The sequence below is a fragment of the Ammospiza caudacuta genome, chromosome 6 (genome assembly GCF_027887145.1).
Source record: "Ammospiza caudacuta isolate bAmmCau1 chromosome 6, bAmmCau1.pri, whole genome shotgun sequence".
Lineage (NCBI taxonomy): Eukaryota > Metazoa > Chordata > Aves > Passeriformes > Passerellidae > Ammospiza > Ammospiza caudacuta.
Window position 1 is genome coordinate 52,120,703 of NC_080598.1, and position 72,089 is coordinate 52,192,791.

General features: G+C 38.1%; 1 protein-coding gene across 2 annotated transcripts; it reads left to right on the forward strand.

Annotated features, from left to right (window-relative positions):
- The first annotated feature begins 21,050 nt into the window (after positions 1-21,050).
- VRK1 (VRK serine/threonine kinase 1) lies at positions 21,051-52,569 on the forward strand. 2 transcript variants are annotated; one of them, XM_058806741.1, is made up of 13 exons: positions 21,051-21,124; positions 26,320-26,475; positions 27,957-28,012; positions 33,111-33,180; positions 33,572-33,659; positions 35,040-35,148; positions 35,290-35,382; positions 36,381-36,513; positions 37,737-37,857; positions 38,734-38,792; positions 39,636-39,814; positions 43,747-43,846; positions 50,920-52,569. In XM_058806741.1, the coding sequence occupies exons 2-13, from the start codon at positions 26,325-26,327 to the stop codon at positions 50,994-50,996; spliced, it is 1,236 nt and encodes a 411-aa protein (XP_058662724.1). In that variant the 5' UTR covers positions 21,051-21,124; positions 26,320-26,324; the 3' UTR covers positions 50,997-52,569. The 2 variants fall into 2 exon arrangements, with proteins under 2 accessions (XP_058662724.1, XP_058662725.1); XM_058806742.1 differs by lacking the exon at positions 21,051-21,124 and adding an exon at positions 25,239-25,281.
- Positions 52,570-72,089: the final 19,520 nt, after the last annotated feature.

Below are 72,089 nucleotides of genomic sequence, written 5' to 3' on the forward strand. Positions count from 1 at the left end.
TGTCTTTTCTTCCCTTTCTCTTATTTCTTTCCCCCCTTCCTTATTAAAGACAATTTCTTTCCAGCTATCTCCATTTTGTTATTAGAATCTTACCTTTAGCAGTTATCATTACTAGAATCTGATGGAGTTTGATGGTCTTGGTTGGTTTCATGTAATGTCAGTGTAATTTGAAATTAAAAATATTGAGACTGTTTCATAGTTACCTTGATTGCTCTAAATGGACAAATTGGCAGTGCTTTACTTTTCCTGGTGTAGATATAAGGAAAGAGAGCTCCACAAATCCAAGAATTGTACTAATACAGTTGAAGATCTGATTATGCAGCTGACACATCTAGAGGGAATAATACTTCATTGCTGTTATTTCTCCCAGTGTTCTCTGTGTGGTAGAACTATGGAGATTTTTTTTTATACTTGTCAAGCAACAAAAACCACAAGTTCTGTTTAAAATTCTCTAATGCAGTTGATATGCTACTGGAAATCTAATCAAAGCTACTTTACTGAATATGGCTGGAAGAGCATACCCTTTTTAATCTAGAAAGGAAAAGGGATTCAGGTTAGGAGGCTGAGGGAAACAGGTGTTTTTCCATTGTGTTGCAAATTTTGTTCCTAAGGCTTCTTATATTTTCCTCTGCCATGTAGGACACAAATATCTCTCATGTATATAGTGGTCACAGTTATGAGTATTTAATAGTGGTTCAGCAGAAAGCACAACACACAACTTCTTTTCAGGTCTAGTCCTCCTGTCAAAGGCATTACAGTGTTCAGGCTGTATACCTGCTTTTTTCCTAACAAGAAAAATTATTTCTCAAGCCAAGTATACATATATATATTTTTCTCTGACATTATACAAGTAATAGTATTCTTTTGTACTTGTACAACAATTATGGGAACAAAAGCCTTACTAAGCACAGCCCTCTTCAGAGTGAATTTGCTGTAGCACACAAAAGGAAATCAAAATAAAGGAAGATATTTATGTAATCAGGGGTAATATGTGATCAGCTCTGTGCCTCTGTGTTTTTAGGCTTCTATTTGACACTTTCTTATGAAACAGTAGGATCACTTGTAATAACATCTTTGCCTGGCCATATTTGTATTGATATGTATAGAACAGCATGTTGAAACTCCCCTCTAAGAAGACGCTTGAGGTCACATAAAATAAACAAACAAATAAACAGACAGACTTTTCTTCCTTAAGCTTATCTTGTTGTGATCATGGAAGGTGGGACATCCTTCTCCTGTTTGATTATCCTAGACTATTAAAATCAAAAGCCTGACATGTTAAGTACACATGCTATTTAAAAATGTGGAGTTTTTCCTCATAAGCAAGACACTTTTGGGAAATTATCCTTTTACTGAATGTTTTCCTTTCCTTGGAAAATATATTGGGGTAAGGAATGGTGTGGGGGGGAGGGAGAGAGAGAGAACCTTTTTTGTTAATCCTCTGCAGGAAACCACAACAATCAATCCCCCTTTGGCAGCTGTTTTGTTCTTCAAATATCCTATCACTTTCTAAACTGATGGTGAAGGAAAGAATGCATTAATTTTCAACCAGATTGGGCTTCAGGAAAAAAGCAAGTTCTAATACAGAAGAACAACATGGCATAATGTTGATTTTCAAAACACCCCCAGATTTGTCTTTCTTTTTAATGTTCTTCACTTTGCTTCTTAGAAAAGGGGTTAAAATTAGTAGGCACATTTCATATTAGCGTATTTCATGCAATAAAGCATAAATTATTTAAAATAACACGACCTTTTATCTTGCACCTTTTGAAGGAAGCAAATTAAAAATGTAAATTGGGAGCTAATTAATATGCAAATGTATTCATTCGCAGTTAACAATTAGCAATTAAACCTGCAGTGTCTACAAAGAGCACGGACAAAATTAGTAACTTAATTTATCATTAAAAAATGAAAACGTACACAAAATTTTAATTGACTTTCAAAATATTTCCCCTGCTTTTCCCTTTATTTTTAATACAAAAAATCATATTGAGCCTTAGATATATAGATGAAACTTGCTACCTACAGCTTTCTGTTGAAGTTCATTACAAAAGACTGAAAGGGAATCATGTTAGGAAAAGTTTGGCTTTTACATGAGATGAATTAAAAAGACTTCTGATTTGTGTTAGCCACTCTCTAAAAATGTAAGTATTTCAGGACATATAGCACATACTCTCAGTGTCTAACTAAGCACACAGAAAGTGTGTGTGTGTGTGTGTATGTATTTATTAAACATGCAGCAGCAGTTTGAAGGTTTGTGCTTTGGTGTTTGATACTTCAATAGAAGAACAGGAACACAGGATATTAACAGACAATAAATAGCTGAAATATCTAAATAAGATACTGTGGACAGATAGTCACGCATGTTTATATTTAATGCTTGGTTTATTCCCCTTTTACCAGGTTTTCATTCCTTTTACTTTTAGAAGAGTTAAAAAAACCCTCTGCATATATTACTGCATTTTATGTCCATTTTCTGTCTTTTCTCATAATTAGCACTGCTCTTTCTGCAGATGTGAGCCTGTATTTTTAAATATTCCCTTTCTAATGTCATGCAGTGTATTATAAACAAGATGTGGTTAGTTTTGCAGAAATACTCACAAACATTTGTTTGTGTAAGAGCCACAAGACTAGGATCACTCACATTTTTGCCCTCTTCTGTACATTTTTCACAAATACTTTCTCACCAAATTTTTGTTTGAAAATGTTGCTCGGAAATTAATATAACGCGATGTTTCTAGATGTGCATACACGGAAATCTTCATCTCCAGCAAGTCAAAGTGCACAGATCTTTGTGTGGCCATTTTGGGAGTTCTTTGTGGTGGAGAACATTATCCAACTGAGGGGCAGGAATAACAGCATATGGCCTAGGTGGCCAAGCATGCAATGTGGCAGCACAGCTTCCAAGGCAGGCATGATTTGCCAGCACCTTGGTTCAGGCTCTTTGTGAAGTACAACCAGCACATAATCAAATCAGCAATTGTAATAACTAGTTTGCAAGCAAGTCAAGAGCTAAAATATGTACGTACAAATTAATCATCATATCATTTTAAATTTCAATCAAAACACAACTTTGAATTTGTCAATCTGTATATGACAAAGAGGTAAAATAATCAAATAAATTAACTGAGAATGTGTAACTTTTTCTTTCCTCTTAATCCCCACAAGATCTGTATTTGTTCCTTGTTTGCAGCGTTTTTACAATGTTATTTAAATAGCATCTGCTATATTCCACTTGCAATTACTCTGTTTTAATCAATTTACAATTAACTTTTTTTGTTAAATTCACTTTCTCGACAAAGCCCTTTGGTTGTTCCCTTCCTCTCACTCCGTTGTTTCTTTTAAAAATATTCAGATTCCAAGTGTTTGTACTCGTGTTTGAAATAGCCTCTTGTTTGAGGAAGCCAGGTTTTGCTGCCAACAGGACACCTTTGTGTGCCAGTGTAAAGCTGAGAGGGAACTGTTGTCACTGGGGTTTGGTCTTGGGCTGCTCGGGAACTCCTGGCTCCAGGCTGGAAGTGGGGAAGGCAGCAAGAGGGCGAGCTCTGCGAGAGCTGCCTGTGATAGGCAATAGAATCCCTTTTCCTCCTCTGCCCCGTCCTCGAAAATACTGCTTGTGCAAGGTAACAGCAAACCAGTTAATTTGGTTCGATGGGCAAAAGGATGTCTAATTCCATGTAGATTTCAGCAGTTCAATGTGCTGGATGTTGTCACAGCTGAGTTGAATTCTGAGATTGTTATTTTAACCCTTTACTCATTTCTGTGCTGAGATTTTATGTGTAAGAAGTTAATTTAAGAGAAACGGTTGCATCTTGTCTAGAAATTTGTGTGTGCATATATATTTGTATTATCCATATTTGTATTTGTGGGGAGAAAAAAAAAAGACCATATAGGATGTGTGTGGAACAACTTTTTGCAGAAGATCTTTTTAACAGATCCCAGTCCTTTCACATTAAAAAAATCAAAACAATGAGTTTCAACTAGAAACATTATTTTGATTAAAAAAATATTTCAAGAACAACTCTTTCTAGCTTGTCCTGATAATTATCTTTTTTTTTAATTTATAAAAACTATATACATAGAAATCTAAGTTGGAACATTATTAAAATGAGAAACTGTTAGGAATTAAATGAGATGCTTTATACACACATGCAGCAATAGTTCAGGCATACTGCAAGACACTTCAGAGACATGTACATACACTCACCTGTTCATTAGAAATATTACATTTATATTTCATGTGACTTCTATTGTCTTCTGAAACATTTATATTTATATGCTAGAAAAATATGAACAGCATGGCGTACAGCACTATTTAAAAATATTTAAATATGTCAATGGACCTCTCCTGGGTCTTTACTTTGCAGCTTCTCTAACTGGTAAATTAACAGGGTTTTTTCAGGATGCACTTGTAGGATTTGAACATATTTCTCTACTGGAAAAGTTATTTCATGGAAATAAAAATCTGAAGATAGCTGCACCTTTTTATCCAGTGCTGGGTTTTAAAGAACTTAATAGCCTCTCAGTATTTTTAATGCGTGTGATATTACACAGCTAACAAATAATTTCAGAATTCAGTTACCACAATTAGGAATTTGAAGCAGGTGGCTCAATAATGGGGCTTTTTCATTTCATTTATTAGAAGGGGGAGGAAAAAGCCCAGCAACGCAGAGCTTCATTTATTTTCATCAGCTCCACAGTAAGAGCGTGGCAATTTGCAACACCAGAATCATTTCAAGTACAGCTTTGCATACATCATTCATTTCTTTAGTTTTAAAAGCTTCTTATCGTTCAACCAAAATTTGAAAAGATAATTTCCTGTCTAAAGTCCAATCTGGTCTGAGCATCCTGGCTGCTTTTTAACACTATGTTGGCTTTCTTGGTGAGCAGATGGAGTGTGGCTGTCACTGCTGCGTGACCCCCAGGTGAGTGTGACTTTGCCTGCGTGTGCCTGTGCGTAACACATCCGCAAGCAGGAGCCGTGCATGATACCCGGCTCCTCCAAGTTCGCCTCACCTTCCCGCTCGCTGGGAGCAGAGTTTAATTTCATTTCGCTCCAGTCCCGAGGCTGGCAGCAGAAGCAGCCCGCTCCCAGCAGGAGGATGCGGTGTTTGCAGCAATGCAGCCGGGGCTTGCAGGGCAGCGCTGGCGGCGTCGGGGCACGCACCCTCCTCTTCCTCTTCCTCGCCCCGCTTCTCCCGTGCGCTCACTGGCTCTGGGGGTGTGGGGGTTCGCACCTCTCGGAGAGCCCCGCTGACCTGCAGGGAACGCAGCTCGGGATGCACTGTCGGCCCGGGAGACACTTGGCTGGCTTCTCACTATCGTGATGTGTTTGTGCTGCTTTGAAGAACAAAAAAGCTTTGTTGTTGTTGTTGTGCCAGAATAAAGGGGTTTCACACTGAGGGAAGGTACCTCAATTTCTGCATGTATCGTGAGGGCAATGGCTAAGGAAAACATCAAGGAAATGTGGTAATAGTCTAAGGCCAGGTGTCAGGTCTTACCATGCATTAGCAGGTTGCTCAGGTTTAAGTAAAACAGAGGCCTTGAAGTGGCCCCAGGTGCTGCCTGTGGGAGGATTTGCACCTTCAGAGTGTCTCACAATTTAGAGATCAATTCAGTGCTGCAACCACAAGTGCTGTTGCAGAGCATGACTGGGCTATTGCTGTCCACTGTCGATTTGAGAACATGCAGCCCCTTCTATGCACAGGAATTTCCATCAGAAACCTCCCCCTGGTTCAGAGTACAGGCAGAAACTTTGTTTGGAAGCAATCTCTGGGAAGACTTTGAAGCCCCCCTGCACTGTACCACGGGCCCTGCAAAGCTGAACCAGCTTGTGTTTGCTACTGGGCTAAGTGCCCAACAAAGAGCCCCTTACCATGGCAGAGAGAATCTGTTACACACGATGCCATATTAAGCAATTAACAGGGTTGTGGGGCTGAGCTTAGTGCCTATCCTCTGCAGTTTAATCATTTCTCTGTTTGCAGGGTTTCTAGCAAATAAGACATCCATGTTCCTCGCATTAGCACTTCAACAGTGTCTATGGGAAAGGCAGAGACACGAGGTGCACTGCTGATCTGCTCAGGAACAGGGTCATCTTGGGCAATACTGATCAGAGGAGGTGCAGCTTCTCAGCTGACTGCTCCAGTTCCAATTGCACAGTCAGCTGCCTGCAGACGGGATGCCCTCCCCGTAAGACCTTGTCCAAACATGTTTGGCTCCATGTGAAAATTTTGCTATTTGTATGAATATGTACTCGACAGTAAGCATTACTGAAAAGATTCTCCTTTTGCCCAGGTGTTGCCCGCTTTCAAACCAGGTAATGAATATTGGTGATAATTTAAAGTAATAATAATAAAAAAAGGACATATGATTCTTAGCCCGTAGAAACTCTCTTCTGCAGAGGCGTGGGAGAGGCACAGGCTGCACAGACACAGCCTTCAGGGCTGTTTGAGCCAGCAGCCTCCACACAGGGCAGCCTCCACCTGCCCTTGCAGTACAAGAGTGCCCCAGCCCCAGTCTCAGATTCTGCAGCCCCAGGGAGCATTTGCCCACCCTTGGGTCTCCTCCATGCAGCCACTCCTGCCAGTGCTGGCACAGCTACCTGCTCTTTGACAGGAGCTCAACAACCCTGTGTAAAATTGTCCTTTCCCATGCTGGAGGGAACATGAACCCCCTGATGTTTCACTTTAGATAGACACAGTCCACAGTTAACATCACCCCAGGATACTGTATGCTACTTCAGTACAGTTCACTGCAATACTCAGAGAAATGGTAGGATTGCACTGAAATGGGAATAGTGCAGCTATGAAACTTGAAGACTGGATCAGTCCATTTACATTAAGGTACCTATGAATACCTCATATGCTGAATATCCAGAATAAAGTGAATTAACATGAAGAGGCAAATTCTGTAAACTGACTCACTCTTTACAGCCCATACAAAGGGGTAAATAGGGAGCCTCAGATAGGGAAAGATGCTGGAGAGGATGAAGGAAGACTGTCCAGTGAGTGGAGCACTATTGCAAAAAGAATGGACACTACAGACTTGAGCCCCAGTCTGAAGGAAAGATGGAAGCACCCCAGGCCTTTCATTCCCATGTATAAATGGAAATGAATTTATCAGTCATCTAATGAAATGATTTCTGAGTATAATTGAAATAGGGGAGATATGTGTTAAGATAGATGAATGGACAGATGGTTTACAGTCTCATCCTGCCCACCTGCTGCAGAACACAGCTAAGCCTACTACAACTGTGTTATTTGTGAAGCATAGGAACTGCTGGTCCAAAAAACCCCCAGTGAAAATGACAGCAGTAATGAAGGCAGCTCTCATGTTTGCACAACAGTTCATATTTCCCACTAGCTAACAATTACTTCAAAAAAATGTAGCTGTGTTATTTTTTGGCAAACAAAAACTTGAAATCTTGAGGTGATCTATGCTACTGGTCTCTTCCAAACACTGATTGTCTCAGTAAGAAAGCAGACATCAAGACTCTACATTGTGACATGGAGTACACCTGCTCCATCATCTGGACATTGAACTGACTTGCTTACTTTAGAAAGGGAAACATTGACTAGTGCTTAGTTTGTTTCCAAAATAGAACACTTTTCATTCTTTATGACATCCTAAAGTAGCTGCAGCCAGATTCTGCAATGATCTATTTGACAGTAGGGAGTCTCATGCAGTCTACAATAGTTCTTACTGACTTACATGTCATAAATTTTACTAGAATGATGGAAGACTCACATTGCTTTTGTGATCAATGAAGCATTTCCTTATTAACCAGGGACACCAGTCCTACCCTTTCTGAAGTTAGTGAGAAATATTATTTTTATAAGGCCTTGCTACTGCTTCCAGTGCATCAGTAATGAGTTAAATATTGGTATTAAAATTGTTTACTTTTGTTGGATGGTTTGTTGGTTGCTAGAACCCAGAATGTCATTTCTGGCTTTTCTGTTGTTATTCTTTCCCCTCAAAATTTAGGACAAGGAACTTTGTTACAGCCCTAAATTTATCACTAAAAACTGATGCATGTTAGTGCAATGGAGAGAGGCTGGTTTCATTTAGGCATTCAGAAATTGATATCTAATTAAATTTTGAAATGAAATGTTAAAACCAGTGGGTGACAGACTGTCTGTAGGCGTGTCCCCTGAGGTGCTCCCTATTTTATTTGTTAATGATCTTTCTTCATTGCCCACACTGAGCCAAGCTCTACCAACTACTGCTATAGCACCATTCTTCAGCATTTAATTTCTTACAATCTTAAAAAAAATTAAAAATCACACTATATTTAATTAGTTGCTCATTTAAGCCCTCAATGATTGGTTCTCTCCTGTGTTCAGATACTTATCTCTACCTATTTCAAACACTAAAGTATTGTTTTTCAGTCACAAGATTCTGGCATTGACAAAAGTGAGGTGATGTGGGGTAAATTAATGAACTCAAACTGGTATGACAAGAATATGCAGGTGGCCAAAGACTGAGATCTAATTTTAACTATTCAACTTGGAAAAGCATAGATGTGTAAAGAAGTGACTTAAGGGCAGATATGCAGCCTCAACCTGGAATTTTAACCTTTTCCTTTTTGAAATTTTTCATTGCTTCTTTCTTTTTTCCCTATCTCCTTTCTCTATGAAATCAATGTCAAGAAACTACTTCTGTCTGACTTTAAATGAATAGAAATGCTCATTACCTTTAGTTCTTTGCAGTTATCACTAAACAGAGATTTGATATTGTCTTGTTGCTTTTTTTTTGTGTGTTTGCTTTCTTGTTTTTTTGGGAGGGGAGGGAGGGGGAGTGTGTTGCTTTGTTTTTTTATGTTTGTTTTTTTTTGTAACCACTGATACATCTCTGATATAGAGAAAGGCACTGGAGAAATTAACAAGTACATGCAGTAGTCTTTTCAGCCTGTGCCACTGGATGGCTCAATGTGTCACAAAAGAAATCTCTGTTAGCAGTGTAAGTTAAACTCAGTTATTCAGTTTGTGAAGAAGCTACTTCTCAAGGAGGATCAGAATCTATTTTGCTAAAGGTATGAAGATCAGAGCAGCCATGATGGCCATGTTATAGCAAACTGTGAAGTTTCTTTTATCTACAGTTCTGTAATACCATTTTCAAAACCTCCTGTAAAAGACGGATATAAATTTTCTCTGTGGGGGGCAAAAAAAGCTTTTGGCAGCTGAGTTTCCTTTTTGATACTAAGGAATCAAGAAGAGTAGGTAAACACTAACCTGGTGGCTCAAAATTTGCCTATTCATGGTAAGAAATGTTGTTATGGCTGCACCTTACCATGGCTTAAACAGGAACCAAGTCAGGTAAATGTTGGAGCTTGTGTCTGTGTGTGACATGAAACCACAGAGACACACTTCAGAACAGTTCCCTAACAGTTTGCTGCTCTTCAGTCTGCAATACTGACTTCAAAACAGGCAGATAAGGCTGTTTTTGTTATTTGTACCCTGTTTTTCTCTAGGAAATGTACTGAAACAACTAAACTCTTTGCAGTTGTTTACATAAGTTGGCAATCTTTTTTTTTACCAGACTTGATACAGGTCAATACTTCAAATCCAGCACAAGATTAGAAACTAAAACTACCCATGTTTCAGGTCCCTGAGTTGTCCAGTCCAATGTGTTTTGGTTAGTAATGAGGTCAGGAAAAAGGAACCAAACTCACCCTTTCCTGTCTTCTTCCATGGATCTTGAAAAACATGATGCAGCTTGTTAATAATGCAAGTCTTTATTTAAGACATATTTTGCTGTTACCAGCCTGAAATTTCAACTGCTCTTTGAATGATGATGTATTAAATTGTCTGCATTACAAATACACTTTTGGAACTGCTCTGTTTTTTGTGATAACTGTGTTGGATTCTGAGTCATAAAGGTTATAAAACAGATACAATAGACTATATTCTGCCACAGAGGTGGCATAGTTCAGCATGACTGAGTCACTGCTCTGAAGAGAGACAGCACTGATTTTTATGCAGGGTATTGCAAGTTAAGCCTGAAGTGCATTGGCAGAGCTGCATTGTAAGAGGCAAAAAGCTGCTCCTTAATACAGTGTAATTGTACAATTCACATTTTTCCAGACACCCATCATATAACATCCTAAACTAGATTTTGATGCAAGTCACCCAGGATCATTTCAAGCAGTGAAAAGGGAACAAGTAAAATTTTGAACCATTACAAATAAATGGTCAACTTGGCAGGTGCCAAGAGTAGCATGTGTGACCATACTAAAGAAACTTGGCTGGGAAACTTGAAGTTGGCAAGTATCTTCTACCCGCTGCCTTGTCTGCTTCAGTTTCCCTCTTTCCTCAGCTGGAAAAATCTTACTAGAGTAGTGGAGATCTTTGCAAGAGCCATATTTTCTTTTTCCTCCTCCTGCCTCTGCTTGTCCTTTGCTCTACAATCTGTGCTGATTTGAAAAGGCTTTCCAGTTGGCCATGTCTTCTCTCCAGTAACTCCAGTTTTGTTCTCCTTGCCCTCTTCTGTCTGGACTGTCTGTCCTCTTTGTGCTTTGTCTATTTCCCAACAACTTTTGTGCCCAGAACACCAGGTGCAATTCTTTTCTCCTTGCCACCAGACCAAACCCCTCAGCTGCCCACTCCTACCTGCTGTCATCTCTGTCACTCATCTGTTAAATCCCCAGGCTTCTTCTATTCCTAGGCAAATGTCCCTTCTGGTTCTTTCTTGGAACATCTCCTATGGGTTTTCTGAATATTTCTGTGTGCATATTTCTCATGATAGTTTTGATTTTTTTTTTGTGTTATTTCCTCTGTTAGTAGGGCACAGACTATTTCAATGCTCTATTTTGTTTATTAGTACCCTGAAAGTTTTTGCAGCTCATTATTGATGTGAAACATGAATTCACAACACATCAAAAGTGAATAAAACACTATAAGACCACACCTTTAAGGATTCATGTTCAATCCAGGATCATATTGCCCTGGTAAAAATGACCACACAAGGGCAGATAGGTTGATTTGCATTATGCTATGTTGTTAATTTGAAAAAAAAATCCCTTCATCTAAAAATGGTGTTTTACAAGGAACTTTTCAGATGCTTTATAATAACCTGCACCCCTTACCTTATGCTTAGCTTTCCATTGGGGGAAAAATAAACCAACAATCTTGAGGCTGTGTGTGAGTTAAATATGTCATTCTATGAAGAAAATTATCCATATGTCCTTCCAGTCTTTTATGCTTTCCATCTTTTGAGTGTTTAGTAACTAAAGATTATTATACATAATAAATTAGAATCTTAATCAGTAATAAAACTTCAAATACTTCTACCCAGTATATTACACCTGTAATGTGAATTAATTGTTCACAAGTGGCTTGTTCTAAAGACCAGGTACAAATGTTTTTCAGGATATCCCTAGGAAGGTACACACCTACACATGCATACCTCTTCCTTCCATTCACCTTTGTGATTCTAGGATGACATAATAGTTTTTTTATTTCCAGCAGATGCTCTGCCAATTCAGAGATGTGACAAACAACATTTGCAGGAAAAGGTTATGTGGCCTATCTGACCAATTGCAAACTTCCATGCATACGATTTCCCCTTTCAATTTTCTTATATGAGAAAATTTTCTTGCATCACATTCTGAACATTCCCAAACATAGCCTTTCTCTCTTTCATATGACACAAAAATTAGTCACTAAACAATTACATTTTGAGCTTAATCTAAACAACAGAACAAAGATATCAGTGCTGAAGTGGCAGCAAGTGTATCTTTAGCTGGTTATATAGGACTGTATTGTTTCTGGTTATATAGGTTATATTGTTTGGAGTTTTTAAAGATTTTGGAAAGTATGTAGGTTTTTGGTTTTTTTTGATGCCTGGAGTGTGAGCGCTGTGTGCCATACCATGGGGTCTTGATTAAGAGTGAGTGGCAATGTAGAATCTATGTTGAATAGGTACTCCATGGTAGCTGACTACAGGAAGGGAGCTTTTCATCCCCAAACAAGAGCTTGAATAACATCTACACAAGCAGGAGAGAGAGAGACAGCATGTGCACTTTGGGATAATTTAACTCTGTCTGCATGCAGGGTCGAGCAAACAGCACCAATGATTTCATGCCTGAGCCAGAACTGCCCTCTGCTAGGAGGCTGCCTCACACACAAACAATATAAAGCCAAGTAAAGAGCAGCACTCAGGAAACATTTGCAACTTTAAATAAATAACTTAATAAAAAGGCTAAAACACCTCATCAGGCAATCTACTTTTAAAAGTAGTTGTACCCTCTCAAGTTTTTATAACTAGAAATGCAGGCAAAACAGGCTCTATTTTGGGGCTCTGCAGATAAATTATGTATTAAAAATATGCTCCTACTTTAATGATCATTCTCAAAAGGCTCTTTGAAAATGAAGGAAAAGCAAAGTTTACTTTGGTCAAGGAGACGGGACACAATTCTAAAAAATATTCAAGAATAAGTTATATAAAATTCATGAAGCTGGAATATTTACTCTTTTACCCATCAATCTTGACCCAGCTAAGTTACTTTCATCAGGAGAGATGGAATGCTTTATACTTATAGCCTTTCTAGCAGTCAATATAGTATTGACTGTATTGCAGCCAATGCAGCCAGTGTGGTGATGAGATACTGTAGTTTTCACAAGCTTTCATTAAGTTTGCTGTGAAATGCCATGTTCTCATATTAGTCATCCTCTCTGCTTTATATCTTAGAAGATGCATTTCAAACTGTTTTTAAAGTACATTATTATTCAGCTGTTCACCAAAATAGACCAATATACATTATAATATGTTTACGAGGTGGCAGTCTTACAATTCAACAATTTAAAACTAACATTCTATCTGACATAGCTACAAAATTGTTTCAAATGGCTGTGCTTACTTTTTGGAGCAAGTAGTTCTAAATGAAAAGGTTGATGGCTTCAATTTGATTATTAGCAAGTAAAAGAACATTGATGGAAATATTGCAGTTAGTATGCTGATATTCCAGGGAGAATGAAAAATGTTTAGTGGACAGTTTAGAATACTGTCAGTATACAGTGTCATAAAAACTGTTGAACTTGCTTCTTTATTTATATCATTGATGTAGGTTTCATACCATTTAAATATCTTCAAAGGCACATCATTACTGAAAAAAATTAGCTGTTTTAACAATAAACACTTTCTTCCTAGTATAATTCAACAAAATATGAGCTACAGGCAGCTGGAGAGGGACAAGACTTAGCATCTCCTGTCAAAAAGCAGCCAGTCTGCAGGGAATGTGGAACTCACCACCTCCACCATGAGATATGCAAGGTCATCTTTTGTATGGGTGGATGGAGTCAGGTTCAAGCATTTGAAGGGAAAGGAGGTGGAGGAATGGAAGGAAAAGCCAGAAATTTAACCTATTGTCCCAGTAACAAATCAAAAAACAGAGAGCTCATCAGATTCTACACAATTTTTCTCTGCCCTGGTAATTTCACTGTGGCAGAGGACAAAACTGATTATCATGTTTTCCTAGCTGCTACTACTATATTAATTAATTCAATGCTTTCAGCAGATGTCTGCATGAAAATACAGCAACTCAACTTGAAAAAACAGATCTTAAAAACAGAGGTCTTAGGAGGTGAGATAATACTCAAGTAAAACAGTAGTTCTCTGAATAACAGGGCCAGTGCCTGTGATATGGAAAATAAGCAAATGAGACCCTGAGGACAGAAAGAAGATGGAGAGAAGGAGCAGAGTTACAGTGTGTCTCCTGAAGTCGAGGTTGGAAAAGTGCTGAGACTGTATGTGAAGCTACATGTGTGTTTCTGCAGTTTCTTAAAGCCATGCATAACTCTTCAGTGAAAAATGTGTTTGCAGTTTTCCCCACCTACCATCAGAAAGAAAGCAATTATTAATTTATTATCAGACAAGAAGCTGTCCTAAGCTATCTACACACATTTGCATCAAGCTATTCTAGTGGAATATGTGTCTACAAATATCCAAACAAGTGGCCTTTAAAGCAAAGAGCACCGGTCACACAGGAGTTCCCTGCACTACCAGTCCTGCACACTGAAATGCAGCACGGTCAGTGGGACTGCAAACATCCACCATCCTCTCCTGCCTCCCTGCAGCCACAGGGACTGCAAACATCCACCATCCTCTCCTGCCTCCCTGCAGCCACAGGGACTGCAGACATCCACCATCCTCTCCTGCCTCCCTGCAGCCACAGGGACTGCAAACATCCACCATCCTCTCCTGCCTCCCTGCAGCCACAGGGACTGCAAACATCCACCATCCTCTCCTGCTTCCCTGCAGCCACAGGGACTGCAAACATCCACCATCCTCTCCTGCCTCCCTGCAGCCAGAGGATGCTCTCCTGTCTCCCTTCCATTCATCCTGAGCCTGTGCTGCTGCCAGCACGTGGGATAACCATTGCCAATTGTGACAGTTGTTTTCGTGAAGGGGGACATCTGTCTACATAAAATGATGCTGGGGTCTGCAAACTCATTCACAGAGGACATGAAATAGTCATCAGATGGTAAAAATTACCTTCTTGGTTAAAAGACAAACTGCTGTCCCAAAAGTGAGAGGGCCTCTATCTGGCTAACGCTCACCTGAGCCAGGCTGAAGTTTGTAACATATGTGTTCAGGGGAACCCTTGTAATTGCTGACAGATGGATCTCCATCTAAAGAGCCTTCCACCTCTACTTGCACCTCTCATGTTTTGAATTATTAACAATAAAAATTACTTTCTCTACTATACATCAAAAACCAGGAATGTGAAATTCTTGAAAAAGGTATCAATATATACTCTAAATGTCTTATCAATGAGCTGTTTAGAAATGCCAATGAAACAGCCCATTGGCTTTGTGGTTCTTCATAGATGGGGTTGTCTCAGAGGAATATCAACATCAGCCCAAGTCTCTCCTTGGCATCCCCTTTCTCCTCTGATTGTTTCTCTAAATCTTTTGCTGTAAGCCTAAGAGCAAAAAAGTTCTCCGTACAGTTGGTTCCAATTAAGAAAATTAAAGCTATATATTTGTAAGCAAAAATAAAAATGACACCAACAACATTTAAACATTTAAAGCACAAGAACAATGAATGGGCAGGCAGTTATATTGACTCTTGAAAATCTACCTTATGCAACACATTTCCAGGGTAAATACATTAGCAGTTCAGTGTTTCTTTAATTTTTGCACAGAAGCATCGTTTCTTTTTTTGTCAGATCACATTTTGTAACACAATATCAATCTTGCCATACCCATGTTCTAGACTGTAGGGATTCTGCTGTAATTATGTCAAAAAATGAAATACTCCAAAATCTGATTGACAGCTTGATTACAATAATGCATGTGACTAAATTGAGGGTGTGCTAGTGTAATGAAGGAGAGGATGTCAGTGGTAATCAATTGTATTTTTGTCAAATTTTGTGGAGCATTTCTTGCTCTTGGGTTGTAGTACATTGAAACCAAATGAGACACCTAGTGGTAACACTTTTTTAGAGTTTTTTAGTGCCATTAGAGACTGGAGAAAACCAGTTCTTACCCAAATCATATATTTTGTTACATGTCATGTAAATATGATGTAGACTAGCATGGACATGAACACCAACACCATGCAGTGCAGTAGCATGACAGGAAGGATTCCATGCCATGCTCAAGTATAGAATAGCAGATCTGTAAGTACTTTTTCTTCTCCAGACAGCTATTTCTCTATAATAAAGCTTGCCAGAAGACAGACAAGTATGAATTATAATGAATTGCAGTGGTTTATTTTTAATTTTCATTGTATTACATTTCCTTCCAAGGAAACAGTCAAAGATTTCTGCCTCTTTTACTTTACAAAGAAAGTTTGTATGAGAAAATTAATTCACCAAAAAAACTATTTATATGAATATGGATTAACTTTTGATATTAAAAAGGATGAAATATGCTAATTTTCATTAGCTTTTTGTTTTTTTTTCTCTGAACAACATGCTCCTCAGACAAAAACTGCTGTCTCCAAATCTTATAAAAGATCTTAGCTGTTTTAGCATGCAGTTTGTAAGTAAAAATATTACCTAAATGATAAATTTCTAGTGCTGTCTCTCATGAAACTGATGGATAAATGCAGAGACAAGAAATTATTATTTCCTAGATTTAAATAATTCAAGGTGCCACACAGTATAATTGACTCAAAACTGTGTTCTTCATAGGTCTGCTGATAACTGCTAACCTTGATATTTTGCCTGCACATCTCTTCCACAAGTTTTACTGTCCTTTCAAATGTCTCCCTTACAACTGCAAAATCCATTCCAGGCCAATATTTTTCCCTTGACCCAGATTTTATTCCCTTTTAACCATCTGGAACCACTGACTTGTCAGAAACCAGGTTACCTATATTTGTTCTATTTTGGGGAGTCAGGAGACAGGGTAGCATAACTAACAAGGCTTTTGAATTTATTTGGTATTTACTGACTGTAATATCCTTGAACATGTGCTATGTTTTCCTCTGTATCTGGGTAACATTCAATAAGCTTTGCTTCTTGGCAAGGTATAGTTGGTAAAATATACAAATAAAATGCAATCTAATGTAATAAAGTGAAAGATAAAAAATATATAAAGCTGGCACACTCATTTGTTTTCTGTGAAAAGAACTGAAGAGATTGCTAGAGGAAGTAACAAGTACATGGTGATTCTGTATTTTTCCCAACACACAAATGCATTTTCAAAAAGTAGCAGAGAGATACTATTTCTTCCACTTTCAAGCAAAAGAGTTAATACTGTGTTGTTTAAAAATCCACTGTAGAAAACATATGACAGCTTGGTGACCTTGGAAGTGATAGTGATGTTTTTAAGCAGTGGGAAATAGGGAACTGTAGATAGGGAATACAAGGCACAGAGCTCTCCCTGTTTGCATCAAAACAGGGTTTTAAAAAATATAACCTCATTCTTTTGTGCATTTTTCTAGAGCCAAATCACCTTAAGAAATCGCTATTTGATCAGGAAGTCCACAGCTAAGTATAAGCTCACCTCATTCAAGAGATCTGGATCCTCTTAGCTACAAAGAATAGCAAATAATAAGTTTATGGAATTCTGGTTTCTAATTTAAATAGCATATAGTGACAACACTACTATTTAGCAGAGAAGTGTTTGGAGGTATGCTAATGACCACAAGAAAATTTCAAACCTCCATAATGTGCTTTAATCACCAGCTGGAGATCAAAAGCCACCATGTGATTTTATACAGCATGGGCAGCTTCCAGAACTGCCTTACATGGAAAGAGATCAATGGTAAAATTGGTAGATACAGCAGAGCTTTGCAATAAAAGCGTTTTATGTATCTTGTTCAAAGTATTTAAGTGCCTTTTAGATCACTGATTGAACCATAGACATTATAAAGTGGAACCTTTTAATACCAAAATAAATTTGCAGAGTAAAATTCCATTACAGGAAAAAGCATTGCACTGCAGCAGGACAGATAATAATTCTTTCACATGTAATGGAATATATGAAATGTTTGATGATAAACAGAAGTTCTTTGCATTGTTACAGTTGGATCCTATGCACTGCTGTTTGTGTGCATGTATCTACAGTGTAGGATATACACTGCCCCCAGATAAATTGCATTTGTACCTATAAATATCACTCTAACTGGGATGGGGGGAGACACTTCACAGTCAAGACAATTCAGTCATTTAAGTAGAGGAAAACTGCCTATGCATATGAGTTTGGACCTTGACCAAAGGAAACATAGAAATGCTTTAGAAACTCATAAAAGTCCTCTAATTTGGATTAATTTAATGCACTTCAAACAGCTCTCATCTTAGAAGCTTCAACTTATTTAAAATTATTTCCCTTAAAATCATGTGTCTGTTAGCATCAAAACTGCCAGGAAAAAAGTGAAACTTCCAATGGATCTCACTGAGTAGCTTTTCTTTCACAGTGTTTTCATTAAGTCTTCTAATACTTCATCTCCTTTCCATTGAATTATTGGGTACTGTTTAGACTGGATCTCTTCTACCCCATATTCCATTCCTCTTTTACAAATTAACTACTTGGGGAATGAATACAGATGATATTTTAAGAGCTGCAAGATTTAAAAGTATTTTTCCTGCCTCAGCACCTTCATTTTGAATTTAAAATGTTTTGAAAAGTATAATTAATAATGTCTTTTTAATTCATAATAGAGAATTAAGAGTAAAGTAAACCAGGTCCTACTTTGAGATTTGTTAAAAATTTCCTTTATCACTTCAAGCTAAGCAAACTTTACCTAGCATCTCTATGTCTGATTCTTCATTTGTAATAAGGGGTAAGTATTTATTTTGCTGCAGTGATTCTTTGTTAAGTTCTTTAGGAAGTTGACCCTAACAAAAGTCAATATTGTACCTTTATTTGGTGAGGAACACTTAGATGATGGTCTTATCTCATGGGGAACATTTTAGACAGATGTGTAGTAATTTCACTGAGTAAATAGATAGTCTCATCAAATTGATAAAGTATTCAAACAGTTTCTTATTCACTGCATTCTGAAGGAATTAATAAACAAAAATTTATATTCCTTTCCAAAAATACAAAAGTTAGTAGAATTTTTAAAGACACCTGGAGAGATTGGCAAAACCAGTTTTGTTCCTATCTACCCTTTAACAGCACTCAGACACAATCAGATGTTGTACTGGTCTCCTAAAATACACACAAGCTCTGAGGTTACTGGGTAGATCACTTTAAATTCTCTTGAAATGTATATTAATGGATAAACAAGACAACTCTGGAGTGCCACACTGATATTCTTAGAGAATAGTGATTACTCTTTTAAAGCTTAATAAAAGCACATTAGATGAAAAAAGGCACAGCCTTAATTTAATTTATATAACCTCTTTCCTCTGAGGAAAATAGTGTGAAATGTGAATGGGAGGACAAAAAGTGAGTTTGCAGTGAACACATTTTTCCCTTAGTGTCAGTATATTCCCACTCAGGGTAACAAGGGGGTGTGATGGGAAGTATAATTCCTTCTACATCAGAGTAGGTGCACAGTGGGTGCATGGCAACAAAAGGTTCTGAATCAAAAACTTGCTCCTTGGAAAGTGATCATACTACAGCTCTTTTTCAGACTGTTTATGGACTCTGGCCACAAGGTTTTTAAGAAAATCTTCTGTGGTCTAGCCATTCATGAGATCTGCAATTTGAAGAAAATACTGTGATTATTTTTGATACAGTAATGTCTACTCCCATCTGCGGTCCTCAATCCCCAGTTAGGACAGCTGAGTGCAGTGCATGTGTACTCTTTTATCAAGTATCTGGGGTGGCACAGTCTCCCCATTCATTTGGGAATCGTCTACTAATTTTTTTAAATTATTTTTTATGGTTTTAATGCGCTGTGTGTAGTATGACATGGTGCTTGAGCAATGTATATGCATTTTTCTTCTCATGTTGCAAAGTAGAAAAATAAGATTGCAGAAAGAGAACACATACTGGAATTATAAGACATTAAATTCTATAAATTTTGGAAGAATGGAAATGTGAAGAACATTTACTTTAGAACTCGAGTACTACATTCTATTAAATAAAAATATGATTCACATGTGATCCACAGAAGTGGAATATTTATTAAATTTCTCATTCAATTTTCTCTATCAGCATCTTAAAATGGTTTCATGATCCCAATAATTCAATACTAAAGAGGATGGTACTGCAAGTGAAATGCTATCGTGTCTGGTAGTGTGTCACCATGATATTTTCTGAAAAATCCCTTTGCCAGGACTTCTCTCCTGAGAAGCCTCAGAGGAAAAGAAAAACAATAATTATCTGCTGCTGTGGAATGCAACAGGTGCATCTTTGATTGGTCTCATGTGGTTGTTTTTAATTAATGGCCAATCAAAGTCCAGCTGTCTCAGACTCTCTGGTCAGTCACAGGATTTTATTTTCATTCCATTCCTTTCAATTCCTTGCTAGTCTTCTGATGAAATCTTTTCTTCTATTCTTTTAGTGTAGTTTTAATGTATAATTTTCTTTTAATATAATATATATAAAATAATAAATCAGCCTTCTGAAACATGGAGTCAAGATTCTCGTCCCTTCCCTCGTCCTGGGACCCCTGCAAACACCACCATATTCGTGTTCTTCACTCAGTCCAAACAAACTTTTGGTCTTTCCTGTGAATAGTAATACCCTAGAACGTACAGAACAGTTCAGATTCTTGAACATCTCTAGTAGCACCTAATATTTAAAAAATAAATTTCTAGTATTCTTAATGTGGACCAGGTGGTCAAGGAAATCTATGTATTCTCATGATGAACATACCACAGAATGATACTTCTTTGTTTGAACAAAGATAATACCTTGGTACTATTTAGTACCTCTAAAACTGCAGCATGTCAGGACAGTGGCCATGAAATCATAATGCATTTTAAGAGTTTGAAACACCCAGTAAAATAACAAAACAAAATGATTGTCCTGTTATTTTCCTGCCTCATCCCCTAAATTCCCTGGCTTGCTCCTCTCTCACTTCCCAGCTGGGCAGAATCAGGGGTGGATGTGCGGACATTTGTACCCGACAGAGGAAGGAGGAGGAATCACCGTCCCTGGAAGTGTTTAAGGAAGGGCTGGGCTCAGTGCCCTGCTCTCGTTCCCCTGGTGGTGTTCGCTCTGGACTCGATGATCTTTTCTAACCTTATTGATCCTGTGGTACCAGCTTGACAAAGGCCTTCCCAAACTCGTTGCACCATAAGAAACCAACGCTTCTCATAACTCTCAAAATTGTTTCACTGAAAGGAGCTGTGAAGCACTAGAACAGGCTGCCAAGGGCAGTAGTGGAGTCACCACCCCTGGAAATGTTCCACAAACTTGAAGATGTGGCACTTAGGCACGGTTTTGCGGTGAACAGGGGTTTTAAGGGTCTTCTCCAACCCAAACGACCCCATGACCGCAAAAGACTTCAGCTCTTGGCCCATCTCGGGCCGCGGTGCCTGTTGGGAACTGTAGTCCATGTCGGGCCCTCCTGCGGCCACTTGCTGCGGCTGCGGACTACATTTCCCAGTAGGCATCGCGACCAGGGCTGGACGGAGGCGGAGGGCCGCGCTCGGCGGCCCAATGGGCGCGGGCGATGCTGGGAGGTGGCGCCGGGGCGGGCGGGCCGCCGGGGCCGCGGGCAGTGCGGGAATTTCGGACCGGGAGGAAGGAGCGGCGCCGGGCCCGCTCACCCAGAGGTACTTGGAGCCAGCGGCTGCCTCTGGGCCGCAGACGTTTGGGGTTTTTTTTGGAGGCGAGTTCTGGGGCACTATTTCTCATCCGTTTCGCCGTGCCGAGCATCCCCGGCCTTTCTGGCGGCTTGCGGGCGGTTTTCCCCGCTTCCCTCGCGGAGGAGGCCGGTGGGACCGCGGGGCCCGCCCGAGCCTTGCTCCTCCGCAAGGGCAGGGAAGGTCCCTTCCCTTCCCTTCCCTTCCCTTCCCTTCCCTTCCCTTCCCTTCCCTTCCCTTCCCTTCCCTTCCCTTCCCTTCCCTTCCCTTCCCTTCCCTTCCCTTCCCTTCCCTTCCCTCTCCCGGCCCAACCCGCAGCGCTCGCTCAGTTCCACCCGTGGGCTTTGGGCCCCGCCTTTGCCGGCTGTGGGCTCTAAAGCTCCTTCGGTGGCCGCGGCCTGAGTTGTTTTGCTTCCTGTGTTTTGTTTTTTTAGCACTAAAGGTAGGCGGAGGAGGCTGAGTAAAAGCTCTGCTCTGTGCCACTTCAGAGGTTCGTCACCTTCGGGATTGTCTCGGTGTGGCATCACCTTGGCTGGGAGGCATTCCTGAGTTTTGCTTTAAAGTAAACTTTTTTTTTTTTAAACACAGGCCTACAAATCACAAAAATCTGCGATTTTAGGATCAGGGAAGGCCTGGTGTGTAAGAATTGGGTTAAGCTGGTTTCTATCATTGGTTGTGGTTTTTCTTCAGTTCCTATTTCTTTTTGACTTCCTTGTTCGAGACTTCAGCAGTTGCACACAGGGCGAACTCTATTGTTCTCTTTAGTTTTCAATTTATGCTTAAGCACTCTAAGAACTGTAGGCTTTTATTAATTTGTAGGGAATCCATGGACCCTTTTTATGGCTAAGAAAAATACAAGAGCTGTTGTGAAGCTTCCTGTAACTTACTGTGTCAAAGGTCTTGTGCCCTCATCTGTAGGAACAAGCTGCCCACTAAATTCTTGGGGAAAATCCCTAAGTGAGGTAGGATTGCAGGATTCCTGGTGAATTTCAGAGCTGATGATTTTTATACAGTGTGCTAAATTATCAAAAAGCCTTTAAGTGTCTCACTCACATTTTGCAGTTGGTATAGAGGTGAGGTGATTTGGAGTGACATGATTTGGTACCTTAAAATACTGGTTTTTATTGCAGCAAATGAGTGATGATTAAAATTTTCAGAAGAGCCTTAAATAACCTTAGAAGAAACTTTAAAAAAAGTAATGTATTCTTGAGAAAGCAATTTAAAATTAGTAGCACAGTAATTCCACTTGTAAATGACTATATCCTACCTCTGAACAAGCTGCATTCTGAAATATTAAGTCATCTTGGTTTGTTTAGCAAAAAAGGAAAAAAGGCATTTCCTTGGTCAACTGTGCTGCTGTTGTGATTACATATTTCTCAGTAATTGTGGTCCACAATTGTGGTATTTATTGATTTTGTCAAAAAAGATTTTTTAAAAAAATTTTTTGAGAGAGAACTGCAGTGCCCTTCTTGTGTGAGTGCCATTAACTGTCCAGTATCTTAATCAGGAACTTTGATTGGAGAGGTTTTCACAGACAGGGATCAGCCAGTCACAAAATGTCTGAATTTATGCAAGAAAATCTTTGTTCACTGGTGTGACAAGTCACTGACACATCAGTTATTTTTTGTGTTTATCCTCCCATGAATCAGGAGTCTTTAAGTGTCATGTTCTTTCTTCCCAATTCCTTGAGCAAAAACTTAGTTTTGTTTTCTCCTTGTCTTAATTTTTTTTTTTTTCAGGCGGACATGGATTTCTTGCTTTGACTAATGAGCAGTTTTAATGATACATAGATTTCAGGTCTTGCTGGAACTACCTGCTCCTCTAGGAGCACAGGTCACCAGCTCCATCAGGGTTGACAATGAAAATACATCCTCCTAAGATAAACAACTGTAAAACTTACAATTTCCAGAAAATAAAAGAGGAAGATCAGGAAATAACCAGTATGACTTGACACACAGCAGAAATTCCTTCAAAATAAATTTGTTTTGTATTCATTTCAGAGTTTTGTTGATAATGAATGGCAACAAGAATTGAGAAGTGGCTATTCATATTTATTCCAAGAGTTCAAGTATCGCTTAAGTAGCAATTGTGGCAGGCAACATTTGTAAAGATAACACCACTGATATGCAGGCAGTGGTGCTATCTCAAGTACAGTGCATTCTGTTTCTTCCAAGGTGTTTTATTAGGTGGAAGCCTTTGTAGTACTTACTAAGAGGCTTCTGGAGAGAGTTTAGACAAATAGACTTCTGTTACTCATACTTGTTAGTAGGAAAATCTTTGTTTTGAGCACATTGTAGCAACATAAAATGCTGCTGTTTACAATCATGCACCTTGAATATTGTTCTTGTCAGGCACCTTAGCTAAGTAGGGTCAGGTCTGACACTTGAATGATAGTACAGTACTTGACATCCATGGCACTGTTTCCAAGGACTTCAGCATGATTGCAGGAACTAATGAATTTAACTTCACAATACCTGTGGATAGAAAATATTTCCTTTGTTGATGGAAAGAAGTATTGAGAGGAAAGTTTATGATTTTTTTTTCTTTTCTTTTTGAAGGGATGGTGGTGGTGAATTTTTAGAAGTGATTTTAGGGAGAAGTAGATGGCTTTATTCCAGTTCTGGAGTGTACAGTAGACAGCTCTATGTCATGTTTGTTGGTGCATAAGTTTCTTCACAAACCCCTTGTGTTTACTGTATTATGATTTGAAAAGCATATAGAATGATAGAATTTGCACTCAATTTAAGTTGTCTGTAATTTTTTTTATTGTGGTTTTTTTCTAGTTCTATCTTTTCATGTAGAGAATTTCTGCTGTGTCCAGGTGTCTTTGGTGTCAGTCAATCGAAGACATTTGAATGGATTTATCCAAATACATGTGAAAGCATGTGCAGCCGTTGCTTAAATATTTCCTTGGGTAACAGCTTTTTTGCAAGAGCTTGAGTGCTCAGCATTGTGCATGCTGCCCATTGCAAGCGATCAGTGTTTGGCACCTATGGCCTGCTGATAGTTTGACCAACTTGTAAGTAGGCACAGTGCCATGTTAACAGATGGGTATGAATACAGACAGCCAAGAAACCATGTATGTGTATCTAGTGTATTTGTTAAGGGCAGGGTTCCCAGCTGGGGACGTTCAAACTTATGTCCATTTTGAATTTTTGCTTTTATGGATAAAGGAAAGTTGTCATTAACTATTTTTTTAAAAAAAATAAATACCTCCAGGCATACAATTATTGACCATGTTAAACAAAATAAGCGGGGGTGTGGAAGAAGAGGGAAGCACCAGCTCTTCCTTTGATACTCTTGAGGAGCTATTTTAAGTAAATTTAATTCCTTTTTAAGCAAGGCTGCTATCAAGAGTCTCGCTGTGAATGTCAAAGATGTGGAGTGTATCAATAGCTTTGTTTCACAGGCTTGCTAGCCTTATTGTAAGAGAGGCCACAAATTTTTCTTTTACTGACAACAATCTGTCCAGCATTTAAGCACCTAAGTGCATCTGTCCAAGTCTTGCCCAAATTATTTGTAATAACTCAGAGATCAAGGGGCTGCAATCCTTCAAGCCCTCTGCATGGCTCTTATATTGACAATAAGTTATTTCTTAGCCTGAGGATGAGTGTGCTCATTTTGGATATGTTTTGGTATCCTTTAGATGACAGCCTGTGTAATCTTGTCCCACATCTGAGTCACTGGGCAATGCTGCTGATTTTTGCAGCATTTTTTGTTGCCTTATCTGAGTCAGCTTTGGGGCTCCAGGCTTCTGGTTTATTTCATTAGCGCTTCTAATAATTTCAGTCTGCCCTTTGTTTTAATCCATTTCCTGATTTAGATGTCCTGTGAAGCTGCCTAAAGGTCTGCAGTGATCTTTCTGGCCTGCTCTTGTAAGTGATATGTAGGCTTTTCTACTGCTCTGTTCTTTCTGACACTTTGACACCATTGCTTTCTCATTGGTATGTCTTATCTGAGCTGGCTGGAATTGTCGTTGGTGCTTGAAAGTCTCATTTTTCTCCTGTAGAAAATCTGGATGAAAGATCTTTCTCCAAGACAGTAAACTATGTATCACCTTGAAGAATAAAAAAAAAAAGACAAAGGGATGTAGAGAGGAGTTTCTTGAAGAGACTGTGGATAATGATGTGGGTATAGCTAGTCTTTAAATTTATGTGTAAGGTGTGTCTTGATAGCAGGGAAGAATGTTACTGTATGGAAGTGGAAATACGGAAAAGTAATGCAGAATCAAAACATCCTGTTTTGTGATAATGATGAAGCTTATGCAATGTAGGTATTGATAAATACCAATATCTGTCTGTGATGTGAGTATTTGATAAAAGTTTCTCATTTAGATATAAGTAATGTATTCACTCTTCTCAAATTACCAAGGACCCTAAAAAAGAAGAACTTTGGCCTGGAATGATGCACCTTCTTTTCTGTTTTTATGCATATATTGAGTGACTCTGATGTCTCCAGACTTGCTGCCAGAGTCCATTATTCTCTGACTAGGCTCTTTTAGATGTTTTATTTATAAAGGATATAACATTTGAAATCAAATTTACTTCTTTGAAGATAATTGATGCTATGTGAGATTTCTGAATTAGGAGAGTGATATAAAATATATAAATGAAAACAATACAACTGGTAAGTTTCACTTGGCAAAATAAGCAATTGCAATGCACAGTTCAGTCATGGTACTGATGCAATTCTCATTCCTGGTCTCTGTAGTATGTGTTTCTTTACAGCTAAGAGGAATTCCTCATATTACCACTGAAGACTTGCAGTTTTTCAGTATGCAGGTTTAACTTGGGAAAACTGATGAGCTTTATTTCATAAATTTACTTTTTTCTAAGTTTAGACCTGTGAGTTTTGTGATTGATTGAGTGTGATAGATTCTGAGATCTTTTTAGCATGTATTATACAAGGTCTTGTAATAAGTTTCTCTTGTGAAGATTTTTGCTGTCAAATTTTTTTGTGATGCCTGGAAAAAGTAGTTGTTTCTCACTTTTAATTCATGCTGATGAAACTGCTTATTGCATTTCTTTTCAAGTATCTTTGTAGTAACAAATCAGTGCTTAAACAACCCATTCTTTTTTGTATTTCTAACAGATTTCTATGTAAAATAAGTTGGATCAACATGTAACCTTTTTTTAAAATTTTTTTTCAATTTTCACTCTCTCTAGGGAAAATGCCCAAGAAGAAAACAGCTGGAAAAGCCCCTTCCAAAACGAAACTTGCTGAATTGTTTAGTCTGGGGGAGGTTCTAGCAGACACAGCAAAAAAAGAATGGAAATTAGGTGTCCCTGTAGGGGAGGGAGGCTTTGGACGCCTATACCTTGGTAAGTGCAGCTACCTTTGATAATTCTTTAAAATGGAGAGTAGATGTTTTTCCCCATTCAAAACAATGAAAAGTTGACCCCAAGTTAGAAATATGGATATAGAATGGTATCTTCACATGAACTTTTCTGCTAGAACCTTAGCTTGGGTCATGGTGTTGGAAAAAAAAGATGGAAATAGACAAATGGTTGCTTTAAGCACTAGTTTTGTGAGTTTTCAGTGGTAGTTCATTCTTTTTAAAAATCAAAATCTTTATTACTTTTTAGCCATGGAAAGGATAGTTTAGTATTTATTTCAATTTGAATTTTGGTCTGTCTGAAAGACTGGATTTTTGCATGATTGTCTTTATAATGATGAATTCTGAACTGAAACTATCAGTGCATATATCTGGAGGCTACTGGTCAGCCAATACTTGGACTGGTTTTGACTTTGGTATTGCTTTTATTTTTTCATTGCCTTCTGAACTTCTAGCATGCCATATACTTTTTTTTTTAATGTAATCAGTGCTAAAAACAAATTGAAGTGTTGAACTTTACAGTTCAGAGCCTCAGTTCAGGTCTTGTTTTGCAATTCTGTTGCAAGGAAAACTTCTAAAAGTGAAATAGTGTTCCATACTTAGTAGCTCTTTCACTTGGACAGATGAACAGATAAGAGAGGTCTTGAGACTTTTCTGCTTAATTTACTCTAGTCATTTTTCAAACATTTCTGAAGGGATGAAAGTTAATATGGTCATTATAATATAGTCTTCCTCATCTTGGGCAAAAGGTTCTGCTGGATTCATACTGAGTTGGAAAACAGGAAAAAATCTGTCCTGCTTTTAAAATGAACAGACTGCAGCATAAGTGGGTTAAGGAGAAAAAAACAGGACCAGTGGGTGGCTTTTTGCCAAAGAAGCTTTCAACTTCTTACTCAGCCTCACTCAATGAGCTACTAAATTTACTAGAGTTCCAACTCGAATTCCTGCTTTGTTCAAGCCAAAGCTTGCTCTGCTTCCCCATTATTTGCACAAAGCTGTGACCCTGACTGTTCCTGTACTTTTTACTTGCCTAACTTGATGTTCTTCATGTCTGTATCTTCTGTCATAAATACCAACAACTTAGTAGCAACAGAAGGTCACTTTTGGATATGTGACCTGGCAGCATGGAATTTATTTTTCTTCTTTATGTTCACAAATTTGTATGTTTATAATAGTCCTAGAAAGCAAAAGAATCACTGTTGAATAGGAAAAAGTTACTGGATTAAAAAACAAAAAAGCCTTCATTTAATAAACAGCCTGTACTCCTCAAAAAGAAGGAAGAATGGAAGAATGCAATATCTGTAGACAGTAGCATTCACATATACTGTGATTGTCTTACCAAAGGCTAAGGTACTGCTCTGTGTTCATGTCAGCACTAGTTACTTTGTTGTGTGTTTGTCCATCCTGCATAACAAGTGAGTGTATGCTGTCCTCTCCTACTACTAATAAAAGCTTCCTTTTTAACAGCTGATGTTAATTCTTCAAAGTCGGTTGGCAGCGATGCCCCTTATGTTGCAAAAGTGGTAAGAGCATTTGAATCTTTACTTCTCAACTTGAAAATATTTGTTCTAGAATGGAATGTGTAATTTAAAACATCTTCTGAAAATGATGCAATTGCAAAGTGCTGTTTGAAATAAAAGTGTGGGGATACAGAGGAATGCTGCTGAGAATTGGGACTCCTGTGTGTGAGGAACATCATGATAGCACATCAGTGGAGTTGAAAAGGATCCGTGAAATGGATCAGATTCTGTTTCATTTGCTTCCTATAAACAACACAGATATCACCAAATGAATGAAATCTGTCTAGCTTTTGGAGAATTTCTGTGATTCACCAGTGAGTCTCTGTGAACTGTTGCTCACCACTGGATGTTGATAAACTGACAGATGGCTCACGACAAGAAAGAAAGAAACAGCAAAACTTTAATTCCTGAGGTCTCCAAAAAGTTTTCTCATAAAAATGTTTTTTCATAAACCACATACATCTTCTAATTTGTATTGAACCAAAATAACATTGACATAATTTTTAACCCTAATGATTACAGAGAAGAAAAAGCACTGTTGATTGTTTATTTTTATCTCATTGTAGCAAATAATCAAAATCTTTTTATTACTTGAAATTTTCTTATGGTTTTAGGCAAAAAAAAAAGAGAATTATTTATTTGGATTTGGCTATTGCTCTTCCTAAGGTATTAAGTATTTTTTCTTAAATTTTGCCAGAGTGCCTAGATATGGTAAGATCTTAGACAGTCTTAGTAAAAAACAAGGACTATGGCAATAGTCATAGTAGATCCAGAATCCTTCGTTTTCTTGGTGGTGATTCTGTTCCTGCAATAAAAGTAAATACCAGAGAACTGTACAAGAACCTCACAGCGTAGAAGATTAGTTTTTCAGTGCAGTTCAGAACTGCACTGTTTTAACGTTTTATTTATTAAGCTATGTGATGATTCTGAAATACCTTGCTACAGTAGCCAACCACTTTGTGTACATGTTAGTGCTTTTAACATTTGTTCCTGAAACTATAAGGTTAGGTTAAATTAGAGTAAAATACATTTTGGTTAGTATGTGCCTTTAATCTTGGTATTTACATCTGCTGACTAAAGGGAAATAGTAGAATACTGCTTTTGCTCTGTTCAGGCAGATCAAAGGTACAGTTTGTGATGACCCTCCCTCAGAAATGTTTTCCTTTGCTGAAAAAAGCAGTGCTTGCTAAGCAAATGTCAGACTGCCACACTTTCAACATTGATCTGCTGCTGCTGCTGCTGCCTTAGGTGTTTGTGGGCAGGAATTGCAGACAGAGCAGGAGCCCCAGCCTGCAGTGGTGTGGTGGCCAGCCTGTCCTCTTGAGGGTGGGGGTGTCCATTGTGCATCTGTTCTAGAGGCAGATAACAGCAGTGGCTTGCCTGGGAGAGGCAGTGGCTTCTAATTACTGGCTCCTGCTGAGTCTGGACTGATCAGGAAGCAGGGCACTGTCTCATTCCCATGGAAGAATCTGGTTTGACTTGCTGGGAAAACCATCAGATATGCATTTCTTTATGCTGTGTGTAATTGCTGTTACCCTCTTTTCCTGAGTTTGAAGCCCATCCATCTTCTTCTCTTTGGGCTCTTAAAATAAGAGTTGCCCCAACTTTTGGGTTGCTCCTGTGCTAGATTCACTTTGTTGCAGCATTTTGTAAATACCTCCATTGCTAATATCCCCGACGACTACTCAATTTTAATTTGACTTTCATAATTTTGTCTTTATGGCAATAAAGAGTAGCCCCAGTCTTTATGCTAGCCTCACAAATGACCCATAACATATTATGCCTCTACAGTCTGGTATAACACAACTTCAGATAAGAGCCCATTTTCTGATGCCTGGGTGGATTCTGGTTTTTCCATCAGCTGAAGCAATGTGCTTAACAGCTTTGAACAATTACTAGTGTTTAACAAAATATGTGCTTCTATAGTAACGTTCTTCAAATTAAGCTATTAGAGCAGGATGGAAATTGTCTTAGTCTTTGACATATCCTCATAGTATTGATGTCTGAGCCGTATGAAATGAATCACAGTTTTTATTAAAAAAGAAATGCTTTTTAACATGTGGACTTTTCAGATGTCATTGTTCAGGAGTGGATGCAGGGTTTAATTACACTTCATTACATTGCTGACTGAAAAAGATCAGAATTCTTAAAACACTACTTGAAAATTGTTAGGTTTTGACACGTACTCCTTAGTCTTTCATTTTGTTATCTTTTTGAATAAGACTTTAATTTCAGTTTTATAAGTCATGTATTTAGAATGACCCTGGGCATAAAGCTGTAGAAATTTGTGTTTGCACTCCTTCTGAGCTATTATGGCAAATACTGGATGCTGTGTAAGCTTTTTTTTAGCATCATATATGCATTTCTTTATCTGTAGGTAGAATTAATGGTATTGTGGGAAAACACCTTCATGGTCAACATAAAGATCTGGTCTGTGGTTGAATCATGTATCCATTCTCCAAGCATGAAAAGATGGCAGATTTTTCTTTTTGACCAGAGAAAGATATAAATTTTCAGCACTGAGGCATAATTTTTTTGGGAATAATTTATTTATGGATAAATAATGTAAGGACTTTTAACACCTACTTTTTTTTTTCTGTATTTTAGTAGGAAAGCAACATTGTTGAAATCCATGTAAATTAAGTGAAAATTATATATGAGAATTCATATTGTAATAAGTTAGGGTATTGATAGATAATGTTACACAGAATCAAGTACAAAAAAATAAATAGAAGAATCTATTTTACCCTTCTTCTCTGCATATATAATCTCTGTATTACTAATTTGTTATCCATTGTGGATAAATATACTAACTGTGAAAGTAAATTTGCAGGTAGCAAAGTTTGTGTGTGTTGATCACACAAACTGTCTGGTCTTTGGTTTTGGGTTTTTTCTGGTTCTTCCTCACAAGGAGAGGCCAGAAAGCTGTCTTGGCTCCATTGTTTATCAGTGCAGTGCTGCTGGAGAAAGGGAGGTGGAGACAGGCAGTAGCTTTGTAATCAAGTGTCCAGGCCTAGGAGTGGTGCCCAGGCTTGGGGGTATCTGCTCCCAGTGTGTCCTCCTGTGTCCCAGCTGGGGGTATCTGCTCCCAGTGTGTCCTCCTGTGTCCCAGCTGGGGTTATCTGCTCCCAGTGTGTCCCGTGTCCCAGCTGGGGGTATCTGCTCCCAGTGTGTCCTCCTGTGTCCCAGCTGGGGTTATCTGCTCCCAGTGTGTCCCATGTCCCAGCTGGGGTATCTGCTCCCAGTGTGTCCCATGTCCCAACTGGGGTATCTGCTCCCAGTGTGTCCTCCTGTGTCCCAGCTGGGGTATCTGCTCCCAGTGTGTCCCATGTCCCAGCTGGGGGTATCTGCTCCCAGTGTGTCCTCCTGTGTCCCAGCTGGGGGTATCTGCTCCCAGTGTGTCCTCCTGTGTCCCAGCTGGGGGTATCTGCTCCCAGTGTGTCCTGTGTCCCAGCTGGGGTATCTGCTCCCAGTGTGTCCCATGTCCCAGCTGGGGTATCTGCTCCCAGTGTGTCCCGTGTCCCAGCTGGGGGTATCTGCTCCCAGTGTGTCCCGTGTCCCAGCTGGGGGTATCTGCTCCCAGTGTGTCCTCCTGTGTCCCAGCTGGGGTTATCTGCTCCCAGTGTGTCCCATGTCCCAGCTGGGGGTATCTGCTCCCAGTGTGTCCTCCTGTGTCCCAGCTGGGGGTATCTGCTCCCAGTGTGTCCTCCTGTGTCCCAGCTGGGGGTATCTGCTCCCAGTGTGTCCTGTGTCCCAGCTGGGGGTATCTGCTCCCAGTGTGTCCCATGTCCCAGCTGGGGGTATCTGCTCCCAGTGTGTCCTGTGTCCCAGCTGGGGGTATCTGCTCCCAGTGTGTCCCATGTCCCAGCTGGGGGTATCTGCTCCCGGTGTGTCCTCCTGTGTTCCAGCTGGGGTTATTTGCTCCCAGTGTGTTCCAGCTGAGGGTGTCTGCTCCCAGCGTGTCCTCCCAAGGTCCAGCTGGGGGTGTCTGCTCCCAGAGTATCCCATGTTCCAGAGCCCATGGTCAGGGCACTTTGAGCTCTGCATTGCTCCAGTGCCACTGGACAGCAGTGAGCCTCTCTTAGCTCCATGTTACACTCTGGCCCGTAGCAATTGGCTGGATCACATCTGCATTTAAAAGTTAAAATTAAACCCATGTAAGATTGGTGTGTATCTAAGGTCATGTGATTGTATTATTCTTGAGTTTCTTTGCCAGTAATTGCATATGTTTTATTTTTTAAGTGTAGGATATTCCAAAACAGCTATTTTCACAGAGATATAATGAATTTGAGTATCTATGAGTAACTAGACAAAAATTAATTGCTTAAGCTCATCTCAAAATAAGTTACTCAAAAATTACAAGAATTGAGATAAGTCTTTTTTACTTTTTTCTTTACTATGTTCTGGAAGTGTAGAATCAAGATACTTGCCCATCCGCTGTTCTTGCAGTATTTAAAATCTTTGGTGTTTTCATAGGAATTTCTCTCTTGAACTTTACTTGTAATACATGGTTCCTGTAGTTTTGTCCCTTAAAAATGGAACTGAAATGTACTAATACAAGGTATTTCTGAAATCAAAATAGGTGTAGTTCTTATAATTTAGAGAAATTTTGAAATCCTCTGTTATTTTTATCTTGGTAAACTAATGTATGAAGGGAACAAAATGCCTTATGTTCAATAAGAGTTTAACTTTTGTTAAGATTTTTTTCATTAAATGATTTCATGTGTTATTTTAAAATCACTAAAGGCTACTACAACTGATGCAATCCAGCTGTAATCTGGAGAATCTGAGATAACGTTGTTTAACGTTCTCTGCTAAACTTCTGCCAATAATTATTAATATTTCTATACATTTCAGTTAATTTCTTTAGTCTTTTGCTGTGGGACAGTATTTTTTGATACCCTTAATGTTAAGCCAGTTATAATAAAAACAGCTTTTGGAGCTAAATTTCTTTTATAATAAGAAGATATTCTAGTGAGTTTATCAGCATCAGGTAGAGCATTTGAGGAAGAGTATGTTTTTATAGGGTGAATGCTTCAGCTTTTAATAATTATTAGGCATTAACACAGCAGTCTTTAATGAATTTTTAATTGTCTTAAAGGAACCCAGCGAGAGTGGACCTCTTTTTACTGAGTTAAGGTTCTACATGCGAGCTGCTAAGCCAAATGAAAGTAAGCAGTCTGTTAAAATGTTTTTAATGACCTACAGCCGTATATGAAAATAGAGCCTGTAAAAGTAAGGTTAAACTTTGAGTATACTTTTAGGTAATTTTAAGATAATTTTTAAATTATTGAAATTGAATTCAGATATAGAGTAAATTAGAGGGTTTTGATAAAAAGTTCTTTGTAATTCTGTTGGTAGTATTGTCTAAATTTAAACTTGAGTTGCATCTCTATCCTTACAATGGATATGTGATTTACTTTCCTGCATACTTTTCATATACATTTCCATTAAATAAGCAGCTCACAGGTATGCAGAAACTGTAAGTGATGTGACTACTCCCTTTTTATGTAAGTCTTTACTCATGCAAATTCATGAACTTAACTTTATTTGTATTTTCAGTTCAGAAGTGGACTAAGTCCCATAAACTGAAATATTTAGGTGTACCAAGATATTGGGGTTCTGGCTTGCATGAAAGAGATGGAAACAGGTGAATATATCTTTTGTTGACATATATTGGAATTTATTTCATCCACAAACATTATCTCTTTCAGCCTAAGTTATTTTACAAGGTCTATTTTCTGCTTATCTTCATGTTGTTAACTTCTGCTACAAATTTTCATGTGCATGGCAAGGGTGTGTTTAGGGACTATATAAATAGGTATATTTTGTTTGTATTCTGTTTGTAACTCATATTTGTGTTTGTTACAGTGTTTATAATTGAGATTTCATTTGTTGTGAACACTGCTGTAAAATAATGATGGTCTTTATGTATATGTGGATTAGAACCTTTTTATATTGTAATTAAAAGAAAGTGAATTTCTAATGTACAAGTCCTGGAATAATATGACTAAAGTTCTTCTTGTTGTGTGCACTTACAGTGTATTTTCACTCACAGATATTAAGGACTTAATACTCTCTCAAATCTCTTCTATTTTCCATAGGGATGGAGCTTTTTCTGGCTTAATCTATGAGCTGGAATAACTGCTAGTCTCATGTTAAATATGTTTTAAGTCTAAGGATAGTTTTTAGTATTGTTCCATGCCAAGAAAGGTTTTTGTTACTTGGCTTTTGATGCTAATGCTTGCTTATGTAATAGTCCTTGTTCCTGGTGGCCCTTCTTTAAACAGCTGTGCTGCAGAGGAGTTTTCGTAGTTCTCTGGCAGCTTACACTAGGTCAGGCTGCTTTGTGTGGCTCACTGCATAAAGCAGTCAGTGTCAGAAATACCAGTTTCAGTAGATCCTCAATTGTAAAACTAACCTAATGTAAAAACAAAATTCATTTTGATAGCAAAAGTAAATGTAGCATTTTTTTAATCCTGCAAATAAAAGTGACTTTGCATTCAGTGTTTAGTGCATGAATTTCTTTAATATAATCACTATGAACTCTCCTAGTTCTAGAACCAGTTTGGCTATAGCAATGAATATCAGAACACCTCTGGCAAGTGAGATGTTTTTTTCTTAACAGTAGGTCAAAAAAAGTTTGCAACAGATTTCAGTAAAGGAACATTATACATGAACATGTTAAATCACTTAGCTATTTAAAAATCTAAGAAATGTATTTTTGTAAGTAGATGATGCTTGGTTTTGCCTACAGTGAGTTACAGTAGGGATGCTTTCCTCTGTGAGCACTTGTTATTTTGTTGCATAACTAGAATATAGAGCAGTTCTTTTGATGGATGAACATTTGAGTAGCTGATGTGAAAAAGGTAAGAATTGATGTACAGTGTTAAAAAAAATGCTGTATTTCAAGTATTCCCCACAGTTTCTTTTGAGAGAGACATATTCAATCACTGGTTAGTACAGGTAACACAGAAATAAAAATTGCTGTTTTTTTGGCTTTGATTTTTTTTTTCCTCCTTGAATTTAGCTATCGATTTATGATAATGGACCGATTTGGCAGAGATCTTCAGAAGATGTATGAAGAGAATGCAAAACAATTTCCCCATAAAACTGTACTACAATTAGGCCTGAGAGTAGTAAGTTTAAAAAATGCATTTTGTTTTCTCCATCTATCTTCCCTGTTTAAATGTCTCTGTTCATTCCCACTTTTGTGCCGAGTCCAGGTCCTCTGGTGGGCAGACCTGGGTACTGCATTTAAATGACTTTTGTTTTGTTAGCTTGATATTCTGGAATATGTCCATGAGCATGAATATGTGCATGCAGACATCAAGGCCTCAAACCTCCTTCTGAGTTACAAGAACCCTAATCAGGTATTTATAATGAATTTTACTCCTCATGTTTTAAACCTTCTATTTGACAACAATGAAAGTGTTTTGAACCTGTGAAATCTAGCAGAAGCTCATTATTAAGAATGTATATGGTAACATTGTTTCTGCTTGACATTTATATCTAGTTAATATTCTATGATTTTTTAATGCATTTTTCTGGACAGTTATCAGTTGACTATTTGGCCTAACTAGTATTCCAGAGAAATTCTTGAGATTAAAAAATTGACTCACAAATAGGTATTTGCAGGTGGAAGCCTAAAATTATGTAGCACACTGGTAAATTATGCTTGCCTGTCTGCATTGTTACCTCTGCTTTGTTCAAGAAATCCATCAGATAAGTGTTCTGTTACTTGGAAAAATTGGTCTTTACAGTGTTGATTGTTCCACTTGATTTATGGAAGTCTTTCATTTTTCTGCATTTTTAAATCTCTTTACTATTCAAACAATGCATATTAGAGTTTCAAATTATGGATTTGTTCTTGCTCAAATGTTTTAGCTTGTGAAAGATGTAAAATAGTAATTTCAGTTCTCCTAAAGTAACTGTGTTGTTATTGAGAAGTAGTAGTATGCAGTATTATTCAAATGGGTCAGCTGACTTTAAAGAGGGTAGCACAGTGAATGTGTTTATAACTCTATGGACATGACTTTTTTTTTTGCTTGTTACTTGGGTTTGTTTTTCTTTTCTAAAATCTCATTTTACTGGTAATAACTACTGTACTGTACTTGCCTTCTGTAGCAAGCAAGAAATGACTTCCAGATCAGACTGCTTTGTGGAAAACAATGAAACCTAACTGACACATTGTTTTCAAATCATATGTGTTAAGTTTAATAAAGTACTGAGAATTATTCACAGTTGAACAACTTGCCATTCTTAATACTTTCAAAGAAGTTGTGAGAATGGTTGGGAGTTGTGTTTGTTATTTGTGTATTTTTTGTTTTTATGGTTCTTTAACCTTCTAATGCTTTGTGGGAATTGCTAGGTGTACCTGGTGGATTATGGACTTGCCCACCGGTACTGTCCTGAAGGAGTTCACAAAGTATATAAAGAAAATCCTAAAAGGTGCCATGATGGAACTGTGGAATATACCAGTATTGATGCACACAAGGGTGTGGGTAAGGATGTAAAACTCTGTAATAGGCATTTGCATATCCCTTTTTATAAAGAAAGGACTTATAAAACTCAGTGCAGCAAATTAACAAACCAGGTTTGTGATTCTAAAAAACATGCTTTTCCTTTTTTTAAATTTTTGTTCTTTATGTGCTATGCTGGCATTTTTCTTTTTTTCTATTTACTAAATTTTACTAATTGTATTTTAATGTTAACTTTGTTAAGAGCTCCTTAATTTATAAAGATAAGAGGTTCAGCATGTTGCTTTTTATTAACCAAGTATAAATGGAATAGTGCTTGGTAGATCTTGATAGAAAAATAGGTCCTGCTTTTAGGAGAAAAATAGTTGCTGTTATCGATGGGAAAGTATTTTTTATTTTAACTCAAAAAAATGTCATTTAATTAATTACTTATGCCCATAGTCACTGAACATCAAAAAGCAAGAAGTGAGAAAAGGTTGAATATGTAAAGGACAGGTTTATGTCTGATTAATCACTGAGGATTTATTGTAAAAATCAATTTCATTTTCTTACTTCTTAAATTTTGCTTTATTAGCATAAGAGTGTTTTCTACAAAAATAACAGTTGTTGAAAATTACTATATACTTGAGGATACTTAAAGCTGAACATAACCAAAGACAACTTGATCTGCTGATTTATATTTCTAGTGTAGTCTGTGGTCACTGTGTATGTCAATTGTTTTGGTGTTTTTTTTTTTGTGGTTGTTTATTTTCAGGTGGGTTTTTTTGTGAAGGCTTTGGGATCTGATCTCATACAGTCCTTTGTTCAGTTTTCAGGCCACATAAAATAATTCAGCATTGTTGAATATTTTTTGGGGGAGGTGGGGGTTTCAGCACTTTCACCTTTTTATAGATGAAGGGAAGTAAAAACTATTTTGAACTGAAAGTCAATCACTTCACTAACTTGTTCTATTTTTTCCACAACCTGAGCACTTAAAAAGCTTCCCAAATTTGGATAACTGCAGCATGTCATGTCTTTGAATAGGAGAGGTTGATAAAGGGCTTGAAAAAGAAGTGATCCTTCCAGATGTAGGAACAATATTTTTTTCCTTCCTAGCTTTCATGCTAAAATAAAGACATAAGTAACAGATAAAGTAGTGTTAGCATTGTCTTAACATAAAAATGTATAAATTTTTACTGTTGTTAAACTGTGTGTGCTTTATTAACTAATGTTATGGTTGTTTTTTTTGTATGTGCATCTATATTTAGCACCATCGAGACGTGGTGATCTGGAGATCTTGGGTTACTGTATGATTCATTGGCTTAGTGGCCATCTACCATGGGAAGATAATTTGAAAGATCCAAATTTTGTCAGGGACTCAAAAATCAGGTGAGAAGCTGTTTGTTTTCATTCTCTTTTGAAAATGAAAATGTCTTTCTGTAGAAATGCTTTGTACTTTGAGTATGTTCCCTTTTGGTAAGCTGCTCTTATTGTATATACCTCCAATTTTCCTGTTATGTCTCATGTATCCTTGACATGTAATTAAATGTCACTTGTACTGTTCTGCTGGCTTCTTTTGCGTGTCTGAGATGTTTATTTTTCCACTGCAGTATTGGCACTTTAGAATTACCATGGTGAAGCCAAAGGCACTCTTAGCAGGATGCAGGTAACCATCAGTTGTGCTTTACAGGAAGAGAAGTGTGGAGTGTGAGTCTCTAACCCCATGCTCTCATGCATGTGGCAGAAGTGAAGGCTAAAGGGGAGTCTTCAACGTCTTTGAGCATCATTCCAGCTAGAGCACTACTGTTATGGGATTTTAAAAATATTTTTCATTTTGTTCTTCAGCCTCAATGTCAACGTACCTTCATCTTCCCCTCAGCCCAGATCAGCCTTCTCTTGTCACATATTTAATATGAAGAGAGCTGTTCCAGTGCAGCAGTTTCTGTCTCATTAACAAATATTTGTTATTTGGCTTCCTTAGCATCAGTATGTGAAGGTTGAAAATGGACCAGTTCTTTTTTTTCAGTCTTCTACTTGCTTTTGAGAATCAAAAGCTGTTTCAGATGGCACATCTGGCATTCATCAGGTTCTGAAATGTGCTGCACACCTACAAATGGCTGTGCTAAGTCATAACAGAGGCTTATGAAACAGTAGTGTTTCTTGTGTCTGACAGTGGCCCAAACTGGGTAGTTAAATAGTTTATCAGAACAGGACAAGATTGAAAATTCAAAAGAAACAGTAGTTTTGACTAATTTTGTTTTTCAGATGTAGAGATAATATTTCCATTTTGATGGACAAATGCTTTCCTGGGAAAAATAAACCAGGTAAGAGGAGCTATTTTAAAATACTTGTTTACTGAACTTTTTACCTATTTTAATTATTCCTTTCAATCAGGAACAACAAAGTGGCATGAATTAGATTGTTGCTTAAGAGAAGTCTAGACTTCATTTTGGCTGCAGTTTTGTACACTACAGACACTGTGTTGTTTCTGGTGTAGCCCAGTATTCATTTCAAACATGAGATGTGCAAATTGATTTTTCACCACTGAATTTTAGATATGGAAATGTAAGAAGCAGTGCAGCCTTGAAGTATACATTGTTCCTATTTGGCACAGGTGATTTGCTGAGTACATTATTTATTATTTTTAAACTGACTCTATTAGAAATACACTTTCCTGGGATCTTACTATTTAGTTATTTTTAGCCACTCCTGGTGATCAGAAGAGTTGTCTCATTCAAGTGTGACTTGTTTGTTTTTCAGGGGTCTAATGTTTCATGTATTATTTAGTATATGTTTCAGTCTTGAACTGATGAAGTTCTGAGATAACATTGAATTTCCTTTTCCACATTTTTAAATATAGACATAAGAAATACTATGTAAATAACCATTCATTGGTGAAAATTGGCCTATTAGGGTTTTTTACGACTGACTGTTTTCTTCATTGCAATAAACATGTAAAAAACAGTGATGCTGTCATCACTGGGTAATGAACCTTGGTATAATTTTTTTCTAAAATGTGTAGTAAAGACATAATTATTATGAGTTTATAAATAACCATTTCAAGAATAGCATAAGTAGTGCATGCATAATTTCTGTCTCTTTTGTAGTAAAAGTGAATGATTAAAATGTCTTCAAATAGAAATTAATTGGAGGTGCCATTTCTTTAGATGAAATAGCCAAATACATGGAAAAGGTGAAGGTACTCAGCTATGAAGAGAAACCTGTTTATCAGCATTTCCGAGAAATACTTCTGCAAGGTCTCAAGGCCATTGGACAAAAAGATGATGGTTTGCTTGACTTTGGCTTGGCAGAGAATGGAGACTTTGACAGAAATCCCGCACAAAAGGTTTTACTCTCAAAATTCATGTCATCTTTTATTGCATTTGGTTGAGTAAGAGTTAGTGATGTTGGAAGTAGGTGTCATAACTTAATCCAGTAGCAAATAATTAAATAGTGAAATGTTTAAGTCCTAGTTGCACACATTATTTTTCTAATTAAACTTAACTAATTGTTAATAAAACTTTATACAGAGTGATGTTTATAGAGGTACTTTTATAGTAGATAGTACCTTGGATAACAAAATTTGTATACTTAGATATAATGATGTTTGAACATTATTTTGGTTAATTTACTTACTTCTTTAAATTGGTAAAACTCCTGATGATTCAAAGTATATGTAAGATTAGTCTAGTTTTTGTTTTGTATTAATTTCCTTTCCTTGACTAGTTCAAAGCTTAGTTTTAAGTATACATTTTTATATCAAGTATTTGATTCTGGAATTCACATATTGATTTCACTAATCTAATATGTTATTTTTGAGTCTTAACTGTATTGGTAGGCTAGGGGTGTTTTCTTCCTTGTATTTAAGAAACCTTAAACTCTAGACTTGAATTCCAATTTGAATATGTCATTAAGGACTTTTTAAGCTTTAGGGAAAGTGTATATTTAAACACCTTATACCCATAAAAAAGTGGTCACATAATGGGACAGTAATTATCATCTTCTACTTCAAACTGCATTTATTACTTCTTTATTTACATTTGTTAATAGCAGGTTGGCAGTTTGCTGATTCCTTTAGCATGAAGCAGGGAACTGAGAATTATTATACAGGATAATAGTACAAGTATGTTGCATTGCTTACTGGCATGATCAGCAGTGTATTAAAGATAGGGGAAAAGCAGGAAATAAAAAACCTGTAGGATTCTAAAGTCTTCTGAAGATACATGTTCAGCATTTCTTAGATTTTTTTGCCCAGTAATTATTTTGGCTAAAATCATACAGCTGTGATCTGTATACTAATATTTCCTACTGAACTGAGTGTAAAGGTCCCTCCAAAAGGAGAGTTTGACAGCATAAGTTCTGTTCCCCTTGTGGTTTGATGTGGCTTGTGACCTGTATTTTGGGGAAAAAATAATCTGTCTTTAATGGTTGGCTGGTTTCTTTGCTGAGTAAGTTGGCCTGCTGCAGAGCCAACATCTGTGACCTTTAATGTCCTTGTCCAGCAGAGATGTCTGGTGCACATTTGCAATAGAATAAAAACTTCAAAAATCTTGGTTTTTTAGCCTGTATCAGTCAAAACCATTTCCAAAGGGTGGGATAACCCTTTTCCATACGTTCTTACCTCCAAGCAAAAAGAAGTAAGCCTTTTCATTGGGTTTCTCCTGTTTTTATATAGTTTGAGAACCATGTGCATGGTCAGCTTACTCAATTGTCACAAATATGAAGCACTTAGATAAAACAGGGAGTGCTACTGGCTCACTTGAGTAAGTGTTTTCAGCTGTCAGCTTCATATTTCAGTGGACTTGATGCTACTTCATGCCAGTTACTGCTGGTGTCTGGACAGAATAAGATTGGTGGGCATCATAACATTCTTGCTTTTGACCAAACACCAGAACAGATGACTCTTCCTTCTGTGTGGAGTTTTGTAGGCCTTGTGACAGCTGCAGTATAGGCTATGGTAGAAGATGACTTAGTGTTTTAAAAATAAGCTCCAAATTCCAAACTTCATTAAAAACTATTCTCCATAAATATATTTGCCATTGATCAGTAGCATTTTGCCTCTGAAAGCCAGAATCTTCTATCACATGCTGAATTTTGTTTGAGGTACTTAATGCCTAATTTGAAAAAGAAAAATGCAGTCTGGCATCCACCCTTGAGAATATTGTGACCTCTAACACAAAATATTTATGACATTTTGGTTCTACTATCTTTTAATCACAGCAGGTCCTAACACACTTATTCTTCATTGCTTTTGGGGCAATCTACCATAATATTTTCTTAAAACAGTGTTATTTGACATTCTTAAGTTATGGTGTTCCATAGTTAGGAGATAATATTTCTAGCATCTGTGTAAATACCCTCTTAGACTGTAGGATTCTCCTGTGCTATCAGCTAATTGAGCCATGGTGGGCATTTACATGTTACATATAAACATGGTTGTTCTGGAATCTGTCATTCTCCAGTATTGGTATCTGGGTAAAAGTCACAGATGTCTGCTGTATTAAAAGTTAGCATTTTATTTTCTATATCATGTCTCAAGTTTCCCCAGATGTATGAGTAAATGAAACATAGTCCACAGATGTGCTTGAGGTTTTTCCCTTTTTTTTTTCTTTTCTTTTTTTCTTTATAGTAAGCATACTAGTTTGTGAGTGTGGAATTCTCTAGTAGTTCTAGACAAGCAAGAAGCTAGCAGTACCATTTATTGAAGGAAGTATTTCAAGCTCTCTACTAAATAATTTAGAGCAAGACCACATTTTACTGTTGTTCAGTGCCGAAGAGTGTCTGGGAAATATTGGGAGTGAAGTAGCTTGGAAAAATACAGATCTTAGTGATTTGTAGTTCCTTCTAATGTTCAGGTTCAGATGTGCAGGTGTTGCTTTTGTCAGATGAATGCTGCCTGATTTCTACTGCTATGTAATTCACCTGCATCAAGATTAAGAAACCGCTTTTTATTAAATAAGCTTGGAAACAAGATAAATGTATTTTGCTTTTCTGTAATATGTATTGAATATCTGTTTTTCTGATGAGCATTTTAAATGTTTCCTAGTACAATTGGGAGGAATGCATTATCTCTCATATAAAAGCAGTACAGTGCTGAAATAGTCCTCCTTAATTTTGGTCAGAATGAACAAAAGTGTCTGTGTTTATTCCTGCCTAATGCATCACAAATCTGCTGACATGCTAACCTTGGAGTCTTGGCTGGCGGTAATCAGGCCTGTGCACCGGCAGGAAAGATGTACCTAATGCACTCCATCAGTGCAGTTTGCATATGGAAGTTCTCACAGGGGAGCTGCCCTGTGCCAGCTGAGGGTTACCTGCCCACTGCAGTTATTGTATGTAATTATCGAACCAATCTGTTCAGCCCAGCAGGGTTTAGATGGTAATCATGAAGCAACACTTTGGAAAGGAAAGATGTAATGCACTCTCCCCTTCTCCTGTGAGCTGTGTGAAGTTGTAGCCACTTTTAAAGCTGTATTAGTAAAGCTCTAGTCGCACACAATTAAAAAATAAATAAATTAAGAAGAAGGAAAAGTAAAACTCCTTCAGTGTTCAATGCTTTTCATGTATGCTCAATGCAGGTCACTTCATCTTTTGCAAAAATCATGGTTTTAAAGCAATGATTTTCCATAACTAGTTCAGGAATACTTGCAATAGTAAGATTAATTGTAATACACAGATAATAAGAGTTCTATCCATTTAGGGGTTTTAAGATAATGTACCTTGAATAGAGTTCAGATTTTCCAAATACCTCTCTTTGGAACAGAACCCATGGTTGGTATTTTAAAACAAAAGTACTGTCAGTGAGTATTAGCTGCTTTTGAGCTGTGCAAAGAAAGCCTTGAAAAGCAAGGATCCAAACAAACTTGGCTTTAATGTGGTGTAATTTCTTTAGAAAATCCAATTAATAAGAACTTGAGATAAAATGTTAAGTGTTCTTTTAAGTTTTTCAGATTGTTCCTTTTGTAACATTTATTCAGTGTAAGATTAAAAAAACCCAGGTTATGATCACAACACCTCGTGTTTTCTTAAATCAAAATTTCAACTGTTAAAGTGATCTGCAGACTGGGGAACTGTTGTTTCAAATTGTGTATAGATTAGTACTAGTATTCTTGTGTTAGTACAGGAATACATCTTTTCTATGACTGAAGACATTTTAGAATATATAATATAAAATAAGGGAATACCTTGTGAGGATATTGTCTGCTTTACATGATCTTTCTTGCTCTTGAGTTCAACTGCTAATTTTTGGTGTTTTTTTTTTTTTTTTTTTTTTTACAGAAAAGAAGAAAGGCAGTGGCAGCAGCTGCAGCGAGTGAGAGCACTGAGGCAAAAATGGAAGAGACAGAAAGTCCAAAGAAGAAGAAAGCTGCTATTTCAAGTAAGTCAAAAGATTGTTCTGACAGTCACATGTACTCGTGTGGCAGGATACCTTGGTTAAAGTCCAGACCCTCACAGAGCACTTGCTCCCCTTCCCAGTGGAGAAAATAGGATGAGAAAACCCATTAATTAAAACAAAGATGAAGAAATCTTCTACTGTTTACTGTTTTGGGCAAACCAGACTCAACTTGGGAAAAATAAATGTAATATATTGCAAATTTAAAATAAATTTGGGTAGTGATAAACTCTAAAACAACACCTTTCCTTCCCCTTCCTCCAAGCTCAACCTATTTCACCCTGAACTCTACCACTCTTTTTGTTTAGTGCAGGGGTCCTGAAGGGGAGGTGTGCTGTGGTCTCTGTTGCTCCTTCATCCTTACATTTTCCCCTTGCTCCAGTGTGGGCTCTCTCTTTTGGGTTGCAGTCTTTCAGGGGTAAAAAAAGGTCGTCCAATTTTTTCAGGGAATATCCATTTTTTCCAGGTTGGGCTCTCACATGAGTTGCAGGGGAGATAGCCTCCATTCTGGGTCCTTCCTGAGCTACAGGAAATATGTGCTCTGAGGAATTGGAATACCACTTCCACCTGTAACTTTGGTGATCTGTCTGCTGTTTCCCACTCTTCTCCCTGCACTGCTACTCCCTTTCTACCTGTTCAGTGATTTTTTTTTTTTATCCTTTCTTAAATCTTTCCACAGAGGTGCCACAAACAAGTGTGGCTCAACTTTGGCCTACAATGGGCTTATTTTGAGGCTTTGGCCTGCAGTGGGTTTGTACTGGAGCCAGCTGGAAAGGGCTGTGTCAGGCACAGGAGAGCAGCTGGCCTCTCCCCACAGAGGCTAGCTCTGAAGCTGACCTCAGCTTACCAAAACCCAGCCACATAAAATACCCAATAGAACCTTTAGCAGTTCAAGTGCTTTTGATATTTTGCAATTTCTTTTTAGATTAACTTTGTTAAGTAAAGTTAAAATATTTCAACTTTCTATGTAAGAAAGGACTATGCTCCAGTTAAGTAGTGCCCAAAGCTGGTGGAATTGCTGGTGATAAAAATTGGTAGGTGAACAAATTTTTTTCATTTTGCCATCGTTCATTCTCTGCTCATTCTCATTTTTGTCCTCCTGTCTTGTCCAGTTCACTGTTAGAACATGCTGACTCCTCAGGATTCCTCTGCACAGAGTGTTAAAGCCAAGGGCTAACAGCAGCAGCTTCCAAAAGCAAGCGTGTTTAAAGTCAAGGAAAGGATTATCTATAAGGATAGAAAATGCTGAAGCTATTATTTCAACATAATTTGGCATAGTTTCAGTGCAGTATGGAAAAAGTCATGGACAGATAAAGTAGGATTATTGAAAATCCAATGTGAGAAATCTTCGATAGATTTGTATAGGGAAAGCTGGTGGTGAGTGTCCAGTTAAACTGCTTTATGTGAACTGAATAGCAAAGATGTTTTTCCTAAAGAATTTTTGATGTATAATTTTAAGTAAAATACCAGATGTTGTCTGTGGTCAAATAGTCTAAAAATAAAGCAGTAGGACTGAAGTCTACCCCAAAACAAATGTCCTTGTTTAAAAATGGTTTGATGGGGTATTGCATGATCGGAAACTGTAAGCTTTCAAAGCCAGTAATCATATTGGTGAGTTCTGGATTTACCCTGGTATACTTACTCAAACTGTATGGAACAAAGTACAAGGAATGAAGCTAATGTTATTCCAGGAGGTGACTCTGCTTTGGTCATTTTCAGCTGTTCATATTATAGAATTTTAATCATTAAGGCCAGTGATTATTTCTGGTTTTTGAATGTGTATTTACTTATTGATTTCAATTTATTAGAAATTCTCTAGTCTGTCAGTGGCTGAAAAAGTATTAATTGGATTATGCTTTCTTTCAAAGCAATAGAATGATGCTGACAGTTTTAGCTTTTATGCTTATATGATGCTGACACAGTTTCAGCATTTTAGATATAATTTAAGACTTTTTAACGAAATACTTAAAACATTTGACTATTTTCTGGTTGTGGTTTGATACACATGTGCAGAACATACTTTCTTTTCTTATACTATACTAGTTTTTCCTGGGATTGTAGATTGAAATTCTTATAGAAGGAGATGGAAAAGAACTTGAAGAATTGCAATCCAGGTGGTAACTTCAGCTTTTTGTAAACAATGAGGTTTTTTGACACTAAGTAAAGGTATTTGGGAGGCTGTATAGATTTTCAACATAAGCTTAAATGAGAAAAACTTGCTAGTTCAATAAAGTTACAGATGAAATGGCTCTAATTTCACCTTTTTACACTACTCAATTTAATGAATACCAAGTAGAGGGAGTATATAAAATGCTTTCAGGTGAAATGTGATACATGTACTTACTCATTTGATTCTCTCCAAATTTGGCATTAAAAACTTTAGCAACTATTACATGATTCATAAACCTGTGTTGAAGGAAAGAGCAACTGTTTCATAATAGTTTCTGATCCTGATGCTTTTATAGTTTGAAAAGGTCTGATTATTATAGAAATACTTAAAACTGTGTTTCCAAATCTGACTAGTTTTGTGTTACCATGGACTTGTTTCTCCATTAAATGGTTTTTCCTGTAGCTTAAAAAAAAAAAAACCCCGAAGTTCAGTAAAATGGATATTTTCTTGATGCCTCTTAGTTGCACAATTTGAGGTTGAGTCATACAGCAATGCTTTAAAAGTTGTTGAAATTCTGTATTATTTGTTTCTAAGGGGCATAAATATCGTGGAATGGTGGTCGCTCTTCAGGTATTCAAACAACATCTCATAAACGCTTCAACAGAAAGCAGTGGCAAGAGCTTGGCAGCCTCTTCTCTTGCTGTTCAGCTCATCAGCATTAACCACATCTGACTGTGCAGTTTGTCTTGTCCTGTCCAAAAGATCCTGATCAGCTCTGTGGCATTTTGAGTACCCAAAGGTGCTCAGTGGCCATAGGAAGTCTGCCAGTATTGAAGTCTGCTGGGGCTGGGGAGCCCTCAGACTTGTAGGAGGAGGAAGAATTTTTTTAGGATCTTCAAAAGCTATTTAACTTAGAAAAGGTGTGGTAGGAGGTGCTTTTAATGTTAAAGAATTTTAAATACTGTAGATAGGGAGGTTAAAATAGATTTGGTTTACATTTAATTTCTTTGTGGTTCTTCATGAATTGTAGGGTATTTTTCTGCTATTTGCAAGTGACAAATTCAGTGAGAATTGCTTTGAAAATGTGTCACTAATCATAATAAAGAGAAAAATTAGTGTCCAACATATAAAATATTGGAGTGTTATTGTGTACTTCTGTGTGTGCTTGGAACACAGTTCTTTATTAAAATCCACCTTTATATTTTAAGCTTGTTTCTGTACAATATTTTCAGATCATTTCTAGCACTTAAACACATATAAAATGTAAGTAATTTATGTTCCCTTTTTACATTTAATGGGACTTTCTTGTGTTTGCTGCTAATAAGAAGTATTAAAACAAAACATCAAAAAATGAAAATTTTCCATATGTAAGGTTTTTTATAATGACTTTACATGTAGAACTAAATAATTTAAGAAAAAAAGTTTTGTCTGCTTTTTTGGTTGTTTTTCTGTGACCTGAAGATGAATTGCAGTATGTTGAACAAGTATTGCAATTCAAACTCAGATATAAAATTTGCAAGTGAAATTTTTCTACAGGAAAGAAAAATCATACTGCAGTGAGTCAGATTTTTACAGGGAACTAACCTTTTGCAAGATTGCAAGTAATGTTTTGAATTAAACTGCCTTCCTCCTGCAAATTGCTGTGTGGCAAAGAGGAAGGTTAATTTCAGACACATGCTGCATGGGACAAATGATTTCTGTTTATGTACAATTGTGTTTTGAAATATCTTCAGTGAAGCAATTTTTGCAAATAGAAGTAAACCAGTTTCAGTTTCATTTGGAACAATTTTATATGAAAATTTTTTAAAGAACACTCATATATTTGATGTTATCTGTAAGAAATACAGAGGCCTAAAGTCATAAATAATAGATTCTTGCGTTCTGATGTTTTTCCTTATGAGAATATGAAAAGTATTTGCTTTATTTGTTGCAGGAAAGGGAGTACTTGGCAGAACAGAGTAGCTAAAGCTAAGCTCCATCCCACAATTTCACTGACTTTTCTCTCTCATCCCCACCCCACAGTCATGTATTTACTGGAATTCAAGTCCATGTTTGCATTCTTCTGGCTTCTTTTTTTTTCTGAGTTGTATTTCTGAATTCTTGTAGAAAAAGAGCTGCTATGAAAACAGAAAAAGCCAACTAACCACAACTACTATTTTTTGCCCTTGTAATTTCTTCAGCAGCTTCAGAGCACTGAAGAATGCTGGTCTGAGAAGTGTTATTCACCAGGTGTTTTCAGTTCTGCAGGGGTTCCCTGGCTGAACTGGGAAAGAGCTTGTCAGAGGACTCTTCCTTAAAGGAAGGAGGAGTTTTCTTAAAAGAAGACTTCATCTTCTTACAGTCTTCTTAAAAGAAGATTTTGTCTTTTATCTTCTTTAAAAGAAAAGTATCTCTTCATTGGCTCCATATTCAAACTGCCCAAAGTGATTAGAGAATGTTGGTGTTTAACTCATTAAATGCTGCCTCCTGGCCTAAGTTCCCATTTGATGTTTGCTCTGTTTTCAGATATTCTAACCTGTGATGTAACGTAGAAGTCACCTAAATCCTACCTGATTTTATCTGCTCAGTTGCGGTGTTTTCATGTTTCCTAATCTCACACTGTCCTCCTTTTCATCAAAGGAGACAATTTATACAGGAAAGTAGTGGTTTTGTTTTTACCAAAGGAACTTCTGTAATTTTATAAAAATTTTAATTTTTTTACTTGAGCACAGTTTTATTTCTTAGTTGTAAGCCTTGTGTGGTTCTAAAACAGTGTACGTAGAATTGGCAGATGAGAAGGGACATCAAGAAGAGATCTGCTCTATGCACGAGTCTAATCAATTTATGTTTGTATTAATCCTGATAGATGCTAATGCTGTATGATTATTCTAAAACTTCCCTGGTCAACACCACTTGTAATACTTAACTGTCCTTACTATTACAATGGATTTAATAAGGGGGAGTATTTTAATATTTTTATTACCTAATATGAATTTCCTTTAAGCTTAGTAGTTGTTCTAGCCACTGTGGGCATGAAAATCACATTCATGCAGCAACCTTTTGCACATCATATGTCTCCCATTTTTATTTTTTTACTTTCTTCAGATAAACTAGTTAAATTCAATGTTTTCTTCTTGTTTTTGTTAGAGAATGGGAAACCACTTTTTCTCCCTATTGTTCTCAGACCTCTTGTAGGACAGAGCCTAGAACTACACATAGTACTGCTGGGTTTCTTTTGTAAAACTTTGTTTTGCATTGTTCTCTGCCTCCTTGATTCACCCAAGTTTACTGATTGAGCTTCAATGATCAGTGACTGCTCAAAGGCTGTTGTCTTAAGCAAGCAGCTTCTTTCTTCAGGTCTTCCATGAAATTCAGTTTTGCTTTTCTTTACCTGTACACTTGACATGGATTGTGGAATTATAGATAGTTTTGCAAGCAAGAACTGAAGTAGTTAGGCATGCTGTCTTCAAGGAGGAATTTAGGATTAAGAAGAAAAAAAAATATCATTACATGACTAGGAGATAAAAAATACTTCATTGTTACTGTACATGCAAAAAGGTAGAAATTTTTATTGTGTGTAATATTTTTTTGTCAATGTGACTACAGTTGAATGTGATTCACAGAAATGAGCAGTGATGTTTTTTTCCTTCCTTTTCCCTGGCAGTAGGCAGGCATGAATCAAAGTGCAGGGAGGTTTTTATTATTGCTTTTAGGTATGGTCTCTTTGAACAACCTGCCTGCCTGTTTTACTAGGAATCTTATTTAGGTGGGATTATTCCTTACCTTTGTTAATAAAATATTGTCAAGTGATGGCTTCAGTCTGTAGGCACAGTTGCACTGGTAGCTGAGTTGATTTAACAGCTGACATGGCCAAATAGAAATCTTCCTTTCTTTTTCACCTCTTTTTCTTCTACTTCGCCTTGTATGAGCTCCACTCAGAATGCTCTAAGATGCTGCATTTCACTAAACTGTGAGAATACCAGACCAAATTTTATTGCTAAGTGTCCTAGTTTCAGCTGGGATAGAGTTAGTTGTCTTTGTAATAGCTGGTGCAGTGCTGTGTTTTGGATTCAGTATGAGAATAACACAGATGTTTTGGCTGTTGCTGAGCAGTGCTTGCCCTAAGTCAAGGAGTTTCCAGTTCCCTGTGCTCTGCCAGTGAGAAGAAGCACAAGAAGCCAGGAGGGAGCACAGCCAGGCCAGCTGATCCAGACTGGCCAGAGGGATATTCCATACCATGGAGTGTTATTCCCAGTATATAAAGTGGGGGAGTTGGCTGCAGGGGCCAGTTACTGCTGTTACTGCTGGGGTTCAGCTGGGCATCAGTCAGTGAGTGATGAGCTCTGGTATTGTGCATCACTTGGGGGTTGGGCTTTTTTACATGTGTGATAATTAATCTCTTTACTTTTTTATTATTACATATTACTTTATTGTAATTATTAAACTGTTCCTATTTCAATCTATGGGATTTTTCTCCTTTTTCCAATTCTCTTCCACTTTCCACTGGGAAGGGAGGGGGAGTGAGTGAATGAACTCTGCATGATGGGTAGTTACTGTCTGGGGTTAAATTGTGATCCCAGAGCTGAATGAGCTTAGCACAAGGTCCAAAAAATAACTTAGTACTGGAAAGCATTATAAAAGTTGGCACATGGGGAGGAAGGAGGGGTCTAGATTTTGCAGAGGATCTAATTCTTTTGGTGAAGATGAGCTAAAAAAAAGTCTCAACTCCATGTGATGATACTCTTGGAGAAGTTGAGCCAAACAACATGTTTTTTAGGAGAGGGTCAGTGTCCAGAAATAGTTGAAGATTTCTCCTCTGTCCGTGGCATGTTCCCATCCCCACTTAAAGCTCAATAAATTATTTGATTTGACCTATACTTTTAAAGACTAAAGTTTTTTTCTTGTGATCTGTTTTTGTTATTTTATTTTTGTTATTTTATTTAACACACAGTTTTTGTTTGAATTGCAGATGCAATTGCTGCCAGAACCGAGAAGATGACCTCACCAAAGAAAAGCACAGCAACCAGAAAGAGAGTCAAGAAGTAAATAATATATGGAGCAACAAATTAAGTTGCTCTGTGGCTCATTTCTGAATTTTTTTTTGTTGTTGTTGGTAGCACTGGAATCTTTTTCTTTCCTTTTGAAATGATGAGTTCTGTAAAAACATGGACTGCTGTTTGTACCTGTTTTTGAAGAATAAATGTTTTATTAAAATATTTGCATAATTTATATACATGTAAATACTAATGCAAAATTTTACCAACTTGTGAAGTGGGGATGCATTTTTATTCTTTATATACATGAATTCATGTCTTTAAGGCAAACTAAAAAAGAGTGTTTTTTCCCTGCTTTGTAATGTAGAGATGAAGCCTTTTTTACTAGTTTCATTATGGATACTGTATAAGAAACAGCAGTGTTGCATCTGATTTCTCACAGTTCTGAGTAAAGTCATATTGGTGGTCACTTAAATGCACACTGAGATGAAATCTGAAAAAGCATAAATAACTTTTAAATATGTTACAAGTGTTTGAATTAAAAACAGAACATAAGGCAAAAATCAAGTCCTTCCATTGTAGTTTATATAAAATGCATTTAATTCTTTGGAAGACAGGTACTGAATTATAGCCATTTTTTGCATAGTATTTGTGTTTCTATCACTTTTCCAATTATTCACAGTTTCTCTGGAAAGAAAGAGACCAGAATTTCAGACAAAGGGCCCAGGGCAAAGAAAAGAACCAACTAAAAAACAATGCCTATTCTCAACCACCCCTCAGGTTTTCTTTTTATATTAGGTAAAAGACTAAAATATAATTGTGAGTAACTTTGTGCAGGATCTAGTTCCCATGAAATATTGTCTCACGTCTGCTTCTCTCAGCAGTAATGGTTTACCTTTACTTGAGGAGCATTTAATCTTCCAAATCCTTTTGTACATGTACTTCCTTGGTTAGCTTTGAGTCCTCTCTTCAGAGTTGTTAGTTAAAAATTAGTGTTGGATTCCAGTGTGAAACACTGCTACTTTTCATATATATACTGCAACATAAACATGATAAGGCATGAACATCATTCTTATCAGGCCAACCGAAAGTTTGGCAAACCAAAAGGAATCCATATGAGCCAGTGAGAGTGTATTCGTGTGGATGTCCAGCTTGCTTGATTGTATAATGTCTGAATAGCTACTCATGAGATTAAATAAATATGTTGTAGCATGAAGTGTTGAATGAATGAATGATGAAGTTATTTTTTGAAACAAGGGAATCTGTTTTTTTGAAATAAAACTGGAATAGCATATTTAAGAGGTGCTTTCTCATTTCTGTTGACTGTTAGGCTTGTCTTCCTGGGTGTTAGCAAAGTGTGGCTGACAACTTTAAGTGTAGCATTCTCTTCATTTCAGATGTAAAAATAGGTTTGCTAAAGCCTCTCTCATGTTTAAAACTCCTCAAATCAAACTACCATTTTAATGACTTCGTTTAATCATTTTGTTCAGAAAGTGTGTTACACTGTTCTGAATAGCTATTGTCAGGAAGGCATACTGTATTCTCTTCCTTGTTACATACTCAAAGTTAATGTCATTCTTTTGTATTTCAGTTGTCTGACATTTTGGTTTTTTTAGTAACTTATTTACCAGTAAACTTCCTTTGATTACTTTCCAAGTTTTCAAGCAGTGTGTTTTCTTTTGACACCACCAAAGCCAAATGGAACAAACAGTTATTTCCATATATTTGAAAAGAATGTTTTGAGGTACGAATTTCATAAGCCACCCTTACCTCCTCCCACCCCAAAGATGTCCCGGGAAAAGATGTCCTGGCAGGTGTTCTGTGAAGGAAAAGGGTGCTTTTTTTATTCAAGGTGAATGTTGTTTCAGGGCTTGTCTCTGCTCACCAGGCACTGCAAAGCGCCAGGCTCCAGCTGGCTGTAACTGCAGTGGTGTTTAAGGCGTGGGACGGGCAGGAGGAGCGCAGGAAGGCTGTGATCATACCCGCAGCGCTGCCGTATGGATCACATACAGTGCTGCTTGCACACACGTGTTCCCTCTGCTTTGCAGAGCGCTGATGGGGAAATGCAGCACTCCACGAGAGGCGGAGGGTGCAGTTGGATTTTGTTGACATCCCCGTTTGAAAGTAAAGCCCCTAACACAAAAGAAGCACGCTGCCTTTAGACTGCATTTACTGCTCTTGATGACTCCAGTTGTGTGTAAATATTAGAAAACAGCAGGGTCCTGCATTCCAAGAATCACTTGAGCAGTGCCATGAAGACAAGTGTCCTTACTAGTATTGTAGTCATACTCCCAAGCTCTCCTGCTGTTTCTAATCTGTGCGTGCAGCCGTGAAAAAACTGGACTGACATTTACAGGCACAGCAGGGAGACGCTTGAGAAGGGAATGTTAAAGACTCCGCTACCTATGTTTCAAAGTGGCCACCATACATGATAAATCTTCACAGGAGAACTAGTCAGCACTTCAGCTGATGGTGTAATGAGGATATTGATAATGAAGCACAGAATGCTTCTTTTAGTGCTTGAAGGTTTTGCAGACAGATTGTTTATATTTTCCCCTAATATATCTGGAGAGACAGTCAAATTCAGGATGAATATAACATATTTTTTAGATGGTGATTGTTTGATAATTTTTACAGGATTATTTTCCAATAAGTTAATATAAAATAATAACTCCCAATATTTGCTGCAGCTAGCATTAAGAAGGGGGTCAGTTGCTTTCCTGAGTAGTTTGACAGACTTTTCTCACTGTTTTGTCCCAGTGAGCTGCCAGATTTGGGATGCCATAATACCAGTAATGCAATTAGGTTTTCTGCACGTTGTCTGGTTGACTTCTCAGTTAAGAGTTTCTTTCCCTTTGGGAATAAGACTAGACAGACTGTCATTTGCTATTACTAATTCTGCTTAGCATTATCACTGGAGCTTTTTTGTAATTAGCTATCTTAGTTGGCTCTTAAATTTTAATAGCCAATTGAAGCTACATTTTAGCCAAGTTCCATATCTAAATTGCATTCAGTCCATTAACAAAGTTGGTTAAAAGGCTATTAAAACAAAAGCCAATATATGGTGGTTAGCACTTAGATCTTTGCAGCAGTAGCAGTACCAGCCTCCAATGAATATTCTCAAGAAATGGCGCTTCCTTCTAGAAAGGAAGTGCACGAAGAATGACCAGAGTTTGTTTTGGCAACAAAGGCTGCAGAATACTTGTAGGAAAAGTAAATAAATTGAAGTGTGTCCTTACTGGAAGAAGGTGGGAAAGATGACAGGGGGAGATATAGAAGAGGGCAATTAATGGTTCTGCTCAGATTTGACCGGTTCTGGAAAAGCCAAATAAATGAAATGATGTTTTTCTCCATTTCAGCTGATCAAAATTATTAGCAAAACCATCTGAAGCACCTTCTGGTGGAATTGTCATCTTGCTGAGTTTAGTTTGTAAAACGTCCTGCCAGACATTAAAAAAATCTGTAAGCATGCCAGCACATAGGCTCAGAGCACCACTTCTCTAATTGATAGACCCTATAATTTTCTTTTTTACTGAAGATCATGGCTGGATACCTCAGTCTCCTATGTAATTTAATGTAGCATCAGTCTGATTTTTTTTATCCCTAGTAGCATTTGTCTAAATTAACTTTTTCTCTTCTTTTCTTTCTTAAGGTGTAGACAGGATATTAACTGGTTCATCCTGTGACTAATAATGCCTTTCTCAGACTTTTCTTGAAAAAAAAATCTTTACTTTTGGGAAGACATCAGATATTAATGCTGCTATGGCTTTAACAGAGAGTCTACCAGTTGCTGATGAGCTGTTTCAGGGATGGTTTGCAGTGCCCTGTATAGGTGATGATAGGTGAGTATCAGCAGCTTCATTGTAGGAGGTGTGAGGCAGACTCCAGATTGTGTCTTAATAACCAGTATATATCTGCTTTTGCCAGCATATGTAGTGGGACATCTCAATTAGAGTTTCCAAGTTTTACCAGTTCTGCTGTAGAACAGAACACAGAGCTGGTGCTCTTTGAGCAAGAGTCAAATCCCATTGCCTATAGTGGCACTGCAACATCAAACTGACTGGGAAAGCTCTGTGGGAGTAAATATCAATTCCTTTACCTCCCATGTTGTTTTTGGGGCTGCTGGGCTCTTTACAATGATGAGTTACTCAGAGGGAGAAGGAATCTGTTCTTTGTGAGAAGTGATTTTTATTATGTCCCTTCTCAAAGGCAGAGAGAAAGCAGATGTGGTGGGATCGACTTTTTTGAAAAGTTGAAGTCCTAGTTGGGACCTCAGATAGCTTTATGCAACTGCATGCTAACTCATAGGCATTGCAGTTTTATTCACTCATATTATCAAGATTCAGCAGCTGAAGATTTAGAAAGTTGATTCCATAAATTTGATGCTTCTTTTGATGCTAAGTTCTTTATCTCTGTGGAATGGTACCTCTATAGCACCAGTTTGGGATTTAGAAACATGCAAGAGCTCTAACTGGCTGCTACAATTCAACTATTTTTCTCTACATGGATGTGCCATGTTTTTAAATATGAAATCACAAACAGTATTGCACTGGTACTTCATTCTGGAGTCTGTGTTTCATCTTATCCTACCAAAACCTGTCTTCTCTCAGACTGTTGCATATCTTGCCCATGTAGTCTTCCATGCCAGATTTTAATGCCCTTGCATTTGTTCTGCATACAAATACCTGAAATTGTGAAATGGCCCTCAAGTTTCACAGCTTCCTAAGCTGCTATATGTAAAGCTTTTTCTCCCCCATTGAGAATGCTGCAACAAGTCAAAATTGAGGTTTTGCATTTTCTCAGGAGTACCCCTAAGAGTAACAGAGCTGTGGATGAGCTGTCATTTGATAGCAGAAAGATTGGCTCCCATATTTCTACCCCTTGTCGTGGAAGGTCAGCTTTCCAACCCTGCAGACCTCAGCTGCTGTGATGGGTTTTCATAAGTATTCTCAAAAGAAAAGTGATGAGAACACAGTGAGACAGCTGTGAAGTACAGTAAGAGTAAAAAGAAAAAAATACATTTTTATGAACTTTCCTGAACTAATTCCTTTTGCCAGACCACTCCAGACAGGAAGAAGTTGGCACAGTGGGAATCTGCATCTGCAGCTTCTGAGAGAAGAAAAATTCTTCCTTGGCAAATGGAGCTAGAAACCCAGGAAATTAAGGATTAATATGTTCATTTATACAGAAGCAGTGAGAACACAATAACATGAAATACAACCAAGGAGGATGCATTTAAAAGACAAAAGAGCCCTGGCAGGGACGGTACTTAGCTTTGTTCAGAATGCAAACTCTAACATGCAGTTCTGGGAATTGGTGAATTGCACAGCTTAATGTTAAAAGAAATTACTTCGTACCACAACTAATACATGATCTGTGCCTTGAAAACCTGAAGGTACTTTCTCTTTCTGCCAGGAGAGGAATGGAACATTGGATCTACTTGAAAGTAAGTAACCCTCCAGCTAATTTTGTCTATCTGCTGCTAAACCTGAACAAAAACACTGTAAGTAATAAATTGAATTCATTTCTGAAAAGAGATATATCTATAAAAAAATAATAATGCCTTCATTCTTACATTCTCACTAATCTCTCATTGTGGAGCTGTTTCCTTTGGATTGGTGAGAGTGGATCTGCAGTAGCAAATGTGCAGTCCCTGACTCACTTCTAACAATACTTGGTGATAGCCACAGCAAAAAATATACAGCAAAGAGCACCACATTTAGAAGACAATATAGTGCTGAAAACATCTGGGTGTGATGTAACAACTGGTTTCCTCTGTCACTGAGAGAGCTGATCATCAGTAATTTGTAGGCTTTGGGCTTTTTAATTGGTGTGGTCAAATGTGGAAGGAGGCAGAATTTGAAAATATCTCTTATCTAGACGAGGTATCACCTGATAAATCTCTTTGGAGATTGACAACAGTTTTTGCCTTTATTATTCTCATATGTGAGATGGTTTCTGTGTGGCAATGGGTTGTGTCACTGATTACTTGTTTCCCTCCCTCACGGCAAAACCCTCTTAAAAACAATTTTGAAATTTGTCATCCATTTCTGGTGAAAGCACTGCCCAAGATTTTCTCTAAATCTGACCAGAAGACTTTTCTTTCAGTGCATGGAAACTATTCTGTTTTGGGAGTGAATTCCAGCTGTTTATATTAAAAGCTTTCAGAGGTAGTAGTGCCCAAAATATTATTGGAAGCCAGTAAGGGCTGCAGGTAACTACTATCACTGAAAATCAAGTTTATATTCCTCTCAAAGTATATCCTTTGCCTGCTAGGAAGATAATGACATTTTTGGCTGTCAAGCACACTGCTGAATTATCTATAAGATTAGGGGTAGGGGCAAAATTGCAAGAGAGACCCTAACAAGGAATGAGTAATTCAGAAGTGAAATTGCATACTGCAAACCAGTAACTTGAACTGAACCACAGAAATTGTGCTTGAACTTGACATTCCTTGATTAACTACAGGTACTGTGTCCAAGGTAATGAGGAGCCGGAGGAGTGAGAAAAAAAGTATTTAAATGTGTATGTTTTTTTGCTGCATTCTTCACAGGTTTTTCCCATAATGTCTCTTATAAGATCTTTCAAGATGTGGTTGTCTTCTTACCCCTCTGCATACCTGCTGCACTAGAATGTGAGAAGTTGAGTGTCTGTGATAAAATAAATTTCCTTTATTAGCTATTTTGTTTATTTCATGGCAATATGCTTCTTCCTTCTGCCTTTCAAGGGAGTATTCTGATTATTCAACAAGTATGTTAGCTTTATTAGACTAATTATTTAGCCTCATTAGATTAATTATTAGCCCTAATGAAATTCATGTTGCCCTGAAGAGTACAGAAAATGAGGGGAGATGCGGAAGACCTGGGGCACTGGTAGGCATTGGAGTAGGCCAGAGCACAACATTGTGTTTAAAGCTGAGGAAATGGAATTGCTGCTCTGGACAGGCTCTCTTGCCCCAGGCTGATGAGTCAAGATGTGGGCTTTGCTTACAAGCGGGGCTGCCTTGCTGCTTCTCCCTCATCACATCTGCCTGGAAAAAGCAGGACAGAGCCATCTGCCTTGGGTCTTTCTTTCAGCTGTCTCTTTCAATCTTATGCCTCTGATTTCTTCCCCATTTCAGCACAGACAATGCCATCTGCTGCACTGTTCTAATCAATCACTCTTGCAGTGTTCAGAGCCCTGGGACCAGAAGTCTGAGCCCTGCACAGCTACTAGGGAACCCACTAGATCACTGTGGCTCACCTGAGTTTCACAGCTTGGCAGGGGCTCTAAACACTCTCCTTTTATTTCTTTTCTTCACTTTAATGTCTTCTCAGATCTTTATAAGTTCTACAGATGTTGTTCTCTCCCTTCCATCCATTTTCACTCTACTCTCCTACAGAAACATCTGATGACTCGTCAGAGAAGCCTACACTCACTGCATTTCCACATGATCATTTTACCTTTGACAATCCTATTAGTTTTTCTGAAAGACCATCAAACTGGGAATGAAATGTACCAGGGAAGTAATTTCTTCTAGAAAACAGTTTTATCCAATTGTATGACGTTCAGCCTCCAGAGTATTCCTTTACTCGTTTTCTGTGTACATGTCTCAGGTAGGTATGGCTTCTCAGGAGTGCTTGAATTTCTTAAGATATTAATAGCCCCCAAGGGAAAGACCCTACTTATCTCTTGAAGTCTCAAGTATCTAGAATGAAAGATGGACAAAGAATTTTGTAACTCATATCACATTCCACTGGGAGTTTTTTCCCCTGAGGAAACCTGCCTGAATGTATGGATAGTCCATATAGGTCAGCAGCAAGCAATGCAGTGTCCAGCTAAAAATTGCAAGTTACATTACTACTGCAGGGTTTCTTCAGAGAAGTGCCAGGGGATATTATGTGCCCAACAGCTGACCATTCTAGTAGAACACCAGTCGAACAGTGATCCAAACCTCTGGTGGCAAAGGGCATGACATAATTTTCTGTCTTAGGAATGGCTGCCTGTTCAAAAAGTGGAACTTTAACAGGAACAGCATTCATTAAATAAATATCCATAATTTAAAAAATTCATGTCTACTAAGACATTTTCATTCTTTTATTTCCTTTGTTGCAACCTAAAGACGATATCTTTGTCTGAACTGGTAAATTTCAAACCCTGCCCCAGTAGCTGCATTCCAGTAATGGGCAAGAACACACCTGCTCTTGTATCACAAGCAGTGACACGTTTCTAGTGTATGATCTGCTGGCAAATTATTTAAGCCATCAGCCCACAAAAGACTATCAAACTTACATAACTACACACCTTATAACATAATTTGTGAGCATTGCCAGTTAACTGTGTTTGTACAAGCTATGGTGGAGGTGTGGTCTGTTCTTCCTCTCCTCCTGGTGACATCCATATATCTGGAGGAGACATTTGTCAAGAGAAAGGGTAGGGAACATCTGATGGATGGATGGGAAGGAGGAATTTTAGGAAACTGCTCCAGAGACACTTGTGTCCAGGAAATCATAAGTCCCAGTTCCATGTACACTTTAAAATCATCACTTCTGCCTTTAATACCATAGTGTATTACCCAATTTGCTGTCATTTATTGTCACAGGATGCTCTAGAAAGATTTTCCATTCTGTCATAAGTTCTTCCAGGTCTTCTTCCAGGATCTGGATTTTTTGCTTTGTGTTTCTATGAAGGAAACAATCAAGCATATGTGATGACTGCTGATTTTCTGCATTTAATTTTAGTGGTAGATTAATCTTGGCAATTAATGAAGCACTATCAAATATAGTAAGGGAGACTTTTATAAGCCCAATGAGAAGGTTGGAAAAGTTAGAAAAGAAGATTAGATAGAATTAGCGTCTCTCTGAATTGAGCATTTCCTTCCTTTTTGAAGGCCTGGGGTATTTTTTTGTATTTGTAGACTATCAGCCCAGTCTAAACACTGAAACAAGGTGGGTGAATAAAACTTCAACAGATCTTTGATCATTCAGACTCTGCAGAAATTCAGGGCAAGTCATTGCTGCCTAGTTCTGTTTTCAGAACAAAGGTTTTTAGAGCAGTCAAGTTCAGCAATTACTATTTTTGAAATTTTAACGGATCACTAAGATACATTAATCTTTTTTTTTTTGCTTCCTCCTCATCAAAGTATTTGATTACTGTTTGATGGCTGGAGGACATCACAGTCAGAAACCCTTTGGCTCTCACTGCTGCATCCTTTGCAAAGCAGCAGCTGAGTTCAAGACCTGCCCCAGTATTCATGCCTGGTTTCTACCTCCTTTTGAGAGGTTGAGTGGTGTTAAGAGTTGTACATAGCTTCCAGAGGGCATACACATAAGTGACACCAAATGGAATTGAACTATTTCTGAAATGTTGAGAAGTACCTCTGATGCAGAGCATGGTTCTTTTAAGAATTAGGGCATGTTATTCCTCCACAGTCCTTTGCTGTGCCAAAAGAAGACTAGTAAGTGGATTATTTATATAAAACTTGTATTAAGTTTTTCTTCATACTAATTATGAGGATAGCATGTGTAGAAATTTATTTTTACTTTCAAGATTTCTTACTGTTGGTCTATTTTACCAAGGTTAAGATTCAGACCATTCTCTGTTAGACTTTTTTGTCCTTATCAATGATCCTGACATTATATTGATGAGATAAAAATATAAAGGGGAAGAATCTACAAGCTCAAACTCAGAAAAAGAGCTTTTTTCCCCCCCTTAAGCTATTTTGTCCTTCCTACCCTGCAAAATATAAGCAAGCACTAGAAAAGGAAAATTAATCAACAGCAAACCAAATTATATAAAGAGATACATTATTTTTCACCTACCCTTTTTAGAAGGGTAATTGAAAGAGACAGAAGTCAACTAAATTTAGTACACTAAAACAATGTACAGTACTGTGAGTACTTCAACCTAATGGATCAAATATAGTTCTTTAAATCCTTCCCATAGCACATCCAAGGAGAGAGAATTAAAAGAGGCTTTCTTTTCAGAGTTTTTAGTCAGTTAACTGTAAAATAATTTCCAAAGATAAAACATGTCCTTAATGCTTTATACTGTGTGGATTCAGGTTAGAACATTTTTGTTCTGCAACGTTCCCATCACCAGAATCTCTTTTCTTCTTGTACAGACATTTAAAATTCACATTCAGAACTGTTAAGTCTTACAGAATGAGACTCATTTGGTTCATTCCTGTCTTACATGTTTCTATAGATAGGCTTGATATCAATCACAGAATAGATTCACATTTCAACTAAGCCAAGCCAGTGGGCACCTGTGGTCAGTAGCACAGTCCCATTTTCTTTTGCTGTTCCCTGATTATGTGTTCCTGCCCCCTTTGCAGTGCTAATATTGTTGCTTATTGCAGTGAACTACCTAAACCTGCTGGGGGTACAACCCTTTGTTAAAATAGGGCTTGGGACTTTTCTTCATTTGTTTTTAGAAGTAGAGTTTAAAGTCCCTTTTAAACTAAGAAATAATTCTATTTCCCTGCCTCATAATACTTTAATATCATCCATTACTGGGCTCAATGTTAATCATTCAGGTACTGGCCAAAAGTAGTTGTTGAACAGCTCTAAATACCTGTACTGTCCCAAGAGTTCCACACACCTTCCTGAGAAATTCCCTTTTACCTTCAAGCAGTGGAGAATTAGCTAAGTGTCCAATCAAGCTACATCACCATGCCTCATCACTGATATTTTCTTATTGGGAATAAGATATATATATATATATATAAATTCTCATAGAATATATATATCATGCATTAAGTCACATTAAGTCACACATTATGTCACATGTCAAAGTCAATTGTGAAAAACAAACTTTTGGATGCCAAAGAAGAAATGAAAAATCTACAATTACCTCTATTTTCCAACATTGCTTCTAGTAGTGGAGCCTCAGGCATCACCAGGCATTGTCACTCAGCCTGGTGCCTGCATCACATTTTGCTGTCTCATTGTCACCAATCTAGCAGGTCACAGGGTTAATTCTAGAATGTCCATTTCAAGCTATTAACTTTGTAATCACAATAAGTGTTGGTTTGGAACGTGATGAAATGGTTTAGAGTAATTTCCAGGGCTGTCAAGAGGCACATGCTAGCCCTGTGACTGCAGTGGAAGCTGAATGATTGGCAGGGACAAGCTGGAACCAGTTGCTGCCAGGCTATCCTGTATGGGTTGTTGCATTATCATAAAGCCATCCATATACAATAGGTGGATTTGATTTTTCACAAAATGGATTACCAGTAAGTCTATGAGGTGGTCATGACATTATATTTCACTGTAACATCGAGTGGAAACAAAACACACATCCTTTCTCCCAAAAGCAATGGCCCCCAGAAAGTCCCTTTGTATTAGAAGGATAATGAGAGCCTTCAAAATTTCAGGCACTCACCTGAAATGTGCATGTCTGAAGCTTTGTGTGGTGTAATTATAAAGGGAAGGCATTCTTCCCAGTAGTATATTACCTGTTTGAGAGAAAGAGAAATTACAAAGAACGTGGAGTGTAAAATGAGTCTTGATGTTTTAAATAGTATTGACTAGGGCCTCTAAAGAATTCCGTGGGCTGCTTGATAAAGCAGAAAGAGACAATAGAGAATTTTCTGCATGCTGGCTTTGCAGGAACATGTTCTATATTTGATTGTTTCATTGAGTGCAACAACAGAGTATGCTAAACATTTGGGATCAATAATGTTTTTGTACATCTTTTTTCCAAAGATGATAAGTTATTCTACAAAAACGGAGCATCAGCAGGAGAAGCTCATATCTAGGAACTAGGTAACCTCTTCCCTTTAAAGGGAAACAGGGGACCAGAACCACGGTTCAGCTTGCTCAGCATCACACTCTAAGTCAGGTACTAAATTGCATATAGAATTCCCAGACAGCCCATGTCACTTCATCTCCTGGTAGTTCATACAAGCCCTGAAAAATGTTTGTTCTTGATTAATTGTCAAGCTAAATTATTTAGGTCCAATGTTAATGTCCTGTGGAGGCCTTGTGAAGTAAACCAGCCTCAGTCTATTCAGTCAAATTCAAGGAGCTATCTATCTGCAGAGGAAACTATACAAGTTCTTCTCTAAACTCCTTTATAAGTCACAACAAAGAGTAGTGTATGTTCTGGATTGTTTCTCTTGTCCGTTTGCTTTTAAATATGAAGGATAGCACTGAACCAATCATCTGGCCAGTCCTGGGCTGGGAATCACATTAATCACCTTAAGATGGCAAATGTATGTGCTGCACCTACCAACATTCATGTGACTGCCAATTTCCCAAAGCCCTTTAGCAGTTAAAACATAATTACCTATGTGGACATGAGATGGTTGACTGGATAGGTTATATCATCAACATAATTATAAAGTGTTGTGGAGGGCAGAAGTTAGCACATTTCTGCCTTTTTATCTGAGGGAAACTTCCTAATGCTTCCAGCAGGGAAGTCAACTTGCTGCTGGGTTCAGTGCCTGTCTCTGTTGCTGAGACTGGATTGGTCTTTGAGCCTTTCTCACCTCTCTTTAAGAAATAATAAAACTCATAGCCTGCTTCTGAGAAGTTCTTTGCATTTTATAAACAAAAAAAAAATCATATTCAAAAGCAAATTCTGATTGCTAGAGTATTTGCAACATGTTGTATGAACTCTCCCACTACTTTCCTGAAACCTTCCACTTCATACAAGTGGGCACACTGAACAAGCATAACTTTCTTTGCATTTTGAGGATCTGATCTTTTCAAAATGGTAGATACTATTTTTAAAGTAAGCATCATTAGTAAAAGAACAGGTATATTTTCCTTTTGAAATAATTATTTACAATTTCTCATTTTTGTAGTAATTCCATGATTGCAATCAGGTCACCATTTTGTAGGAAGAATTCTAAATATATATTCATAGAGGGTATTTTCTCAGAAAAGGAAATAACAACCTAGTGTATTAGAGCAGTAAAAGTCTTCCACTGTTTTTACAAGTTTGGGTTAAATGTAAGGTGTTTTGTAATGTTAGTAAAAATAGCTGTGCTTCACTTTCTGAGGATAATGAGGAGAGACAAAAGTGGTGCCCCTACCTTCTGAAATTTTGGGGGGGAAATTACTTTGTCAGTAGATGGTTTGAAACAGATGCTCAGGTAATGTAAGGAACCCACACAAGAGAGTCCAGCATTCCTAGATCCATTTTTGTTGAATACAGCCTCTCCAAGATGACATTCCATGCTTTTTTGTATTGAGTGTAATTGGGTCATTACAGAAATGTGTTCTGTCTTCCTCTTCTTAGTACTTGCTACAGCAGCCCAGAAGGAAGTTGACACTTCACATTACCTTGTGTTTTAATAGTTTTATATGCAAAATCTCCACTGCTTGTGGGGTAGCCTGCTGGAAGCCAGCTGTGGCCTACCATCAAAACCTGTGTATCAGGTTTCAAGGGCATGTCAGAGTGGGGTGGTAAAACCAGTGGAGCCACATATTACTCTGTGTGGTAGCCCATAGAAAGGGGCAATCACGCCAGGTGAGAATAATTTTTTTTCAGAAATTGGCATCTGAGATCCAGCTGCCAGGTACTCACAGATTGGGGCGTATCCCTGCCTATAGTTTTGCTCAAGGACAGAGCAAAGCTGGGAGCGGGAGGACTCATGAGGAGAAGCCCAGGGAAGTTTAAGGGGGTGGGATGTGGGGTGAAAGACTGAAACTAAGGATAAATTCTTCATCCAAAGGTAGTAGTGGACTTTCTGGTGTTCCATTCTCAACTCCTCAGTGGGTTTTGGCACAATTCATGCACAGCAAGGCCAGAGTTAAGTGATGCCCTGGCTATCCTGCCTGGAAGAGGAAGACCATGGCCATGGCACACAAGGCATGCTGGAAGTTGGAGGGTGGGCCAAGCCTGCAGCTCAGGTTTGTCATCATGTGCAAGGCAGTGTGGGCTGCAGGAAGGCCAGGGGTTTGTGAGACCTGGGGTGGCACTCAGGGGTGACAGCCTGTGTGTGCAGTCAGACAGCTATGGGGCTCTGCAGGTCCCCAGGAGGAGTGCTCTTCTGGGATCTGGTGATTTGAATTATTATAGTGAAGCTCAGTCAGGAATTTGTGGCTGGAGGAAAACTTTGTTTTTAATACACAGAAGAAATCCTCTTCATGTGGGACCCAGCTTTGACTTACCTCCACCTGCAAGTCCATAAAGACGCTTGAAAGTTCCCAGCTCATGCTCCATAAACACACTAGACCTACACCACAGCTCTGGCTGACAGACTGCCAAAGCTTTTAAAACTTTATAAAGTAATAAACATATATAAACTATATATGTATGCTGGAAACAATCCAGATTCAAGAAGCATCTGAGAAGGCACGTGGTAAACACAAAGTCAGTAACTTTTATATAACATGGAAGCTACTGGTTTGCTTTAGAACTGCAGAGCTCTGACCACAGTGGATTTGGAAAGCTGGCTGGTGTGGCTTAAGGCAGACCTATTTCTGTGCTGGAGAAGTGATTTCCCAGGGATTTGAGGGAGAGGTAGTGTTCCCCTTTAGCTAAAAGCATCTCTGTGCCTCTGACTGCCTTATGGAGCCAACTACACTAAGTGCACAAAATATGCAGTTGTCATCTAGGGTACAACTGGATCTGAGCAGAGTCAATGGATTGTCATTTTCTCCTGCCATGCTAAATCTCTTCAATTTACATATTCTGTTTCCTTATACTTTCATGTTCTGCAGCTGCTTGTAAACCTGTGAGCTAAACCCAGCTCAAGCTGCCTTCTCCACAAAGAGCAGTCACAAAAATGTAGCTGTGGGCTTTTGTCCACATAAATACATTTCAGCTGTGGCTGCCTCTGCTGTTACTGAACTACTTACTGGCCTTTGAGCCTTCTGTGCCCCATTTTGGACAAGTGGTGTGTTTATTTAAAAAAATCTTAACACATATTCAGGTTTTACAGCCAGGACTTGCAGCCACTTAGAACTACAGGCATTTTCAGCCACTCTGTAGCAACAAAGAAGTAAGTAGGTGAAAAAGGAGCTAGAAACTATTTTCAAAAGAAAATTGTCCTTCAAGGAAGGGAGGTCTCACTGTTCCATCAGAAGAAGGAAGCTCAGTGCTGGGCTTGCCCAAGGCCTGGGCTTGGGCTGCAGTCCCCCTTTATGTCACTACAGGAACCTCTCACAGCCTTGTACTTGTCATTATTTGAAGGCTCGTTTTTGAAAGAATATTTATGCTCTCAGTCAGACTTCTCTGCTTCTTGCTTCTCTCTTGCATCACCTCTGAAAGAGTTAACATGAGAATGAGCTACAAAGCCTGGAGACCGATGAGAAAAAGGGACCTGAAGGCTGGGAAGGGCTGTGGTCCATTACAAGAGGCTGGATTGAGTGTGGGCATTGCCAGCTGGATCAGTCACAAGGGAATAGAGTTTCAGAACCTGAAAGAGTAACAGGGGCTCATCACCCCTCCCGCTGTTGTCCTTGCGGTGGGGTCAGGCCTGCTGAGGCCTTTGAGGGGTGCGGGTTCAGCAGAGAGCGGCCGAGCAAGTGCCATGGGAGGGCAGCATTGCTCAGACACACGGCCCGGCGCCTTTCAGCCCTGTCCTGCACACATCCCTGCAAGGGCTTCTCCTCTGAGAACCCTGCACACTCCCGGTGCCGTGGGACCTGCTGTCCCGGCCATCAGCCTGGGACCTGCTGTCCCATCAGAGACACTGCAGGAGCCCCGGCGCCAAGGCCGAGCCCGCGGTCAGCCTCAGCGCTCGCCCGTCCCTCGGCAAACTCTGCTGCTCTTGAGCTGGTTCGGCCAGGTTTTTCCTTTTGTCTTCGAGTATCTTCAAAAGATAATTACATGGAGCTGGGGCCATTTGCTCAAGTTACTTTTAATTCCCTCGGTGGTTGTAATGAAGTGTGTACTGCACATCCATTTTACTAAAGTGGTGTATAAGGACACACTTGACTTGCTTTTCCTCTGCAGTTGAGAAAGGACAGATCATTAAGGAAGCAGGACCGCTCTGTTATTGGTGCCTCAAACAGATTCCCCGGCCTGGCTCCTTTGGAAGAGATGCAGACTGAGTCTGGGACAAACAGAGGCTTTGGTAAAGGGCTGTAAAATTCTTCCTCCCACCCAGGCTGGTGCTGTTCCCAGCATCATTGCAGGTGCTCTCTCAAAGCAGATAGGCTTGCTGGTGAACAGGAGAAGTGTCCATTAGAGGGAAGAAGGGACAAACACCCTGCACCAGTGAACAAAACCATTTCTGAAGATTTCCACTTTGCAGTGATGCTGGCAGGCGCTCTTCCCACGTGGTTCAGTGGGGGATTGGAGACTTGTGTGTTTAGGTGCTGGCTGGTCTGCCTCATGCTGAGTGCCCAAGGTGCTGTCAGAGGATGGATATTTTCACATCCAAATCCTCCTTTCCTAGTTCTTGACTTCACAGAAGTTGCAGAACATACACAGATGCACGTTCATTTATTATTTCCTGAAAAATTGTCTCCTTGGGGCTGCTCTCCATAGAAGCGCTATCCTGTAGTCTCTCACAGAGGAACTGATGACAGGGATTTAAATCAAGCCCTTCCTGTATGTCAAAAGAGTACATAACTCCCCAGCCAGAGTGCATTTTGAAGCTGAGATTACATTGGAGCTTTCAAGCTAGATATATTTTATATAAAGTAATTGTACAGCCTTGTGTTTAAGATATGCACTCAAGTTTCTGTCTTTGATCTAAGAAATGCTTATTTCCCAAAGTGGAACAGTGTCAATAGGAAATATTCATACTTCAAATATTGCTTCGGGGCTGGGGTGCTGTCCTGGGAGACTGAAAATAGGGCTGTTCTGTTCCAAGTGATGTCCATAAACATGGAAATTTGTGAATAAAAGTCAGAGGTGAAAAAAGGAAAAGTGGACATCAGCAGCTTTGAAACAATTTAGATTTGCATTTTCTCTTAAAAAAAAAACCCCAAAAGCTACACAAATAATTATTTTCAATCCAAATAAAATACAAGGGTTTTATTTTTGTCACACAAAACACAAAAATATTTTTTGGCTGGATAAATTTTATTTTCTTCTTTTATTTTAGTGAGAAATATTCTAAAATATGCTTGTAGGGGTCTATGCAGATATTAATTGAGCAGAAACCTGTTCATACTTTTACAGTGCTTTGATCACTGGACTTGGCATTGTCTGTCAAAGCTTTGATTAACATGACAAGTTTATGAAGAATTTTTGTCCATGGTGAATAAGCCAACACCCTTTGCTAGTATGAAAGGGAATGATATTATTTTTTACATATCTACAGATGGATGCAGACACCAGGAAAGGATAGAGTTAAATTCCTAATACTTGTTAATAATTTGCCTTTGTATTATCCTGCCATCCTTCATTTCTTCCACCAAGTTTCCTAATGTCAGGACATACTGGAATGAAAGAATTATTTTAGAGGTAACTGGGACTGAAGCTCTTGCTTCTAGGAGCAGGGACATCACTTTAACATGAAAGTATCCCACCATTAATGAGGTTTTTTTCACTGTTCTGCAATTCAAGGGAACTTTGGGGTCCACCTATGCAAAGGACCAATGTAAACTCTGAACAACCACTAAAAATAAACCCATTTGCTATTTATTATTTTATAGCTGCATATGGTAGCTACTTAGAGTTGTGGAAAGAGAAGACATCTTAGTTGTCTGTGCAGAACATTTGCAGACTAAGGAGTCAGCAAGCACTGGTAGGATATTTATAATCATGCAGTGCTCTGCTACATTTTCATAGTAAGGAAAATATATTCTCCTGTAGGAATTACTATGTTCAGTCCTTTGCCCTATGTTAAGCAGATAATCTTTCAGTCCTTCCTTTTAGGGTCCCTTGATCCCTTAAAGAATGTTACCTAAATCTACCACTCTTGAGTTAAAAAAATGCCATTGTTGTAGTAAAGCATTGGAGTATTTCACAAAAAAACTAAATCAAAACACCTTTTGAACTCTAGATTATGATGAAGAGATGATATAGAAAACAGCAAACCAGTTAATTTTGCAGTGAGAGTAAAACATATTCTTTGAACTCCCCAAGGCAGGTTTTCCTGTGGTGAGGCTTCAGGAGGAATAGTAAGCAGGAAATGATTCCTGTGATGTTTGGGCCTGTGGTTTGCTGCTTTACAATGTGACACATAAATTGATGGACTGAAATGTTTATTTTCTATTTGGTGTTGCTGATGAAGCATCCATACTTCTTTGAGAACTTAAAATGAACTCCAATCCTGCACTGTTATGTTCAGGAGTCAGTGCTGATTTCTTCTCCACATTCCCCTGTGGCAGCCTTACGTGCCTTTATTTTGCCATGATGCAAGATTGGTATCAGTCTATTTTCTTTCCTTTCTTACTGTATCTCAACTTGAATTGAGCTTTTGGTGGGCTCACCCCATGCTTCCCTTAGTATCACATTTAAGGCATCCAGATGGGGTGACAGAATGGAATAAGACACCAGCCCTCCATCTGTTAAAAAAAAAAAAAAAGAAGAAAGAAAAAAAAAGAAAGAAATTAAATACAAAGTCTTATTGTTCTTTAAGTAAGAACAGACACAATCTGTATGTCAAGGCCAAACTATATGCTATTAATTCTATCCTTTGAAGTCTTCCATTGGGCTGACCAAGGACAGATGGCAAACTGTTATCAGTTGATATGGGATTAGGTCAAGTCGAAGTTCAAGGCTGAGGGTAACAGAGAGTGCCTCAGTTCAGTTGTGAAATGTATTAGTTTATTTAACGAATACCACATAGTCAGCATCTTTGCTACTGTTCTGCTAGTTTAAGAATTGGGAGATTTAGTCACCAAGGATCTCCACTCTCCTTAGAAGTTTAATATGGCAAATGTATCTGTTGTAATTTAGAAAGAATGAATAGGAATAAAATCTTTATTCTTTTGAAGGAGAAGAGTTCAGATTTAAGATGAACCAGACTAAAATATACTACAATTAATTTAAATTTTTTGTTTTATTTTTACCTGGCTCATATATTTGCATCATTTGCCTTTATGTTTCTATTTTCTTTGCATATGCACCAAGCCCAAAATATTCTCGTTGGAGAAACTGATTACTAGTATCAGATGTAGGGAAGCCTGTGGCAGCATTTCATTTCTTACACTTTATTTTCGCACCCGAATAATGAATGAAGACTATTGACCGTGAAGCTGAAATGCTGCATACATGTCAGGCTGTCTATTCTTCAAATTTGGCAGAGGAAATGAACTTGCCTTAAAAACAATCAAACCAAACATGTTTAGAAACAGCTTTTGCAGAGCTAGCTGATGTTTGCCATATGACACATGCAATGGACATTAGACATAATTTGGAAGCAAGCAAAGCAGCTAAGTGTGTGCCAATGAATGGGCTGAGACAAAATGAACTTTCAAGATCTGGTCATAATCTTACACAATAATTCTGTGTCAACCTCAGGGTTTAGTAAAGTGCAGGGTTTATATAAGTTAAAGACTGATGGGATGAGCCTTTGCTAGCAAAGCTAGAGCTAAAAATACTTAAAATAACTTCCTCAAGAACAGCTCTTCTTTATAACTCTACTTTTTTTTCATCCCCATAACTCCTTTAGAAATTCAGTGAAAAGGAAACTCTTTTCTATAGGTATGTTCAGGCAGAAAAGAGGAGCAATAGTCATGGACTCTGACAGTGCAAAGTTCTCTACAGTCACAGGTGGAAAGGCTGATATTGCAGCATTGGAATTATTTTTCAGGTATATAAATCATGAAATTAAAACTATCTAAGGTTTTCCTAAAACTCTTCAGTATGAGTACACATTGACTTCTCCATATGACATTCGTTCTTTTATGTACTTATTACATATGTTAACGTGTCATGTGAATAAGTAAATATTGCCAGAAAAACAGGACTTTTGAAGTTGTGACACTTTGTGCTTCATCACTTGACATTCAACAGCTCTTCTTAATTTTTACAGTTGGGATGATGTGTAGCTGACTGTAGCGTTATACTGTGTTAGTAACACATCCAAACTGAAAAAAAGAGACAACCCTAGAACTGTTTCTGGTTCACTCTCAGCTCAAAGAGGTTTCTGTCTGAAGGCTCAGGACTGAATTCCCATTTAAACAAAATTTTAAGCTTGGCTGGAGGTGCTGGGAAAATCACTTCATCCCATTTTTCCTGTTCCCTGGACTTGACCTGGCTGAAACTACTGCTGTAACAGGGCTGTGGGCTTCCTCCTGTCTGTCACAAGGAATGCTGCAGCTCCCTGAGTACTGCTCAACTTCAGGGCTCAAATGTGGCACTGTCTGGTCTGCAGGATCCTTTGCTGTGCTCCTTTTTCCCCTCACTGTTTGCTTTTCTATGCTGAACTAGCAACCCCTGGGCAGAGCGACAGGCAGGTTCTGGTGGCAGTGGATGGACGAGGCGCAGCACAGCCCCACAGGCCTCCTTCTTTAGACATCCACAGTGTTCTGCACTGCTGTAGTACAAAAGTTTTTTCTCTTCAAACTTCAGTTACAAGACTGGAAAAATCATTTATGCAGACAGGACTTTTCCTTACCCACTCTCCCAGGTAGCTGTACCCAATTCAGGGAACAGGGATGGAGTGAGTGTAGAAAATAGCCATTAGAAACTTTTTGAGCATTTCTGTGAGCCTTTTCTCACCTCAGTGTAAGCTTTACACAATTACCATAGACTACAGAAGTGGAAAACTCTAACACTAGGTGGAAAGAGTCTAGGATCTACTTTCCAGACATGTTTTAAAGTCACTCAGAAGAAGAAAACATTTTCATTTCAGAATCTTGGTCTTTTCCACTTTCTTTTTGATTAGCTATTTATAGCACCTACCTTAACTAAGACCCATGTCTGTACCTGCTGCTTGAAGAGGAAAAAGCCTTCATTATATTTGGCAACATGAAGGAATGTAAATAATCAAAACCAAACTTCACTTGCTCAGTATATTTTCATATCCAAATGTGTTCAAAATATGATAATCTATACATGGTTTAAGGTCCTACATAGAGGTTCCTGCTGTAATTTCATTTTCCCTCTTCTCCTCTGTTTTCCTCTCTGCTCATTCTCTTGAGAAGAGATTCACACCTTCCTTGGTTTCAAAATTCCCTGGCTACTGCAGCTTCATTTATTTAAGTCCAAATAGCTCCCTGAGGCTTTGGTTAATATTCTTGGGTTTTTTGAGGTAAATAGTGAGCAGATTGGACCTCAAGGAGCACTTGGCTTCCCACATCCAGTA

Excerpts from the sequence above, each read along its gene's own strand:
- VRK1 (XM_058806741.1), top strand. The coding sequence starts at position 26,325 with ATGCCCAAGAAGAAAACAGCTGGAAAAGCCCCTTCCAAAACGAAACTT. Across the intron at positions 37,858-38,733 it reads GTCAGGGACTCAAAAATCAG|ATGTAGAGATAATATTTCCA; the intron begins GTGAGAAGCTGT and ends TTTGTTTTTCAG. Across the intron at positions 39,815-43,746 it reads ACAGAAATCCCGCACAAAAG|AAAAGAAGAAAGGCAGTGGC; the intron begins GTTTTACTCTCA and ends TTTTTTTTACAG.